A 72,089-nucleotide genomic window follows, 5' to 3' on the forward strand; every position below is an offset into this window, starting at 1 on the left:
TGTATCAACAGGTGTGTTGTAAGCAAAACTCGTGAAGTCATTCTGCCGCTCTACTCTGCACTAGTTAGGCCTCAGCTGGAGTACTGTGTCCAGTTCTGGGCGCCACATTTCAAGAAAGATGTGGAGAAATTGGAAAGGGTCCAGAGAAGAGCGACAAGAATGATTAAAGGTCTAGAGAACATGACCTATGAAGCCAGGCTTCATGAACTGGGCTTGTTTAGTTTGGAAAAAAGAAGATTAAGGGGGGACATGATAGCGGTTTTCAAATATCTAAAAGGGTGTCACAAGGAGGAAGGAGAAAAATTGTTCCTCTTGGTTTCTGAGGACAGGACAAGGAGTAATGGGCTTAAAGTGCAGCAAGGGAGGTTTAGATTGGACATTAGGAAAAAATTCCTAACTGTCAGGGTGGTCAAATATTGGAATAAATTGCCAAGGGAGGTGGTGGAATCTCCCTCTCTGGAGATATTTAAGAACAGGTTAGATAGACATCTGTCAGGGATGGTGTAGGTGGAGCTTGGTCCTGCCTTGAGGGCGGGGGGCTGGACTCGATGACCTCTTGAGGTCCCTTCCAGTCCTATTATTCTATGATTCTATGATTCTATCTCTAGCTCAGAGTTTTGCTTTATCTTTTCTGAGGTTTGTTTGCTCAGGATGAGGCAGGTTTTGCTTTCAGCTGGGGGCTAAATCATCCACCCAAGAGGGGAAATTGAGGCATCGATCAAATCTGATGAGGCAGGAAACCGCACCCCCAAGCATGGATACAACAACTCCGTGTAAACTGTCGTGCCTCTCAGTGTGTGGCCTGTTTCTCCATCCAGGCATGGCCCAGTATGAAAAATTGGAAATGGAGAAAATGATGAATGCATGAGCACTGCAGATCCAGCAATGCTGAGTTGTTGAACATGTGAGTCCAGATCCTGCAAACATGAAGAGCTGTACTGAGCATAAATTTCTTCCTGTGTGGGTGTTAGCTGGGGAGGAGGAAGGCAGAGGAGAGGAGCTTTTGAGCACAAGGTGTAAGGGCTGTTGTACCTTCTTGGCCAGCACTCTGTGTAATGAATGAGAGCGAAATGCTCAAAAGCCTTCAGCTTGAGCCTGTAACAGCCACACAGCCTCTACTGACTGGGCTGCGTAACGCACAAAGACCATGGGGGAATATCTGCATACTAGTCTGTAAGGCTCAGTCTATACTGCGGGCTGCTCGTGCAAGAAGAGATCTTCCGTAAAAACTTCTTGCGCAAGAGCACGTCCACACTGCAAAAGCGCATCGGAAAAGCGATGTGCTTTTGCGCAAGAGAGCGTCCAGACTTCATGGACGCTCTCTCGGAAGACAGCTCTGATTGCCATTCACAGAATGGCCACCACGGCACTTGTGCTGCTTTCGATGGTTTTGCTCCAAAAAACCCCAGCTGCCTATCCACACACACACCTTTTTGCGCAATAACTCTTGCACAAAAAGGAGTTATTCCTCATAGAAAAAGGAATACCTGCACCACCCAAACCCCTCTGCTCTGTCGATTCACTGTAAATTTTCTTGTGCAAAAATGCGCTTGAGGTGTGTATGTGCCACAAGTTTTTGCACAAAAACGGCTGTCTTTGCACAAAAACTCTGTAGTGTAGATGTAGCCTAAGGCAGCTGTGATTCTTCTTTGAGTGCTTGCTCATGTACATTCCAGTTAGGTATGTGTGCGCTGCGTGCCAGATCTTGGGAACTTTTTTCCCTTATCAGTACAGGCAGTCCCCGGGTTACATGGATCCGACTTACATTGGATCCCTACTTACAAACGGGGTGAGGCAACCCCCACTAGCTGCTTCCCCCCAGCAGACCAGGGAGACGCGAAGCTAGCTCCTCCTCCCAGCAGACCAGGGAGATGCGGAGTGGCTTTTCTCAGCAGACACCTCAGCTTGAGAATAAAGGACTGAGGGAAGTGAGGTGTGGGAGAATAAAACTGAGCTTTGGAGAAATGTTTGGCTAGAGTTTCCCCTACAATATGTACCAGTTCCGACTTACATACAAATTCAACTTAAGAACAAACCTACAATCCCTATCTTGTATGTAACCCGGGGACAGCCTGTACTCGTTGGGCCAGCCGGGGAGTTCCCTGGAGTGGCACCTGAATATCAATGCATATATACCCCTGCTGGCCCTCCACTCCCTCAGTTCCTTCTTACCACTCGTGACAGTAGCAGGAGCGCTTCTCTGTCTAATTGTTCTTCCCTTAGTGTTTGCATAACTCTTAATTAGTACTTGTAAATAGTTCATCGTGATTAATTTAGTGTTACTCTCAGTGGGGATTCCACCATCTTTCTCTTATCTTTCTTCAGGGGAAGTAATGCCAGGGCCTCATGTCTTCAAACCATGTTTGAAGTGCACGAAGCCGATGCCCTGTGGTGACCCACATGACACCTGTTTGAAGTGCTTGGGGGAGGGTCACTGCACAGACAGCTGCCAGATCTGTAGGAGCTTCAAGCCCAGAATGAAGCAGGAATATGACTCCTGTCTGAAGCTCCTCTTAATGGAGTTAGCTCTCCAACCGGCGGCAGCGGACATGGAGCTGAGCTTCCATGGCGCACCAGCGTCACTTAGAGAACCAGCGGCGGCACCGAGACAACCAGCACTGACGAGATCTTTGTCATCAAGGAACCTTTTGCAATTACCGGTGCACTCAAGGAAGAAGCATAGAGGAAGGTCCCCAGTAAGACGCGGCCTGAAGGTGTGCCATAAGGGTGGGCACCAGGCCAAGGATCCTCATCATGGTGCTCCGAAGCCACATTGGCACCGGTTGAGCACGAAGCATACATAGGGTTCAGTCTCCAAGCTGGAAATCGAGGCCCTCCATCAGCTGTTGACACCAGAGGCTTTCGACACGGCACAGGAATTGATGGAGGTGACCACGGCCCAGGAGCTTTGTTTGATCGTGGGTGAAGGTCACCTGTCCCACCTCCTGCATGGGAACCAAGTGCACCATCAGAGCAACCAAGATCAACCCTGAGTGTGGCGCCCGTATCGAGTTTGGTGCTGATCCAGCCTCCCATCATGGTGTCGCTTTGATCTGTGGTGATAATACTAACACCAACAGCAGCACCCATACCAATCCTGACACTGGTACTGATTCTGTCTTTGATGACCACACTGGTATCAACATAGTTTTCAGCTCCGAGACTGGTACTGACACCGGTACCAAGACCGAAACCATCACTGGCTCTGACAATGATCCCGACATCGACACTAGTCTCGACACCACTTATGGTGCCACATTTCTCATTGGTACTGTTCACATTGGTACCACCGGTGTACACAGTACAGCACATCCAGCCAGCACCAACCCTGCCAGCAGCAGAAATATTATTGACCCTGACACACCTATGATGGCTCCATTTGTCCCGGCATCAATGACCATGGGAGCGCCTTATCCTGCAGTGCCACTAATGCAACCAGCACCGATGCCACCACTGGCACTAGGTCCAGTGCCGACCCATAGGGGCAAGCTAGCAGCAATGTCAAAGCACATGTCATCCCGCTGCTCACCGGTACAGTTGACAGCACCACCGTGGTCGGCTTCAAACTTCTCTTCTGAGTCAGAGGCCAAATCAGCACATTCAAGGCACTCGTCTTACAGATCAAGATCCCAGCACTGGTCTTGATCACAGCCCAACTTCACAACAATCATGGCTGCCACAGTGGCAACCTAACCAACAGTGGCCCTTCTGGACAACCTGGGCATACCACCAGGCCCAAGGGCCATAGCAAATAGGACACATTTTGGTCCCAACACAGCCCAGAATGCTCCATCAGCAACCCCGCTAACCAGACCATCAGACTCGGAAGCAGGTTGTTCAACCTGCAAAGAGGTGTCCAGGTCGGTGGAAAGCCATCAATGGGTCCCACAAGTTCCCCCACTGGTAACTACCGAGCAGCAACAGATCCCTCCCCCTCAATGGGAGTCCTCATCGTCGTCACCAGATGAAGCTCTGGCCAACCCAGCCCCCGCAATGCCAGCCATGGATGCCAGGGTGCATCAAGACCTACTCCGCCGGATGGCAACTAATCTTTAGGCGCAGGTGGAAGAGGTGACTGAGGACCTGGACCCCATGGTAGACATTCTTACAGCAGACACTCCAGCGAAGGTAGCACTGCTGCTGAATAAGACGGTGTCCAAGTTAACTAAGACTCTATGGCAAACCCTGGCCTCAATCCCTCCCACTTCCTACTTCATCCCACAGCTAAATCACGAACACATCTATTCCCCTCCAATGCCAGGCAGCTGGCCAAAAGGAGAGACAAGGCCCTCCAGGTTCCATGCCGAAAAGCAAGGAACTGAAAAAGTTAGATCTACTGGGCAGGAAAACCTACACAACAGGGGGGCTCCAACTCCAAATCGCAAACCAGCAAGTTATGCTAAGCAAATATGAGTACAACACTCTATCAGCAGTGGACAAGTTCAGGGACAGCCTTCCTCAGAAGGAGAGACAAGAATTTGGGGCCTCGCTGAAAGAGGGTAGAGTGGTATCCCGCACAGCATTCCAGACCGCACTGGATGCTGCTAATTTGGCTGCCCGTATGATGGCCATAGGGGTGGTCATGAAGCACAGTGATTGGCTGCAGGTATCAAGGAGTATGTCTACACTACCACCCTAGTTCGAACTAGGGTGGTAATGTAGGCAACCGGAGTTGCAAATGAAGCCTGGGATTTGAATTTCCCAGGCTTCATTTGCATCTCGCCGGGTGCCGCCATTTTTAAATGTCCGTTAGTGCGGACTCCGTGCCGCGCGGCTACACGCGGCATGGACTAGGTAGTTCGGACTAGGCTTCCTATTCCGAACTACCATTACTCCTCGTTTCGTGGAAGAAAACAAGGAGTGCATCACGTGAACAGAAGGTCTGGGAGTGGGGTACCAGCCCTCTCCCCCACTAGATTGATTTTGCTTTAATGGCTACACAAATGAAATATTTAGCTTCTGCAAATTTGCACACCAACCATAAAAGTGGTTTGGCCAGAGATAATAAGAAATCTATAAGAAACAACACAGGCACGTGGGACATCAGCATATTTAAGTAAAGATGCCCACAACAATGAGGAAACTAGTAACTTCACCATTGCAATACCAGCTACTTGCCCTGCTACTCATTGATGCCTGATGCCTTAAAAGGCCTCAAGAATTATGGAATTGCATGGGTTATCAATTAAACATCTGTGAACCGTGCTTGGTCCTATAAGAGAAACAGTGACTAGTTAATGAAACCAGACTTCAAGTCACATACATAGAACAAATAGAACTACCTAGTCCGTGCCACGTGTAGCCGGGCGGCACAGAGTTGGCACTAGCTGACATTTAAAAATGGCGGCGCCTGGCGAGATGCAAATGAAGCCCGGGAAATTCAAATCCCAGGCTTCATTTGCAACTCCGGTTGCCTACATTACCACCCTAGTTCGAACTAGGGTGGTAGTGTAGACATACCCAAAGATACCACCTGAAATCCAGACCACCCTGCAGGACATACCATTTGAGGGCACGGGACTATTCTCAGAGCAAACCGATTCATGGCTGCATACCTTCAAAGTTTCTAGGGACACTCTTAAATCTCTAAGGATTCATACCACAGCCTTTCAACGTAGGCCTCTTCCCTGTAGGCCAGCCCAGAGATCCTTCCAACAACCCTTTACACCAGACCAAGGCAGGAGGAGGGAACACAACTTCAATGGCAACGCCAACAGGAATAGGCATAGGAGGTCTAGGTCAGACCCTGAAAGAGGGCCCACCCAGCCCACTAACCATCAACCAAATGCGTCATTTTGAAAACACGCTCGAGGACCGTGTCCCAGCCTCCATTATTACTCCACTGTTTGAGTCCCGGCTCTCCCATTTCCTCCTGTCTTGGTCCAAAATTACCTTGGACCATTGGGCTCTTGGCCTGATGGAAAAGGGACATGCTATTCCCTTCTTGTCCCGACTGTCCCACTTCCCTTCCTCCCCATCCCTCTTCAGGGACCCCTCTCACCAGACCCTGCTTGAGCAGGAGGTGTTGACCCTGTTGACATTGGGGGCCATAGAGCCTGTTCCAATGGGTTTCGAAGGGAAGGGGTTTTATTCCTGATATCTGTTGATTCCCAAGTCCAAGGAAGGTCTGCATCCCATTCTGGACCTAAAGAACCTAAATTCTTTTGTGAGGAATGTAAGGTTCAGGATGGTGACCCTTGCCTCCATCATTTCATCCCTAGAAAGAGGAGACTGGTACGCCGCCCTCAACCTGAAGGATGTGTATTTCTACATTACAATCATCTTAGCCCACAAGAAATTACTCAAGTTTGTAGTAGGAAACACCATTTTCAGTTCACGATGCTACCATTCGGTCTTTCTATGCCCCCCTAAGGGTATTTACCAAATGTATGGTGGCCGTGGCCACATTCCTGAGGTGACACAGAATCCAAGTGTTTTCCCACCTCGACGACTGGTTGATCGGGGGTCATGCAGAAGTCAAGTAATGGCACACATAGGCTTTATCAGAAACCTATTCTGCAAGCTGGGTCTCCTCATAAATGAGGAGAAATCCACACTCAAACCCACACAAGCGCTGGACTTTATCGGGGCGCACCTGGACTCCACAGTTGTGAGAGCATCCCTTCCTAGGGCCAGGTTTATGGCTATCAGAGCAATTATAGAAGGCCTCAAGGCCACGCCGCTTACAACAACTTGCACTTGTATGAGACTACTAGGTCACATGGCAGCATGTACCTTTGTAATACAACATGTCAGACCACACTTACAACATCTTCAAGCATGGCTGGCCTCGGTCCACAATCCAGCCCACACACCACTGGATGAGCTCCTCACAATTCCGGAGGATGTCCTCCAGTCTCTGGTTTGGTGGCTCCAGGAATAGGTGGTGTGTAATGGAGTCCTGTTCACCAGACAAACCCCATCAGCGCGACTGGTGATGGAATTTGTGCATCACACACCAGATTCATCTGGAGGCATCTTACCTCTCGGGGAACCAGAATGTGCTAGCAGATCATTCAAAACCCACAAATGGTCTATCTGGACAGATATCTTGCAAGTTGTTTTCCACAGGTTGGGTTATCCCCTTCTAGGGTATGTCTACACTAGCTTGTTAGTTCTAGCTAGGTAGGCAAATGAAGGCAACCAGAGTTACAAATGCCAAATATCCCAGGCTTCATTGGCATGTTCCCAGGCGCCGCCATTTTTAAATCCCCCTTAGTCCAAACTCCGTGCCCGCAGCTACATGCGGCACGGAGTAGGAAGTTCGAATTAGAGATCCTAATTCGAGCTACCGTTGCTCCTCATTCCACGAGGAGTAACGGTATTTCGAATTAGGACCTCTAATTCAAACCCCTTTCATTTTAAACATTATTATATTAATTTTGTGGCCCTGTATGTGGATGGTGAACAGATACCAACCAAACCTCTGCAACCAGACTTTGAGGCCGGCCACTGTGTGAGAGAATACATGAATCTGGTACAGACAGCAGGCAAACACATGAAAGATCGTTCTCTGTTAATTGACCGTGAGGAGTTTGCACGGGGTTACACCTTGTTTGCCTTCGATCTCTCTCCTGACCAAGGATATACCGACCACTATTCGCTGATTAAAACAGGGAACCTCAGAGCAAAAATACACTTTAGGAAGGCTTTGACGGTCACCGTCAATATGATCGTGTATGGGGTTTTTGACAACGTCATAGAGATACATCAGAGGAGAAACGTTCTGTTTGATTCCATGTGAAGATGGACACCGTGCAGCTCTCACGTGTCTTATCAACAGACCCTTATACAAAATTGAATTTCTTGGATGTGTTCCCTTGCGATTGGCTCCCTGGTGGCAGGTTCTCTCAGAGACCGCTAGGTTTGGTGGTCAACACTCACCCTCACAACCAACCAGGTGAACACTGGCTTGCCTTGTATCTGGCGGAGCGTAACCGGGGAGAGTTTTTTGATTCATATGGGCATCCCCCGAACAGCGCATTGCTTCCTAGAAGCATTATGAAATTTTTAAACAAAAATGCCACGGACATTGTGTTTCACACTAGACAATTACAACACCCCCTCTCTGTTGCCTGCGGCTATCACTGTGTGTTTTTCTTGCATTACGATAGCAAGGGTTTATCTTCTGACCAGATTTTAAAAATGTATTCTAATGACTTAATGTAAAATGACCAGATGGCGATGAACTTTGTAAAAAATAAATTTAAATACTTGGGCATGACTAGTCTTGCTCAAAACATGTTTCAGCAAACTCAGATATGCGTATCCTGCAATGACTTTCATAGCCATGTTGCTCAATAAAGCACCCCAGGTGAGGGGTTTAAAGGCAACTGATGTTTGTTTTTCTTAATTTTTTTTCTTAAAAACAATGAACAATTCAGAAAAAATACCAAGACATAATATATATATTAAATATATATTCTATATATATATATATAGAAGTGTTTTATTTAAAGCAAAATGTGATCAAGTTCAAAAATTATTTTTAGAACATGACAGACTTCACACACTGAGCCATTCAGATAGTTTAGCCAATTTTCGTTTTTTAGAACACAAAAAGGGAGTCGGTGTTTTTCGATCCATCCCAGCATCAGTGGCTGGGGCCTTCAGGTGTTCCAAAAGAACTCTGTTGTCTGCATATCCCATGATGGAACATGGGACGTTTATTTCTGCCATGGCATTTATAAACACATCCAACCCTTTAGGTACATGTCTGCTAGGGACAGAATGGCTACATCTACACTGGCCCCTTTTCCAAAAGGGGCATGCTAATTTTCAACTTCGTAATAGGGAAATCCGCGGGGGATTTAAATATCCCCCGCGGGATTTAAATAAAGATGTCCGCCGCTTTTTTCTGGCTTGTAGAAAAGCCGGAAAAAAGCGTCTAGACTGGCCCGATCCTCCGGAATAAAGCCCTTTTCTGGAGGATCTCTTATTCCTACTTTGAAGGAGATCCTCCAGAAAAGGGCTTTATTCCGGAGGATCGGGCCAGTCTAGACGCTTTTTTCCGGCTTTTCTACAAGCCGGAAAAAAGCGGCGGACATCTTTATTTAAATCCCGCGGGGGATATTTAAATCCCCCGCGGATTTCCCTATTACGAAGTTGAAAATTAGCATGCCCCTTTCGGAAAAGGGGCCAGTGTAGATGTAGCCCATGCGTCTGGGTGACAACGCTAAGTCAAGCATGTTAGAACCATTAACCACCGAGCCTTTGTACACAAATGCACCTTTATCATTCCAGGAAGCGATAGTTTTATCCTGGCCCAGCTTATTTAGCAACACTGAGGTGTTTTTCTTATAACGCTTATTCATGTTATCCAAGACCTCCTGAACCACAGAGTCTGAGGTGTTTGCTGTTTCTGGAGGTTATTTTCCCTTTATCTGCATCACTTTGCCTCACGTACGTTAGATACCTCTGATGCACAGCGCTGTAGAGTTTAGCCTTTTCGTATTCGGCTAAATCAGTCCTTTGAAGAACAGACTTCATTTCAGCATCCAGTAAGCGAGTTGCTGTTGTTCTGATATTTTCCTCCACTGGAGGGGGAGCCTTTAATTGCTCCAGCTGATGGCTGGGCACCAGGTACATTTTTTCTGCATACTCCATTATCGGTTTCAAAGGCTGTCCATAAAACAGAGATGACTGTCTATGTTGCCAACAAGCAAGCCCCTACACTGCTTACAGCGCCACCCTTTACTGCGGTGCTGCTTGTCCACGTAAGACTGACACTCATCACACAAAGTTTTAGACAGGCATTCAACTTGTTTTTTTGATGCGCAGTCTATGTGTCTGTCTAAGCACTCTTTGGATCGACAATACAGTCTACAGCTAGCACACCTCAGCGGCACGCCCACGCTGTCTAAGTACGTTCCGCTCAAGCAGAGGCGGCAACGATACCTGCAAGAGTGGTCGTGACTGTACACTGTGTGGCAAAACTCACAATAATTTTTTGCTCTGAACAACTTTTTCACATCCAGAACCCCATAGTAATGCTCATCGTGCAACAGGATAAAGTAAGTCTTGGGGTACACTGGGCCCCCCATTTTAAAAAAGCCTCAGCTGCTTTTCGCCGTATACAGCACCACCTGTATGTTAACTCCTAAATGCTGTTCAAACTTTGCTACGTTGCTGAGCATAACCTTTTTTTGATCTGACCACCCCAGTTTCTCGCGCCCCTTTAACAATTCAGCGTCCGTAGATTTACGATCGGACATGACAGCCAAGAGCCCACCTGCAAAACAGAGATTGGTACCGGTGTAAGCCACATCTACTAAACATGGTCTCTTTTTATGAATAATTTGACTACTAAGGATAGAATTTAAAACTCTACGAGTGCCCCCACCCCTGTTTTTTACAACTGTCACAATGAGGAGCAATGTTCCATCGAGGTGCAACTCTCTGTTACTCTGTAACACCTTTGAGGTCTGGTTTAAAAAAATCCTCAGCAGACAGCTCATCCCTAGTTCTTCTGACCGAAAACAAAGGGTTAGTTAAATTACGGCTCTCTAAACATAACTGAACATAATCATCAGGGCCTACCCTACCATTAATGTCATCTAGAACTAACTGTATCCCCCTATCTATGGCTTCAACAACCTGTTCAGTTGAATTTATTTGCTCATGATTGACAAAATGAAATTCCTCACAATACACTGAGCCCCCAAATCTAGGTAGTTCACGTTGCCAACTTCTCACTATCTCCATATACAATTCTGGATTTTCAGGGGTACTTGTGGGTTCCTCTGCGGGACCATCAGGGGCATCTTCTACCTCAGATGCTATTTCAGAGTCAGAGCGGTCTCTGTGAGAGTCATCAGGACTAGCCAGGGACCCGTCTACAGACTCATTACCACCCTGCAGGTCAGATAAGCCATTTTGTGAGCCTCCAGTAGGGGGCATCTCTTTTTTTCCTCATTACCTCTTTAGCCTTTTAAAAAAAAATTGCAGTGATCTTGGCCTGGAACTTTTTGGCAGCCACCCGTTTATCTGCCAAATGCTGTCCCCCCTTTTGTTTACACCTTATCTCATGGGAACCCCTGAGGATGCCTTTTACCCAGGCCCCTTTCTTTTAGGTCCCCTGAGGCTATAGAGTTCACCAGTTTTCTGAATGAAGCATCAAACTCTTCCCCAATACTAGAATATGGGGGAGCTATGATGAGCTTATGGTTTTGGGAGAATGATTTGTCAGTCCTTGTTTTTTTATTCACAACCCCTAGAGCGCATGCTCCGGGTTTGTGAATGTGTGTGGTTTTGCGCATGTTCAGAACCCGTAGAGTGCATGCTCCGGGTTTGTGAATGTGTGTGGTTTTGCGCATGTTCAGAACCCCTAGAGTGCATGCTCTAGGTTTATGAATGTGGGTGTTTTCGCTCACAGTTTTCTCAGGGCTTGGTGTGGCAGTGGCCGCTGAGGAACTGGAGTTGTGTTTGCGTGGCTGCAATACCTCGGCATCACAGGAGTTTTCAGCCCTTGTTTTTTTTATATGCAGCCCCTAGAGCCTGTGCTCCAGGTGTGCGCACATTCAGAACCCCTAGAGTGCGTGCTCTGGGTTTGTGAATGTACGTGTTTTTTCTCACAGTTTCCTCAGGGCATGGTGTGGTGGTGGCTGCTGAGGAACTGGAGTTGTGGTTGCATGGTTGTTTTTTACCAGAGTCTTTTGTTTTGTCCTTGGGTTTGACGTATGTGAGGTTTGGACCGCCCGGATGCTTCATCTGAACTCTTGTGCTGTTTTGTGTTGTTAAAGGTCTCAAAGCAGATTCCTGGTTCTTTGGCGGTTCTGGAGGAGGTATCCTTGTAGCTCTGATTACAGCATTGTCAGAAAAGTTGCCCATGCCTATGAGGTGGGGGAAAAACATTTAAAAAAACCTTGAACTTTACCATCTCTCTCACCCACACCTATGTATTTACTTAAAACCTCATAGGACAAGCAAACCAGTAAGCAAAATATATTTACTGGGCTTCATCCATCCACCAGTCACTGATGCTGGTGAATTTTCCTTTTCAGCTGTCTCTTTCCTTTTTCTTTTGAGCTTGTTTTCCCTCTGGTCTAAGGATCCCTCGTGTTTTGACTGTACTGTGGCGCAAACAACATTATTATAAAATACATGAAGCCCTCTTGTAAACTTTAAAAATCATTAGGGTGCTTTTCTATTTAAAGGTTATAGCTTTAAAACAAAATAATCCATTTCAGGCTGTACAACAAACACCAGTTTTGAGTTTATTTCTACCACTTAAAAAAACAAACACACAAAAAACAAAAAACCCACAAACATTTTTAAATACATCTCATTTTGCAGAATAAAAACCAAAACTGCTTTTAAAATCCATTTTGCACAAAAACCCTTGTTAGTTTAAACAAACCAAGTACTTTAAAAGAAAACCCTACACCTATGCCATGTACAGGCCCATCCCCCCTCCACACACACACACACACACACACACACACACACACACACACACACACACACACACTAAACAGCAGCTTTATAAAACACACCAAACCAAGTTTGCAGCCATATACTTTTCAAAACCTGCATGCATTTAACACATCACATTTTGCACAGAAAAAGCAACCCACCAAACACTCTATACCAGCAGATTGCCAACATATATTTTAAAACACACCTGTGTCTGTCACAAACTCCATCACACACACCTTCAAAAACTCTCCACAATAGTTTTAAAACCATTTGCAACAATATTTTTTAAAAGCAGCGGTATGCAACAAAATGTTGTTTGTTTGTTTTTAAACCACTTATCTCTAGCATAAGCCGCTGAATCACCCACAACTTAATCCCTACAGCCAGCTTGTTTAAAGTAAAAACACACCACATTTTTGAAACCAACCCAGATACTTTTAGCCTAACCCCACCACCTCCTCCCCCAACTCAGAACTGACCATTTATTTTGAAAACACATTTTGCACAGAAAAAGCAACTCACCAAACACTCTATACCAGCAGTTTGCCAATATATACTTTAAAAACACCAATAAGCTCCCCCACAATTAAGTGTTGGAAAAAAAGAACCCTCACAATTTAAACATTACAATTAGTTAAAAGAAAAAAATAACCCACATGCTTTAAAAAATAATTATGGATAGTTACCTTATACCACAGGGTAAAGGCATGCTGGCACAGGGCTATTCTGTTTTCCCCTATGTATATTTGGGACTATGGAATAAAGAACAAGCAAAAAATGTGAGTTAGGATTACCCCCAAATGCTTCAAACCCCATTTTAAAAACACATCACATTTTGCACAGTAAAAAACCCTTTTAGTTTGAAACAAGCCAACAGTTTGCAACCAAATACTTTTTAAAAACCACACCTATGTGTTGGACAGACCTCCTCTCTCTCACACACAAATCCAGCAGCATCACATGTATTTAAAAGGCACATGTGTGCTTGGGCTTTTGGTTAGTTAGGATTACCCCCAAAAGCCTCAAACCCATTTTAAAAAACACATCACATTTTGCACAGTAAAAAACCTGTTAGTTTGAAACAAGCCAACAGTTTGCAACCAAATACTTTTTAAAAAACACACCTATATCTTTCACAGACCTTATCTCTCTCTCACAGGGTGTGTCTAGACTACATGCCTCCTTCGACGGAGGCATGTAGATTAGCCAGATCGGAAGAGGGAAATGAAGCCGCGATTAAAATAATCGCGGCTTCATTTAAATTTAAATGGCTGCCCCGATCTGCTGATCAGCTGTTTGTCGGCAGATCGGGGCAGTCTGGACGCGATGCGCCGACAAAGAAGCCTTTCTTCATCGGCACAGGTAAACCTGGTTTCACGAGGCTTACCTGTGCCGATGAAGAAAGGCTTCTTTGTCGGCGCGTTGCGTCCAGACTGCCCCGATCTGCCGACAAACAGCTAATCGGCAGATCGGGGCAGCCATTTAAATTTAAATGAAGCCGCGATTATTTTAATCGCGGCTTCATTTCCCTCTTCCGATCTGGCTAATCTACATGCCTCCGTCGAAGGAGGCATGTAGTCTAGACACACCCACACACACACAAACCCCACATACATTTAAAAGCCAATTGCAAAAAAGTTACCTTTCACTATGGGAAAGCAGGCACATGCTTGTTTTGTATCCCCCCCATGTGTGTTTGGGCCTTCAAGTTAAAGAATAAGCACAAATGTTAGTTAGTATTACCCAGGGTTTTTTTTAAACAGTATTAAGCACAACTACAGTTAAAAGTGGTTTTTCCCTTGGCCTGGTGGTGAATTGCAGCTTAAAGTTACTGGTTCCATGTTAAACAGATCACACTGCAATAAAGATAGCCACCATTATTTTACTAAGAGAGCATATCCTCTGAAGTCCAAGTCAAACAGTCATGGTGCCGCTGGGCTGGCACATCTATGACACAACCTTCACAATCCTCAAAAAGCTTTTCCCTAAGACAGTGACTAAGGACGGTATAAACACCAAGGCATACAATAAAGCGCATAACTTTTTTATGCTTATGATGTGGCACTGGCTCAACTAGGCCAATGCCGAGACACCTCCTGAATTCTTCATGGCCATCATTCTTGGCGTTCTCTTCAATGCTTTGTATCAGTGTTGAGCAAAACCAAGGTGGGCCCGGTTCATCTTCCTTGTACGATGCAATGCTGTCCTGGGTCTGAGAGTCAGCTAGAAAGGCATCGTCGAGCTGTCGAGAGATTGCCAGAAAGAAATAATGTAAGACCCTCTGGTCATTTTTATATTTTTAGCTTTACAAAATCCCGGTTTCCTAACCCCACGATGCCCCAACTTTGATCTTTCATTTACCTGTTTGACTTCTTTTCCATTCACCTTGTCCAACTCCTGGGAGCCATAGGCACCTTCCTCCTCTAGGTCGTCTAGCTTTTCAGGCTGCCTCGTGAGCGGTTGGGTTTCGGCATCAGATTCTGGTGTATCCATCAGTGGCTGGGCCAAAGGGCTCCCTTCAACTTTTCCTTCCTCCTCGGAAGTGTCACTGATGTAACGCTTTCTTCTCGGCACCAAAACAAAGTTGGTGAAAAAGCCATGTTTCCGCTCAGCATTTTCACAATCTCTGAAACACGCCCTCTTGGAACAAGATGGCCTCTTTTGTGTGGTGCTAGAACTTATGGGAAAGTGCTATGCTCTGATTGGGGGAGGGTGTCCTGGGAAGCTCTTGGAGGGGTCACACAACGTGCTTCCGGTCTGGTCAACCAGTCCCGGAACTGCCCCCCGATTGGTCAAAGTGGTTAGCGGGGCAGTCCTACAGGGGAAAAACCCTTCCTGATTGGTAGAGGGAGGCAGGGAGAGTCCTTAGACTCACACATGACACCCCTTACTTCCGGTCACCTGTCCCTCTTGACCCCGGATGTATTACCCCCAAGGGCGGGACTTCCAGTGACAGGTGACGAGCCTAACAGGGTCACATGACACCCTTTACTTCTGGTCACCTGTCCCACTTGACCCCGGATGTACTATCCTCCAAGGGTGGGACTTCTGGTGAGGAGGGGAGGGGAAGGAGGAGGAGGAGACTTCTGGGGACAGGGGCGGGACTTCCGGGGTCAGGGGGCGGGGATAAAGTTTGATTGATGGTAGGGCCCTTATACTACTCAGGAGTGAGGAGTAAATACAGATCTGCACACACATGAACTCACGGAAACAGACAGAGTTGTTTAGGCTGTTGTCTATACACCTCACTATGTGGTCTGAATATATGACAGGTGCTTTTTAGGGTATTTTATTTTAATTTTATAAGAGTAAAGGAAATGAATTACTAAGGAGAGGAATGGCAGGAACTGCCCCCAATCCTACCTATCCCACCTCCACAATGACACACAGTAAAACGGTGGGATTCATTGGCACAGGAGCCTCCTGCTGGTCACTCAGGGTATGTCTACATTGCATTCTTCCTTTGAGAGAGGAATGCAAATGCAGACAAACAAAATTGCAAATGAAGCTCAGAGTCGAATTTCCCATGCTTCATTGCATAATGGCGGCTGGCTGCTTTTCTGAAAAAGCATATTTAGAGGAAAAAACAGGGTTATTTTGAAAAGAAACCCTTCCTTCTAAATAAGTAAAGGTTATTTCGAAGGAAGGGTTTCTTTTCAAAATAACCCCTATTTTTTCTCAAAATATGCTATTTCAGAAAAGCGGCCAGCCGCCATTATGCAAATGAAGCGTGGGAAATTCAAATCTCCACTTCAGTTGCAATTTCGTTTGTCTTCATTTGCATTCCTGCCTTGAAGGAGAAATGCAGTGTAGACAAAGCCTCAGGGAATCAGCTCTTCAGACCTAGAATGCTCCCTTCTGGCTGGTATCACATCTGTACCTATCTTTTATTCTCCACCACTTCGTGTTACGACCCATGTCCCTGCCAGACCCTGGCATCTTCTCCTCTAGGTACTGCCCTTCTGCACTGCCCTCACACTCTGGGGTCCTCCCCCTCAGGGAACCCCCAACCATCTACACCCACCCTGCCTCAATGATAGTCCTCATCTTGCCCTTTACCTCAGGGGCAAAGTGCAGTCTGAAATGATCAGTCATCATTGTCAACGGGACGGGACCTGCTGCCTTCTGCTGCCCTTGTCACCTCAGGCCTTGCTTCAGGCCCTGCAGCCTGGAAACTTGCGTGGCAAGAGCTTCCCCAGCTCTGCCTGCCTTTCCCAAGCCCTGCTCTGTGCCAGCCCTTTCCCTGGCAGCCAGGTCCTTCCTGCTCCACAACTGGAGCAAGAGTGAGTCTGAGTCTTTCTTCCCCTCCAGGAGCCTTTATTTATACAGCCTCCAGCTGGGCTCTGATTGGCTGTATCTGCCTCAGCTGCTTGCTCCATAACCCCAGCCCCCTCCCACAGGTCTGGTTTTAACCCTTCAAGAGCCAGTGTGGGACAGATGCCCTATCACACACTCACTAGTCACGCCAGCTTGATTTTACTGACAGGAAAGAGACAAATGGGTGATACAAGGGCTCCTTCTGGAATCTCTCCCGCTGGCAAGGGTATTTAGAGCCCCCCTGAATGGCAGTTCTGACCTCCATTGAAACAGGAGCCAATGATTTTAGAAGCAAGGAAAGATTTCCCAGATTTTCAGAGATCCTCCCTCAACCATCAGTCCTGCCTTTGCCTTGAGAAAGAAGAGACACTTTATTGACGTGGGTAACAACAGGGATAATATAACATTGGACTTCAAATCAAAGGCATCGCAGGAATTGCTCATTCAGTGAATCATTAGAGCAGATACTCCTGGTTAACTCCAGAGCATAAAATTCATTTTCCCCACTGGAAGATTTTTTTAGAATTTCAATTGGGATAGTTGAATGCATCTAAATAAGTGAAGTAGCTTCCTATCTGGCATAATGAGTAGTTACCAGACTTGTCAGCATAGGATCTCCCCTGCACTCACTTCTAGCTCTCCAGTAAGGAAGAGGGCCTTTGATTATTTTAACATTCTTCCGAGGTAGAGTCTGGAAAGTTAAAGTAGTGATCCCCCAAAATAAATCCAGCTGTCGTGATAGAACCAAAGCAATTCAACTGGTTGAAATCTGGCAGCCGGGTGGAGTGGGGGACACCAGGACAGGCCTCCTGGTGGAGAAAGGATGCAACAAACTCCTAAATCACTGCCGCAAGAGGTGATGAGTACCTGCCCTGCCTGGCTCCTCCTCCCTCCCCCACTGCCTCATGATGGGTTTGGCTTGGGGACACAGGCTGCCCGCCCCACACTCTGTTCTGTGCGGCAGCCTTTGCAGCTGGGAGCAGGCATGGCAACACATTCCTGGGAGAGGAGGAGGGCTCCCAGCAAAGTAGTGAGCTGCCCTGCTCAGAGGGGGCAGGCCCAATTCTGGCGGGGAGCTGGGGCTTATGCTGCACGGGGCGGTGCCATGGGCACCAGCTGGTTCCTGGGCAGCAGGGACCTCCCCAGCCGTGGGGACTGGAGTGGGCAGGGCCCCAAGGCAATACCCCTTTGCTCTGCTGTGATCTGATAGAGGTTGCTGCTGCCAGGTGCCAACACTCACAGGCCCCAGCGGCAGCAGTACATAATGAAAGTCTCTTCCTTTCCTTCTGGTTCACATCCCCTCTCAAGACCCTCACCCTGCCTCTATACCCTATTCCCTGCTGCTCCTTTCCCGCAGTCCCTGCTCTGGTGTTGCCTGTATCTTCTCTGCAAGACCCTGCTCCCCCTCGCTCCTTCCCTCCTCCCTTCCAGATGGCTTGCTGTGCAGATGCACTTAAAATCTGGATCCGGATTGCAGATCAAATAACGAGTTGAGCCTGGTGGAGGCGGGCGGGACGGGATGCACATTTTTGTACCCACTCAGGGCTCTATTGATCGGAGGCTCTCCCAGAGCTGAACTGGTTCAGCATCCATGTTGCTGTGCAAGTGGGCGGTAACCCCAAGCCTCTGCCTTGTCTGGGGGAGACTAGAACTTCTGGCCCAGCAGGAGGGGGGAGGGGCACCCCAGAGGGCTGGAAGGCAGACAACGGTGGCTTGATCAGCACACCAGGTGACAATCCCAAGGGAATCTCTGGGATCCAGCCGTGTTGTAATCAGTCACTTTGCAACGCAATCTGTCATTTTGCAACAGTTTTCTTTGGAGGTGGTTTTCATAGTAGCTTGTTATCAGTCTGCTGATAACTTTTCTGAGAATTGCCCCACCCTGGTTTCAATGGGATTTGTTCTCCTTCAATGTTGGGAATATTGCTCCTACCTTCAGGGTTGTCAACCTTCACCCATCTTCGAATACAAGGGCCCATTCCATAGGTCCTTTACGCTCCCCAGTCTCCCCACTCCTCCTCTGACCATGGGAATGTTGTGCTGGACTTCCGACTAATTTCTTTGCAAACACTCACGTTCTTTACTCACACAAACAAAGTTACAGAGTTGCTTCGCACATGCAAGGGTCACATAGTCACTTTTGTAAAATGAGATCTAGTAGAAAACATTCTAAGCTTCACGTGAGCACTATTATTGCCGTGTTTTTGACGCTACAAAAGACATTCCTACAGACAGCCTGTGTGATGTGTCTTTACCAATGGCATTGGGCTGGTCCTTCTGCTAGCCAGAAAGGACTGCTGTCAGACTGGGAAACTCTCCTCCATTGTTTCCTAGTGCTGCCCTAACTGGCTGTTTTGTTCTCTGTTGTTTTATAGGTTGTTTTGTTCTCTGTTGTTTTATATAGTGCATGATCTGTGTCCTCATACTAAATGAGAAAGGCTTGGAGTGGTAGCAAGGCTAACAACATACTACGGGTTGTATCTTTCTACTCCAGCACTTTCTGGTGCAGCAACATCCATGGTCTGGCATGATTTTCTTAGATGCATTTCCACTTACAATGGGAGGGGTCACATTTTTGGCAGTCCCATCAAGTTTGTTTCTAGTCAACAGTCCTGGCTCTCGGTGTTCTGTGCTGTTATTTAGCTCTAATTTACCCCCATAGGACGTCTAATAGCCCAGTAAGCAGTGGAAGTGCTGGTTATGCTGCAGGACGCTACTGAGCTCCCATGGCCTGGCAATTTTCTGGTTCAGCACTGGTCAGGTCCCGTGGGTGCCAGACTAGAGAGGTTCAACCTGCACTACTTTGTGATGTCCTGCCAGCACCAAATGACATTGTTAGTGTTCATGCCTAGTTTGGACTGTTTTCCTCCACAGGCTTGAATAGGGAAGAGCACCTATGCAGCAGTTTTTTTTATGTACCTGTTGTGGGTGCCAGTCCAGGCATGGCCACAGTCTATTCTACAACAGTGAAGTGTAAGGTAAAATTAGCAGCTCTAGAATACCAGACTGCTGTTCAGACTAAGGATCAGCTGTTGGATTATGTTGTTGCTCTAGAAGTGAAATGGGCTTTACAACAAACAAAGGGAAAGGTTTCTCCACTCAGTGCACTTATGGAATCATAGAATCATAGAACCATAGAGCTGGAAGAGACCTCAGGAGGTCATCAAGTCCAGCCCCCTGCTCTAGGCAGGACCAATCCCAACTAAATAACCTGGCCAGGGCTTTGTCAAGCCGAGACTTAAACATCTCCAGGGATGGAGACTCCACTACTTCCCTAGGTAACCCATTCCAGTGCTTCACCACCCTCCTAGTGAAATAGTTTTTCCTAATATCCAACCTGGACCTCTCCCACCACAACTTGAGACTATTGCTCCTTGTTCTGCCATCTGTCACTACTGAGAACAGCCTCTCTCCATCCTCTTGGAACCTCCCTTCAAGAAGTTGAAGGCTGCTATCAAATCCCCCCTCACTCTTCGCTTCTGCAGACTAAACAGACCCAATTCCCTCAACCTCTCCTCATAAGTCATGTGCTCCAGCCCCCTAATCATTTTGGTTGCCCTCCGCTGGACCCTCTCATATTTGTCCTCATCCTTTTTGTAGTGGGGGGCCCAGAACTGGACACAATACTCCAGATGTGGCCTCACCAAAGCTGAATAAAGGGGAATAATGACATCTCTGGATCTGCTGGCAATGCTCCTCTTAATGCAACCTAATATGCCATTAGCCTTCTTGGCTACAAGGGCACACTGTTGACACATATCCAGCTTCTCATGCACTGTAACCCCCAGGTCCTTTTCTGCAGAACTACTTAACTGGTTGGTCCCCAGCTTGTAACTATGCTTGGGATTCTTCCATCCCAAGTGTAGGACTCTGCACTTGTCCTTGTTGAACCTCATCAGATTTCTTGTGGCCCAAACCTCCAATTTGTCTAAGTCACTCTGGACCCTTTCTCTGCCCCAAGCGTATCTACCTCTCCCCCTAGCTTAGTGTCATCCACAAACTTGCTGAGGATGCAATCCATCCCCTCATCCAGGTCATTAATAAAGATATTGAAAAAAACCGGTCCTAGAACCGAACCTTGGGGCACTCCGCTAGAAATCGACCGCCATCCTGACATCAAGCTGTTGATCACTACCCACTGGGCCCGGCCTTCTAGCCATATTTCTATCCATCTTACTGTCCATTTATCCAAACCACATTCCCTTTACTTGCTGGCAAGAATATTATGGGAAAGCATATCAAAAGCACTGTCTAGACCATCCCTGATAGACATTTATCTAACCTACTCTTAAATATCTACAGAGATAGAGATTCCACAAAAAGAACACAGGCCCAATGGTATTTTCCTAACTTGAAATGATTTGGGTTAAAGACCATCACTGTTTTGGGATATTAGGGCATGCCTGACCTGGTGCATAAAGGAGAATGAAATATGTTCCTCAGAAGATCGTGGTAGTTTTAGCCTGAGAGGGGATGGCCAGAGCTGTGAGATGATGGGATAGGAGAATGGGACACAAACCACCCTGTTACACTTCAGTAGGGTGATGATGGGCCATCTCCTCAAGATCCTGAGGGAGAGGTAGCAGATGCATAGGCCTACTCTCCAAAACAGAGCACCAGCAAGAGGAAAGGGTGGAGCTATTCATAGAGAGGATCCCATTGTGAAGGGCCTATGGGAAAGGAGATCTGATGGGATACAGAGGGTACGGCTAGGCTACAATTTTTGTCTGAAAAAGTTACGCAATTTGCACTCTGCATTTTGCGTACCTTTTTCCGATTCTTTTGTTGGAAGAGGCTTTTCCAACATTTGGTCTCTCTAGACTGGGCCAAATGTCAGAAAAAAGACTCTTTTGGAAGCCCCCTTCTTCCTCTTAGCTTGAGGAATAGAGGGTGCTTTCAAAAGAGCACGTTTCCTCTTCTGAAAAAAAAGCAGAAGAGCAAACGCATTCCCTGGACATGACAGTTTTTTCAGGATACCTCCAGTATCCCAAACTCCCCCCCCCCCCACACACATCCCTCCGCAATCTAGCCATACCCAGAGAGAACATTTAATCCCTAGCCACCAAATCCTTCTGATTTCGGTGCAGCATATGCAGATGCCTCTGAGTAAGTGAATCTCCCTCAAACTTCAACAAAGTTTTGCTGCCATTTCCAATTGGCTGTGAAAAGAGGCCAAGGGGAATTGTTTTGCAGTGCAGTGGAAAAAGGAGGAGATGTTTGTTATTTTCAATGCAGAGAGTGCATTATTTTATCTGGAACAATACTGTCCATCCCTCCCTCTGACTCGTACATCTTGCAACTTCTCCCTAAGCCAGGTGTGGTCATCAACGTGGAAGCCAGTTTCAATTACAGGCAGATGCTTCGATTCCAGTCAACAGCTGGAGGAGACCCAGCTGGATCATTGCCACTTGTGGGGAAAGTGTGATATATTGAGAACTGTTTTGAAATTTTAAGCTAAAATGTGCAAGGTTTTGTCCTCGTCTACATTGCAGTTTAGTGGACTTTGCAGGGAAGCATGCCCTCTAGGCCAGTGGTTTTCAGACTTAGGGTCATGGTCCACTGCTAGGTCATGGAACATCATGCACTGGGTCTCGTTGCTACAGGGGGAGCAGGTGCCCAGCGGGGTGCTACAGGCAGCGACTTACCTGTCCTGGCACCGCAGACTGTGCTGTGTCATAGAAGCTGCCAGCAGCAGACCCAGCTCCTAAGTGTGTGTGGTGCTGGGGGAGACAGAGAGCGCACAGGGCTCCACACACTGCCCCTGCCCCGAGCACTAGTTCCGCACTCCCATTGGTCAGGAACCTGCTGCTGGCTGCTTCTGAGGGAAGCATGGTTTGCAGTGTGAGGACAGGCAGGAAGCCTCTTTAGCTTCCCTCCCGCTGCTGCTGTGCTGGCCAGAAGCTGCTTGAGGAAAGCCCCTCCTGCCCCAGCCTTGACATCCCCAAAGCTGGAGCCCCATCCTACACTCCAAAGCTCTCAGCCTAAGCCCCAGCACAGAGCTCACACTCCAGTCAAATTATGCTGGGTCACAGGCATCAACGATTTTCTTCAACTGGGTCACGAGGAAAAAAATTGAAAACCGTTGCTCTAGGCTTAGCTCAAATAAAGCGGGCAGAATTGTGCCCGTCCGTTTTAGGGAGCAGTCTCTCTCCTTCTGTTTTTGCAGCTGGTGCAAACTGCATCTGGGGCGAGATTGGGGGAAGAGAAAGGTGACAACAGGGAGGCATATTTCAAAGCGCCTTGGGAAGCTTCATGCAGGTTCGTATTTTTTCAGTGGTGGGCCTTAGCTAGGAAGAATCCCCCACAGAATGCCGAGGTGGCAAACTGCCATGTAGAGGCCTAAGAAACAGTGAGTGAAGTTCCAGCCTGATCCCTTTTTTATCCTTCATCCCTGAGAAAATGGAACAAATCCTGAGAGGTGCTTAGCGCCATGAATACCATTGAGTTTCACATGTTTGATACATTAACCATTTAATATCTGTGCTTTAGACTGCCATCATTAAGGCTGATGTTTGTTAGGGGGGATTAGAAAAGAGAAACGCGTGGTTTACTTGTACACTAACTTTAAAATTCCTCCGTTTAGATTTATAGAGGGGAAAAAACCTATAACCATATATTCCACGTTAGTTTTCATTTTAAAAAGGATTTTAACTTCTTTGTAATGGGTTTTGATGTGTGAAATTAGGAAAATTCCCAAAATTGATGTAAATACTGATGAAAATTGTACAAAACAATCCAAAAACTATCATTGCGTGCCAGCTAGTGCTGAAATTTTGCTATATTTGACATCAATGGGAAGATATCAATTGACTTCAACGGGCTTTGAACTTGGCAGTCAATGTTTGCTAGGTATAAATATTCATATTGTAACTTCCTGAAGGTGGGAACTTGCAATTGTATTTCCCTGAAATCCTCCGGGAATTATTCTGGTCCTGTACAAATACAATCATTATAATTAACAGATTTCAGCATCTTTTAAATATCACTTATATCAAAACAAGTTTCAACAGATCAGCAGATCACAATCCCCAGTGCCCTATAAATAGAAAGGCTGTCACTTTCCTCTCTATCTTGGAGCCTCTTCTCTCAACTGCCTGAGTTCCTGGCCAAACTACAGCCATGAAGATACTTTATCTTCTTTTCGCTCTCTTCTTCCTGGTGGTGCAAAGTAGTGCTCAAGGTAAGATTATAATGAAATGTAGGGAGAGTATAGAAGGCTATTTCTGAGCATGTACTAAGTTTGCCTGAACCTTTGCATCATTTTACCTTCTAATCTTTATCTAAAGAATTCAAGTGTTTACACAGTTTGCAGCAGATAATTGAAATTTGGCTGTGAAATAATCATGGGGTCAAAAGATGCTGTTACTGTGCCCACAAAATTTTGGTGAAACTATGACCTGGAGAAATACCCCCTATGTTCTATCTAGTGGGGTTCCTCAGGGACTGTCTCTTGGTCTTCCCATATCTAACATTTTTATCAGTGACATGGAAGGAAATACAAACTCACTGATAGAATTTGCAGATGACACAGAAATTGGAGGGCATGATAAATATTGAAGAGGAATAATATTCAAATAATGTGGATCTCTTGGAAAGTGGGGTGCAAGCAAACAATATGCATTTTAATGAGGCCAACTATAAATGTACATAAAGAACGTGGCGTGACGAATATCATGTAATAGCGAGATGTTGTGGTCAAGGGAACAAATGAGATCTTTGGTTGCATAAACATGGGACTCTCAAGTAGGAGTAGAGAGGCTATTTTGCTGTTGTGCACAGGTGATGACTGCTGGAATACTGGGCCTCATTTTTGTGTCCACAAGAAAAGAAGGACGCATGCAGACACTACTTAAAGGACACATTGGTTGGAAGGCTCTCAATACAATTAGCCCAGACGCCCCACCATCATTCTGAGTGCCTTCTACAAATTTCCCCCTTCATTCCTTCCTCTCGCATGGATAGCCCTCGAGCCAAACACAGCTGAACATCTGTGTGGGACACATTCAAGATGTGTCCTCTTCTCTTTGCCTAGTCCGATGAAAACATACCTTGCTCTACGGGGCGAGGAACCAGGTTATGAATCAACGTCTAATTTCTTCTGCACACTTGGGTTAATTATTCAGAGCCTTCATATCCCTTATTATGAATCAATGTGTCATAACCCAATGGGAGGGTACACAGCCCGAGACTAAAACCCTGATTTTGAAGGTGGCAGATTGTTGTTTCAACACTTTAGTTACACTGTCTCCTAGACATAACCTGCCATACTTTTCCGCTTGGCTTCAGTACTGCAGATGCCAATCTGTGGGGTTCAAACAGGTTCTGCAGAAATGACAGTAAATCGGCATGATTTATTTGTTATTGATTTATTGAGTTACTGTCAAGGAGCCTCAGTAATGTACTCAGATCTCATTGTTCCAGGTGTAACCCATACACCTACTGTGGCTCTTATACTAAACTTCAGAGGTCCCAGGTTCAAGTCTGCCCGGTGGTGGTTACACAGGCTCTATGCTAATGATCAATAGAGACACACTTCATGGGGATACCTGGATGCACAAAAAAGCAATGAGAGAACACCACTTAGGTCTTGGGCTGATGTCTGTGGGGAGGGAATAGTTCAATTAAAGCACAGCAAAAATCCAGCTGAAAATATTCGAATCTAAATATCCCAAATGGTGAGGTGATCAGTATTTGAGTGACATTCTCTCAAAGACCTGCATATCTGGCATGACTTAAACAGGCAATTGGTCAAAATGAAATTGAGTCTGCACAAGAATGTTTACACAGAATCTACAGAGCATGGCTCATTCACACTTGAAGGGACTTGTTCAATTTTTTTCTGGTTCTAAATATTGCAGCCACCCAACTCAATGCTGAGCTCTCTTCAGCCTTGCTCAGCCAATCAGCATTTATGATGTTGCCTGGTGCATCACTTTAGCAGTCAGAAGGAGTCAAAACCACAGCACCAGCCCCTAGGAGAACTGGGCAAGCTAAGCAATTCCTGCTTTCTACCTCTTAGCCATGAGGCGCTCCCCCATGCTCCATTTTATGGTTCTTCATTGTGCAGCCAAGAGGCCAGCACATCTGCTTAATGCTTTGACTCTGTTCCCCACTGAGGGGAAATCTTTGAACATGCAGAGAAGTAAAGCCAACTAAGTACAATTAAAGCTCTAGTAAAATGGTGGACAAGAGACTGATTTGTCCAGATCTCCGTGTATGGGAAGTGCATTGAATGACAAATGCTCATCACACTGCAATTATAATTCTTTTATCCTGCTGGGTGAATGAAAATTGACTTTTTACAAATTATTTTTGTGCAGATTCTGACCGTAGTCTCATTGGCACTGTAGTATGTGTACTTCGTGGTGGTCGATGCTACATGCTGAAATGTCCTCGCGGAACTAGATACATCGGACGGTGCTCTCCTTGGAGTCCTTGCTGTAAACGCCGAGTAAGTTCATAGTTCTATTGGAAAACATGACGGTGTAAACAGAAATATTTGTTTCTCTCCTTTCTGTAGCTGAGTTGTTGAGGGCTCTTGGAGGCTTGGCACACAAGGCCCAGAGGCAAGGGATGAAGCAGGTTTCTGTGGCTGCCTTCATTCTGGACTGTCTGGATTGACCTTTGTTGATTTTTCTTACTTGCAGATGCCTTACGCTGCTGCTCATGGCCAGCCCACAGCCCTGTCAGAGACTCAGACTGCTCAGTGCTATACAATAGTGAAGTGCTACACAGTCCTGTATTTTTTTTCAGTGCTATAGGGTATGTCTACACTACAAAGTTAATTCGAACTAACAGACATTAGTTCGAATTAACTTTAATAGGCACTACACTAGCACTCCGCTAGTTCGAACTTAATTCGAACTAGCGGAGCGCTTAGTTCGAACTAGGAAAACCTCATTTTACGAGGATTAAGCCTAGTTCGAACTAGCTAGTTCGAATTAAGGGGTGTGTAGCCCCTTAATTCGAACTAGTGGGAGGCTAGCCCTCCCCAGGTTTCCCTGGTGGCCACTCTGGCCAACACCAGGGAAACTCGTCTGCCCCCCTCCCGGCCCCGGAGCCCTTAAAGGGGCATGGGCTGGCTACGGTGCCCGTGCCAGGTACAAGCCTGCCAGCACCCAGCCAGCAGACCCTGCACCTGGCACAGATCGAGCCACCCACCCGATGCCCCCCAGCCCTCCCCCTCTTCCCGGGACCAGGCTAGCGGCTCCCGGGAGCTTGCCCAGGACCGCAAGAGGCGGGCTCCTGCCTGGGCTAGTGCAGACATCGTGGACCTCGTCCACGATCTCCGCACTAGGCACAGGAAAGTGGCCGGCTAGGGCAGGAGAGCTGCCAACCTGGCCACCCAGGAGCAGGTGTGCAAGAGAATCAAGGGGGTCCACTGAGACCCCTGACCCTGAGCCCTGAGCTTACAATGGCCGTCCTGGGTCAGACCAAAGGTCCATCTAGCCCAGTAGCCTGTCTGCCGACAGCGGCCAACCCTAGGGACCCTGGAGGGGATGGACCGAAGACAGTGACCAAGCCATTTGTCTCGTGCCATCCCTCTCCAGCCTTCCACAAACCTTGGGCAGGGACACCACTCCTACCCCCTGGCTAATACCACTCCATGGACCCAACCTCCATGACGTGATCTCACTTCCCTTTAAACTCTGTTCTAGTTCTAGCCTTCACAGCCTCCTGCAGCAAGGAGTTCCACAGGTTGACTATTTGCTTTGTGAAGAACAACTTTCTGTTACTACTTTGAAGCCTGCTACCCATTCCTTTCCTTTGGTGTCCTCTAGTCCTTCTTTATGGAAACTAATGAAGAACTTTTCTGTATGCACCCTCTTCGCCCAACTCCTGCTTTTAGAGACCTCTATCCTGTCCCCCCTCCCTCTCCTCTTTTCTAAGCTGAAAAGTCCCAGTCTCTTTAGCCTCTCTTCATATGGGACCTCTTCCAAACCTCTGATCATTTTAGTTGCCCTCCCCTCTCCCAGCCTCTCTCTTCCCCTCTCCCACCTCCTTTTCCCAGTCTCCCCCAGTTTTGTTCAATAAAGACAGATTCCATTTTGGAAGACACGTTATCTTTATTTTGTACATCAAGAAGAGGGCCTAGGGAAGGGTAAGTGGAAGGAGTTGAGGGAGGAATGGGGCACGAACCCCCGATGGGGAGGACTGGGCTGGCTCTGCGAGCTTCTGGGGGTGGAAGCTCTCCTGCAGCCCCCCAATTGCTCCCTCTCCCCAGATGGCAGCGTGCGGCAAGTGCAGCCGGGCTGATGGCCGAGTGCTGTGATGTGTCCAGTGTGGGCAGTCCGGGCAATCCAAGCCAGGACTGCTTTGCAAGCGGGGCACCCCTGAGAACTGTCTGTCCGGGGTGGGGGTCGGGACCCTTTAAGCACAGCCCTCGGCTAGCCTGAGACAGCATCTCCACGCTCTAAGTCCTAATCTGATGCCCTGCCGGCACTGCTTCCGGCCATCATTAAGCCCGGTTCAGGGTCCACTTAATGTGGACATGCTAGTTCGAATTAGCAAAATGCTAATTCAAACTAGTTTTTTAGTCTGGATCCATTAGTTCGAATTAGCTTAGTTCAAATTAACTAATTTGAACTAAGTTAGTTCGAATTAACGTTGTAGTGTAGACATACCCATAGAGATTCCCCTGACACCTGATAACACCTAGCACCAAGCAAAGGCACCATTTATTTGCGACTGGGAGAAGGAGGGGTCAGTAGCTTACATGATGATTCCAGCTTCACTTTTGAGGCAGAGAACTTTCTTATACACACAGGGAGGCAGGGTGATTAAGGTGACAAAAGGCTGGTGGTTCAAGTAATTGAAGGATCCTTAGATGATCATGAAGACATTGCCTGGTACTCCATTTAAAAGATAGGGAAAAAAGAGTAGGGATAAATACTTTGCTGCAGGGGTCTGCATTTGGACCAGGGCTGTTAAACTTCTCCTAAGTGTTCTTTAAAAAGGGGTAAGCAGTGAGGGGGCAAAATGTGTAGATGAGATCAAATTACTCAAAATCCTCACATCCAAAGCTGACTGCAAAGAGTTACAAAGGGATCCCACAAAGTTGGGTGACTGGGCAGCAGAAGGGCAGATGGAATTCAGTGTTGATAAATGCAGAGTAATGCACATGGCAAAATAGAATCCCAAACATACATACAAAAATCATGGGGTCTAAAATAGCTGTTACCACTCAAGAAAGAGATATTAGAATCCTTGTGGATAGGTCCCTGAAAACAGCTGCACAATGTGATAGTAGTGGTGCAGTGTAAAAAGCTAATAAAATATTGGGAATCATCAGGAAAGGAATAGATAAGACAGAAAATATCATATTGCTTTCTATAAAGACATGACATGCAGTTCACAAGGTGCATCTCATCGCTGCAGCACCTCCTGCTGGTTGCTCCAGGGAATTAGTTCAGTCCTTCAGTGCAGGGCAGTATGGCCTAATGGCCAGAGTCTATATAGTTACCCTTGGGTGTAAAGCAGTAAGGCCCAGTGGCCAGAGTCTGTAAAGCAGCCTTTAAGTTATAGGGCAATACAACCTAGAGGTTAAAGTCTATGACATCACCCCCTATGTTGCAGGGCAGCACAGCCCAATAGCCGGAGTCTGAGGTTTTGGAGGTCCAACAGCAGGTCCTTCCTCTCCAGCATCCAGCCCAGACTGAGTACGAGTGGGGCCAGGCTGGTGGTCTGGGAAGCCAATACCTTCCCCCATCTCTTATATCCACCGCCCTTGTATATTGATCATTCAATAGTGTTTGTTGTTTTAATTTTTGCTATGGACATAAATGTGTTTGATAGGGAAAAAAACTACACATGGATTTGATACAGGTTGTTCAGTACTTTATATATTTTACATTTATTTTTTAAATACCAAAAAGTTAGAGAAACATTTTGAAGTTCACAAATTTGATGAAACACTTCAATGAAATTTCAAATGTCTATATTTTTTTTTATTTCGCTGCACGTCAATTTACAGCTGCTCCAATATTTAACTGGCTGTCTTTTTTTCTTTAATATCCCTGCTGCATTTATTTTTGTGGTAACTTTGCAGAATATCAATTGGAAGGATTAAGAAAACATATATACAATTTTCCTTTTTGACTAGAGAATAAAGGGCAAAGAGAAGGAAAACTGTGTTCTGAAACAAAATACAGGATTATGTAGCACTTTAAAGACTAACAAGATGGTTTATTAGATGATGAGCTTTCGTGGGCCAGACCCACTTCCTCAGATCAAAAAACTGAGTGTATGTAATCCAGGCAGTCTACTAGCTCATATGTTTAATTCTATCTGACGATCTTCATTAAATCTCTGTAGTAGCATGTTGGCCTAGGGAAAATGAATCCCCAGCTCTGGAGTTAACCAGGGAGATCCACCCTGGCCATTCAGGGAAGGGGAAATTCCTGCTCTGCCTTTGATTTGAAAGTAAACGTAACAAAGTCCTTCTTATAACAGATATAATCATAGAATCTGAGAATTTCTTTTTCTTTTTTCTTTTTATTCAAAGTGAGTGACAGCAGCAGAGATTGCCAAGGCAGGATCTCTGGGAACCTGGCAGTGGACCCCTTGCTTCTAAAATCCTTGGATCCTTTCCTTCTTGGTTGCAAAGAATCTTCTAAGCTGGAAAAAAATCCACAGGGGAGCTCTTGCATCACCAATAATAGCGTGTTCTCCTTCTAATAAAAGTAACTGCCAGTTATTGCAAACTTATGTTTGAGTTTTTTCATTAGTACCACAGCTGTTTTGCTATTTGCTTTCCATAAAAATCCCTTTCTTTTTTATCTTTTTATAAACATTTTACATATATATAAAAAACCAGATTCCTGCTCATATATTAAATAAACCCCGGAGTGTTCCTAGAAAAAGGGCAGTTCACTATACTGTGTTACACCCATCTTGTTACTCCACATTTCAACACTCCCTCTGGACTTTTTTGCTCTGAAACAGTCCCACTGCTAAGTCCTGTTCTCTTGTGCTAGAGCTTCAAGCCTTGGTGATGTGCAGCAGGTTCTATTTATTTGTTCATGTGGATCCCCAAGAGGTCTGGGAGATTCCCCAAAATAAATCCATAATGAAGAGAAGACTGGAAATCAGCCTACACTGCTTTCAAACGTCTGAGGCTTTAAGACTAAGAGGTACCTGATTACACTCAATCCTTAATTACACAGGGAACAAATCTTTAACGGTGAGCTCTTCAATCTAGCAAAGAAAAGTGGAAGTTTAAGCTGAACAATTTCAGACAGGAAATACATTGCAATTTTTTTTCACCGGTGAGGGTAATTAACCCTCAGAAAAATGTACCGTGTGTTGTGCTGCATTCTCCATCACTGACCATTATTAAATCAAGTGTGTTTTTAAATCAAAATTTGAATCTGCTGCTCTCCTGGGTGGGTCACTGAGCCAGCACAGAGATGATCACCAAGCAAGTTCCTGTTATGGACCTGCCTCAGACATTATTATACAGCTCCAGGTCTTCACTGACAGCGTGGAGTCCTCTGGGGAACAATAGGCAATTATAAAGAGACTCCAAAATAGACCTAAGCGCATCCCTGGGAGTTAGCTATATGGATTCACATAAGGCCCATTTGCCATCAGTCTCAGGAGGTTTGCTATACATGTCAAAAATAAATTAATAATACTGTGATCAGACCATATTAATTGTTCATTGAAATGTCCTTTGGAACTTGAACTCTCTAGCAGTATATGACAAGAACTGTCTGATTACATGGCTAACGCCTCACAGGAAATAAATGTGCATATACTGTTAGTAGAGGTTGGACCTCCCTGGTCTGGCATCCTTGGGAATAGTCCCGGTGGAAGGAATTTTCTGGACCGGGGAAGGTACCCTGCCATTGGCTCCTTCAGCCTACCATCCTTCCCCACTGCCGGCTCCTTCGGCCCCACTGCTGCCTGGGCCACACAGTTACCCCAGCCCTGCTGCCATAGCTGCTGCTCCAGCCTCACTGCCAGCATGGCAGCATGTAGCCACAGCCCCGCGGCTGGCCAGCATGCAGCCCGGATCGGGCTGTCGACCTGCTGTGGCCCCAGCTGGGTTGCTGCAGCCCCGGCTCCAGTGCTGTGACTCTGCTGCTGCAGACCCAGATTGGATTCCCCTGCTGGGCTGCTGCTGCCCGGCCGTACTGCCAGCCAGGCTGACACAGCCCTGTCCTCACTGCTGGCCGGCATGCAGCCGGCACAACCCAGCTGCCGGGTCAGAACACATGGGCTGCCTCAGCCCCAGCTGGGTGGCCAGGCTATCCCTGCCCTGCTTCCACGGCCCTGCTACCACCATTCTCGCCTTGCATGCGCCTCTCAGCGGCTGGCCCTCCTGCCTTGGGGCTCTCTCATTCAACAAAATCCATGTCCTGTCAGACCCCGGATGTTGTCAGATGAGAGAGTCCTGGATTCGGGAGGTGCAACCTGTATTAACCCCGAATCTCAGAAAATGTATGTTGGCACTTCAAGGTTCTAGCCTAATGATCACTGAACAACCCCAGTCACCATTCAAATACTTTTTCTAACATGTCTCTACAGGTTAATCACGGGTCCTGTAGGCGACGTCTACACTAGGAAACTATTTCAAAATAACTAAATTTGAGTTAATAACTCCTGATTTTGCAAAATTGAAACAGTACCTCCCCACTAGGGGGAAACCTTGAAATTAGTCCAAGGCAGGCTCCAGTAATGTCGACGCGCTTCGCTGACTTAGATCCCCAGGAAGCACTGGGGAATAATTAGTTAGAATTACTCTGGGAAGTAGTTATTTTGAAATAATGGCACCAGAGTGTTCACATTACAGCTAATTCAAAATAACTATTTCTAAATTAGCGTTATTCCTTGGGGAAATTAGGAGTACACATTTTGAAATAAGTGGCCCATTATTCCGAAATAACGTGCTTGGTAGTGTGGACGTTCTGCTTATACATTCGACTGGTGGGGGGTTATTTTGTAATAAAGCCCTAGTATAGGCTCAGGCTTGGGCTGCAAAATGCTGAAGGCTTTCTGACCGTGTGTCACACTTTGTGTAAGGTTTGTTGCCATAGATAGAAAATAAAAATGGTTTTATGAAGTTGAAGCAGTAGGATTTAAGTAGTAATAAGAGAAAGGAGGCAGAGCAATGTAGGTTACAAATCAAAAGAAACAAAAGCGCTTGGCTAATTCTTCACTGAAACCTCAGAGCAAACTTAAACTCACCCTAAAACTTCTTTTCCAGCTGCCACTTTAAACTAGGGCTGTCTTCCACGTCCTGGGGTCCCCGGCCCCTTCCTTCAGGTACAGCCCAGCCAAAAGACCCAGGCCTCTCCTTTCCTATTCCTTTTGTTAAGGAGTTGAGGCCACTCCCTACCAGCCACTGCTCAGACTTAAGGACAAAAGATTGTTTAACAGTAGCTCATCTAGAAGTTGCAGGTAACACCCTTCATCTCTCCCATTCACATATTTGAAACTTGTCGCGAGAATCACAGGTCCAATGATGCATACCCAAGCGGGGAAGGACAGAACCAGGTGGACCGTTTTCGCAAATAAAAGATATTTATTTATAACTGATTAATTTATAATATTTATTCTAAGATTTTTAATAGACCGCATTAATAATGAATTTACAGTATTTATTATATTTATTCTACGATTTCTAGTTAAACGTGTCAGAAATATAAGGATGGGAATGGCAAGGGGAATAGTCTCTATTCTAGAAATATCCAGCTACACTAATTAATAACAATAATAACTACAAACTCTATGTACTACCAAAACAACTACAACACTCAGCTTATACAACAAAGAAAATCAAATCATACATACCAACTTACACAGCACACGGAACATTTCACAGATATTGGTTCGGTTGTGAAAACCTTGGTTACGCCCAAGAGTCGGGGGAGGTGGCTGGTCGGTTGATCATACCGGCAGCACTTTGAAGTATACGAGACAGCACACGCACGGTGGTGTGTTGCGAAGACCTCCTCGAGCGAACTGTGCGATGGGTATTTATCCCCAAATCTGCACATTGCTTTCCCGCTCTTGCATATTACCATATATGGCCCTACGGTCGCCAAGTGGGGGGTCTGTGTCCCAGGGGTTGGGCCGAAACTGTGCAGGTTTCATGCAACCAGGTAAGCCCGGCAGTTCTCACGCCAAGGTGACGGGTGGGAGAGTCTGAGGCTATTTTCCCCTTTTCACACCTCCCCTTTTCTAAAGGCAATGGTATGCAGGAAGGGTGTGGTCGGCTTCTCCCAAGGACTACTGCAGCCCATTATAGCAAGAGCGGCCTGGCCAAACTTTTTTACCGGGGGGGGGGGCAGTTTTTTTTTCTAACAAAACTCACAATGTATTCCTCGCTCTATGTGTCTAATTTTACACACACAAATGATATATACAACGGAGTAAGATAAACAGAACCAGCAGATCGTGACATGAAGATTGATGGGTTACATGAAATTATTCGCTCAAACCACCTTTGAGTTATGTATAGTCATGTCCATGAGTCCAGTTCATACAGCATCTGTCACATAGGCATCCCATGGCATCGTGCCATTGTCCAGAAACAGCCCTGTTGATATCACTGTCACAGCTCACAGAGCAAGAACTGTGGTGAAGGTCTAGTTATTGTGCATTGTGTGTTTCTTGTGCTGCCGTTGGCACTAGGGACACAACATCAGTCAGTCCCACTCAGGGTATGTCTAGACTACAAGCCTCTGGCAACAGAGGCATGTAGATTAGGCTAGCTGGCATAGGAAAATAAAGCGGCAATTTAAATAATCGCTGCTTCATTTAAATTAAAATGGCTGCCGTGCTGAGCCGATCATCTGTTTGTCAGCTCAGCATGCTAGTCTGGACGCTCCATGGTCAACATCAAAGGCATTTGTCGACCGCCCCAGTAAACCTCATCCCACGAGGCATACTAGGGTGGTCGACAAATGCCTTTGATGTCGACCACAGAGCGTTCAGACTAGCGTGCTGAGCCGACAAACAGCTGATTGTCTCAGCGCGGCAGCCATTTTAATTTAATTGAAGTGGCGATTATTTAAATTGCCGCTTCATTTTCCTATGCCAGGTAGCCTAATCTACATGCCTCCGTCGCCAGAGGCATGTAGTCTAGACATACCCTCAGAGTGGGGAATGTTAGCCAACAAATTCATACTCTCCATATCCTAGAGAATTATTACATAAGACTGTGGTGAAGCTGCCTGGTGCAGTGCTAATGGCAGATGAGCCCTTTCCTTCTGATATCCTCAGGTAAATGGGCATTCTTATACCATGCACCCAGGCAGATACATACACAGAAGCTGTGTCTACACTGGTGCGATCTTATGCCAAAGCGGCCGCTCTTGCACAAAAACTTGCTGCCTGTCTACACTGGCCGTGTGTTCTTGCTCAAGTAAACTGATGTTCTAGTGCAGGGGTCTCCAAACTACGGCCCGCGGGCCGGATGCGGCCCACGAGGCCCTCTCATCCGGCCTGCGGAGACCTTTTTGTCTACGGAAAAAAAATTACGGAAATTTACATGTATCCTGCCAAGATCAGCCGCCGCTTACGTGGACGTTATGTTTTTACCGAATTAAAATAGAGGCACGCAGTAGTGCGTTATGTTTTCCAACCGATCATTACATTGCAAAACCTTATTCGCTGCTTACTTTTTCTACTTCCGTTCACAGTCAATGAGATGATATAACGCCATCTAGTGGCGGAGTTTTTAAATGGTTTGCTGCTGGTTCAAGACTTGATTATTTTGATCACAGTTTGCCAGTTGCGGTTGACTGTTGCGATGAGGAGGTGTTGGTGTCAATTAGCATCTGATTTCGAAACATGTTGCACTCTATTTTATTTAGTGATAATTTCCTTCGCGTAACAAATCTAAAGCCAGAAATGTCTGCTATTTTGGCATCCAGGAAACAATTTCACCATTCACACTAATACAGGTGTTCATGTGTAGTGTATCAATGTGTTATTAAATAATAACTGAATAAAATAATATTAAATAAATAATTAAAAACAACATCCATGTTTTGATTGTTTTTTATTTGGACCTCAAGTGTGTAGTCGGCCCCCAAACTGCTGTTTGATAGTTAATGCGGCCCTCGGGCTGAAAAGTTTGGAGACCCCTGTTCTAGTGTATAAAATCAGGGCTTCTTGTGCAAGAACTATGATGTTCCTGCTCAGGAATAAGCCCTCTTGTACAACTGTTCTTGCGCAAGAGGCCAGTATAGACAGGCAACATGAATTCATTGCGCAAGAAAGCCCTATGGTTAAAATGGCCTTTAGAGCTTTCTTGCGCAAGAGAGCGTCTACACTGGCACGGATGCTCTTGTGCAAAAGCCCATCTCTTGTGCAAAAGCACATTCCAGTGTAGATGCTCTCTTGTGGAAGAGTTTTTGCACAAGAACTCTTCCGCAAAAGAGTTCTTGCGCAAGAAGCTGCCAATGTAGACGTAGCCAGAGAGGGACAGAACCTGTAAGATAAAAACACAACATCTACTACTGAAAAAATTAAAATTCTTTTTTTCATATTTTTTAAATAAACACACATTCCATGCAAATGCTTTTTAAGCAGTTGATAGAAAAAGCTTTCTTCGACAGTCTCAAACTCTGCCTCTTTAGCTCTGAGTATATGAACTTCACAAACTTTTCCCCAAAGAGATTTGCAGCAACAGAGGGGAGACTGGACATTACTTCCTTGATATTTTTAAGCTAAACAAAAAGCAGGAAAAAAAATCACTTTCAAAACCAAAATGCTTTCAGGTAGCCTAACATTTTATAAAGAGGGGGAAAAAAGAACACAGACCCATTCCTATTTTCTTCTTTGAATTTACCCCTAAGTTGAATATAAAAAATGCATTAGAGTCTTACGACATGGCTGACACGGTGCACAAAGAAGAAAATCAGTAGATTCACTCTGTAAAGGGGATGATCAGCCTTCTAAGATGCTGAGAGTGGGGAGTGGGTCACCAGCCTTACCATGGAAAGTCAGAAGGGTGATGGCCCATCTCCTCAAAATGCTGAGAAGAAGATGTAGGAAGCTCACAGACCTCCCTCCCTTCATGGATAAGAACATAGAACATAAGAATGGCCGTACTGGGTCAGACCAAAGGCCCATTCAGCCCAATATCCTGTCTGCCAACAGTGGCTATAACCAGGTACCCCAGAGGGAGTGAACCGAACAGGTAATGATCAAGTGTATATAGCACAAAGCAAGGGAGAAGCACAGGATTGTCAGGATGGATGATTCCATTATGAGTGGCCTCCAGGAAAGGGGTTTGATGGGATGTAAGAATAATATTAAACTCCCCTATCTCTCTAAGGAATATCAATTTGGGTTCCGAGTGCATGAGTGATTCTGGGTAAGAGAAACTTCCTCAAACATCAGCAAATTTTCCCTCCAACTTGTTTGGTTCTGACAAGAGGCCAAAGTGGGTTTAATTGGCAGCAGAAGGGAAAGAGGAGGGTTTTTTTATTTTATCTTTTGTGCACAGGGGTGTTTCCTATGTTATCTGGAATAGTCAGTAGGTGGATTTGCAAAGATGTCAATGTGCTTTTGATCACCAAATAGAAATTTGCAAAGTATAAAATATTCACCTTGCAACTTCCTCCAGGCAGGGATTTGTCAATTTTATTTCCCTGGGATGTTCTGGGAATTTTCTGCTGCTGTATATAGGTTAATCTCTCTATAATTAAGAGATTGCAGCACACGTTTGTCATAAATGTCATTTGTATGAAAACAAGATTTCAACAGATCTGCATATCACAAGCCCTAGTGCACTGATAAATAGAGAAACTCCCAATCTCTCGTCTGACTCGAAGTCTTTCTCCTCAGTGACATTGGGCACCCAGTAAAACATTAGCTATGAAGATACTTTACCTTCTTTTTGCTGTCTTCTTCCTGGTGGCACAAAGCACTGAAGGTAAGACTTGATGAAATGAAGGGAAAATATGGAAAAAACCTTTGTGAGTCTGTATAAAGGCTGCTTAAATTTTGTAGTATAGGGTCCCCCCCCCCAATTCTTTTTTTAAAGATATCTAGTGTTTATAGTAGAGATAGTATAAGCTATCGTATCTGTCATGTTAATATCCAGTCCAGTTTGTAAACTTGTGGCAGTAAAGTTTGTTGGTGTTGTGCTTCTGTAGATAATACCATTATCAGATATTATCTAAACCATACTGCGACTATGGCTAGCATACAGTGAAAAATTAATGAACCATTGGTGTAAAGCTTAAGTAGCCAGTACATTTGATTAACTAGCAGCCCCCATTCTCCATAATGTCAGATAACAAAGCTTGTACTGTACTTGAAATTTAGCTGGGGAACAAACTTGGGGACAGATAGGGGTCTTTGATGTGCCTAAGAAAATCTGTTCAGATGTGGTTGTAAAAACATGATCTACATTCAATGCCCCTGGGGTTGGTTCTTGGTCCTGTCTTATTTAATGTTGTTATCAGTGACCAGAAAGAAAACATAAACTCACTGTTAAAGTTTGCAGATGACAAAGAAATTCAGGGGGTGGTAAATATTGAAGAGAACACATCTTTGGTAGAGAATGATATGGATAGCATAGTAAGTTGGATGCAGACAAGATGTATAAATGTAGGAAAAAAAGAATGTAGACATAGTTGCAGTAAGGAGCAATCTATCCTGAGAGTCAATGACTCTGGGGGAAAACTGGGGGTAAGAGGAAAACAGCCAGTTGAACACAGACTCCCAAAGCACAGCTGTGGCCAAAGGGGCTTGTGCAATTCTTAGTTGCATATACAGGAGAATCTTGACTAGGCGCAGAGAGACAATTTTATCTTTGAAGTAGGCACAGGTGAGATTGGTGCTGGTGTCCCCGTATCAAAATTGTTGCACACGCGCATGGTTTAAAAGAGGTTGGTCAATGCCTGTCAATTAAATTTGGCCCACCTGCCCCTCCATCATTTTGGGGGCCCTTGGTAAACTTCCCTTTTCATTCTGCCCCATGCCAGGAAGCCGTGAGGAAAGACTGACCTGAATGTCCATGTGGACACATACAAGATGCATCCTCTTCCTTTGGCCTGACCCAATGAAAATACAGTTTGTACTAGAGAAGGGTGAACTGAGCTGGGATCCAGGAATCCATGAATTAGAGTCTAAGTTCTTCTACACACTAGTGTTAATTGTTCAGGGCTTTGACGGGAGGGCAAAAGGGTAGTTGCTCTAGAATCCAGCGATTCAAAGGGGACTGAGGTAGCAGCAGCCATGGCTGAAGCACCAGGTCCCTTTGAATCACCACTTGAGTGCTGGAGCGCTAAGGTCTGGGGAGAGCAGTGCTGCAGTCTGATTGGCTCCACGGCCTAGCTGTCTCAGGCCCGCCCCTCTCACCTAAGACCCTGCCCCTTCCAGGAGTGCAGTGCCTCCGCCAAACACACCTTGCCCAAGGGCCCATGGTGGCTGTTGGCCCTCTGCCTATGTAACCCACACACCCAGTAGTGTGGTTCACTGTCCCATATAGTAGCCCTTAGACCACTTACAGCAAGAGATAGGAACAAGGGAGCCCTACAAGCCTAAACTGAAGAGCAGCTAGAGTGATAACTCCTACATGAAGGTCCAGAGATCCCAGGTTCAAATCTGCCCTGGGGGTTATTTTGAACATGTATGAAAGGAAAAATTACATACAGATGTGGGAGACAGCAATGAGGCGTCGCTTTATGCCTGTGGGGACTGGATACTTTACTAAAAGCACAACTAAACTCCAGGTTGAAATATTCTAATCTCAATATCATAGGGTATGTCTACGCTACCCCGCTAGTTCGAACTAGCGGGGTAATGTAGGCATACCGCACTTGCAAATGAAGCCCGGGATTTGAATTTCCTGGGCTTCATTTGCATAAACTGGGCGCCGCATAAACTTCGTTTGCGTAAACTGGGTCTAGCCAGTTAGTCTAGACATACCCAGAGAGTCTAGATGCTCTCTTTCATAAAAGCACAGTGTGGATGCAATAGCACAGTGTGGATACAAAACCCTGTAGTCTAGACACACCCTAAGGGAAGTTGGAGATTCAGGAACCTACTTACTTTCTGTCCCTGAGTAGGCCATGAAGGACACCTATGGCAGCCAGCCCATCTGCTTCATTAACTTGCTCCGTTCTCTTCCTAGGGGCAGCCATTGAATGTGCAGAGAGCTACAGTCATTTAAGTAGATGTAAAAAACAAGTAAAATGGTGCACAGGAAGATAATTGGGTTGATTGGTCAGGGGCTGAATACATGAGAAATCCATTACATGCAAAATGCCCATTGGGCTACAGCCACAGCTCTGGCTTCCCTGCTGTGTAACTGAACATCGCAACTTTTTTGTGTGCAGTTGCTGACCGTGGAATCATTGGCACTAGCATATGCATAAGACGAAGAGGGTTCTGCTTCCCTGTCCGTTGTCCCCTCTATACAATGCGCATCGGCCGCTGCGGTTTGTTTTCCCCCTGCTGTCGGCGGTAAGTCCAGGGGAGACATTGCTTTGTAAAGAGAACTCTTGGTCTTTCTTTTTTATGTACCCAAGCTGTTTTGTGCTGCTCATGTAACCCACACACCACCTGTGGTTACTGAGTACTGCAAGTGGCACATCTACCACAGTAACAGTTAAGATCAAGAGACATCTACAGCACGGGTTGGGAGCCAGCTGGCTTTTAGCTCAGAGGGTAGAGGCTCCTATAGTCAGCTCCCAAGGTCCCAGGTTCAAATCCGCCTTGGTGGTGGTTACAAGTGGGGGCTCGTCTGGCATCTCAACTGGGTCTTGAAAGCTCAGGACACGCTTCCTCACCTAGGGGACATATGTAACCCGCACACCTAGTGTGGTTACTGAGTACTGCAAGTGGCACCTAGACCACTGCAACAGTTAAGATCAAGAGACCTCTACAGCAGGGAGCGAGCTGGCTTTTAGCGCAGAGGGTAGAGGCTCCTATAGTAAGGTCCCATGTTCAAATCCACCTTGGTGGTGGTTACACTCACACATGACAAAGCCTAGGGACATGGGCAAAGGAGGCTCCTGTACCTTGACTCTGGATGTTCTGGGGGCACTTTGACTCGTACTGACTTCTGCTACTTACAGCTGCCTTACTCTGTTGTCCCTGGCTGGTGCACAGCCTGTAGAGCTCTCTGCTTTAGCGGTGGCTCTGCTAATACCTGATAACATTCAGCCTTGTCTCCAGAACTACCCCTAAGACAGTGCTTGCAAGTAGGGCAGCAGAGGGCAAAAGATGCCTGCTGCATGCTGGTCATACATCGTGGTAACTGTCCTCTGAATTCTTTTATGGTGTTGCCAGAGCATTGGTAAGCACACATGATAAAGGCAATTTCCAGACTTACTACAATACCTCCATCCTCCACATGTGTGTCCATTTCTGAACCTGCCTCTTTCTTAGTGGGAACATCCATGAATTTTCCACAATGAACTGTGTGATGTGGCTCACCAGGTAAAATGGGCTGAAACAAACAATATGGACTTTAATATAGCTAAATATAAATGTATATATCTCAGAATGTAGGCCATAGGCTGGGATATTCTATCTTGAGACATTGTGATTCTGAAATAGATTCAGGGGTCTTATGGATAGTCAACTGAACATGAACTCCCATTGTGATGCTGTGACCCAAGAGTTAATGTGACCCCTGGGGATGCATCTACACAACACTCTTAGCTCAAAATAAGGTACGCAATCTGTGCTACCCAAATTGTGTAGCTTATATCGAGTGTACTTTGAAATAGCTTGTTTCATAATATGGCTCTGTTTACACAGTGCCAAATTTTGAAATAACTTGCTATTCCAAAATGCACCTTAACCCTTGTTAAATGCGGGTTATCAGGATGTTAGAATAAGCCACCTGTTATTTAAAAATCTATTTCAAAATAATGGCTGCTTCAATAGATGCAGAATAGCTATTTTGGTATACTTCCGGGATCCTGAAATAGCGCTGCAGTAAAGGCATCCTGGATGAATAACTATGGAAATCTGAAGTGCGAGTAGAAAGGCAATTTTATCTCTGCATTTGTCACTGGCGTGGTTGCTAAAGTCCTGTGCTTGCCTCTTCCCCCCAAAAAGAAGAGCAATGACAAACCAGAGAGGGTTCAGAGAAAAGACAGTGTTTGGTCCTGCCATGAGGGCAGGGGACTGGACTCGATGATCTCTTGAGGTCCTTTCCAGTCCTAGTATTCTGATTCTGATTCTGAAAACCTACAAGAATGACTAAAGCATTAAAAGTATAGCTTATAGTGATAGACTCAAGCAAATCCATCTATTTAGCTTATCAAAGAGAAGATTAAGGGTAACTTGATCAAAGAATCATAGAACACTAGAACTGGAATGGACCCCAAACAGGTCATCGAATCCAGTTCACTGCCCTCATGGCAGGACCAAGAACCATCTAGATCATCCCTGATAGATGTCTATCTATAGATGACAGTCTATGAGTATCTACATGGGGATCGATATTTGATAATAGGTTCATCAGTCTAGTAGACAACAATATAACATGATCCAAAGGCGGGAAGCTGAATCTAGGAAACTCAGTCCGGAAATAAATTAGACATTGTTGATGATGGTAATTAACCAGTTAAAAAAATATACTGAATATAGTTCAGGATTCTCCCTCACTGAAAATGTTTAAATCAAGACTGGATTTTTTTTTCTAAAATAGGAAGAGTGGAGTGGGATGAGAAATTGCCAAGCCACAAAATCATAAGGGAGTCAATTTGTTTGGGATTATATGCATGCAATTGCAGTGTGCTCTCCTAGCTACTTCACTGAGCATGCTCACAGCTCCATGCTGCCACCAGACTGGGCTGCTAGCAATGGCTAGCCACCAGTACATGGTCAGAATTTGGGGATACTTGAGCTGGGAGGCAGAACTGGAAGGTCTATGAGTTCAGAGAATAACACCAATTGTATAAATAAGTGCTTGTTGTTTATATTTTGCAATAGGCACTGGTGTATTTGTCAGAAATACTGTACATGGATGTGAGGCACATTTTTCTATACTATGTATTTTCATTTTATTTTACTCTCTTTAACAATGTTTGTCAAGACTTTTAAAGGTCACAATTTTGATCAAATCTCTCAATAGAATTTCAAATGTTTTCTTAATGTTGATGAACATTTCAATTAACTTTTTTCACATTTACACCTGATCCATTATTTTAAATTGATATTTTTAATATCCCAAGCTAATTTATTTTTCATGTTCAGATATATCTGAGTATCTTGATTAAAACACTGTTGCGGAATATAAATTACAGAAAATGAATCCCCTATTCTGATGATAACCAGAGATACTTGCAATCACCATTCAGTGATGAAGAAATTCCTAATGTGCATTTGACTTGAAAGTAAATGTCATATTTTCATGTTAATGGATATAGGCACAGAATTTAAGTGTCTCTTTCATTTTTGCAGGTACTGGTAAAACTAATGACATCAAAGATTGTCAAGGCAGGCTCTCTAGGAAACTGGTAGATGATGCCTTGCCTTTAAAATCATTGGAGCCTTTTTACCTGGACTACAAAGAATCATATGAGCTGGGGAAAACCTACAATGGAGCCCTCATGTTACCCATAATGACTCATTATTCCCCTTTTAATAAAAGTAATGTGTTGTTATTCAATATTGTTGAAATGTGACTCTGAGTGTTTTGATCAATGTGCAAGGGCTGTTTAGCTATTTATTTTCCATAAACATTTATTCTTTTTCCACTTGAAATTAGAAATAAATAAAATAAAGGGTCATTATTGCATGTTAACCCTACCAAGGATGTTCCCAGATGTGGGAACATACATATTTTGATGTTTCAGGGAGCTCACACGGTTACTTTTTACCAGTGCATTACACCTTTTACAAATCCATTTGTGTTGTTGTTAGAGGAGTTGGGTCCAGTTACAAGATGTTTATGGTGTGTAATATGTCTCTCTCTGTACCCCATCGCACCTCAGCCCTCTCTCTGCTCTGAAACCTTCCCATAACCAGTTCTTCTCACTTGTGCTATGGCTTCTAGACAAGGCCCTGTGCAGCAGGTTCTCTTGCAGGAAGGAAAATGGCATTTCCCAGCTTCTTGTTTCAAATTCATCTCTATTGTACCATCTCCACTTCCTGTCTCCCCTGTCCTCCAGTACCAGCAGTAATTCACCCAGCTCAGGCACCTTTGCCCCATACATACACTTGTGCTGGCTTGAGGAAAGCAGAAATAGGGGAGGCATGTGTCCATGATCTGAATTAACTGCCCCCTGCATAAAAAGATGATGACTCCGCTATTGTCTTTGAGATATATTGTTCATGTCCATTGCAAGGAAATGTGTGTGCACAGACATCAGAAACTTTTCCAGCCAGAAGGGTATCCAAACTGAAAGTTCGAACATTTGAACAACTTATACGGTCTTCCATAAAGACAAGGTAAAGCTCAGAGTGCACCTAGCTGTACAATCCAAGTAACCTCTGGACCTATGGAATAAGCAAATTCCATAACTTCTTATGAAGTAAGTTTGAAATATCCTCTGCCTGAGAGCCAGGATGGGTGGCTATAAACAAACTTTATGGGATTGCGGGAAATTTGGGATTGCGGGAAATTTGGCCACACCCTTGCTAAGTGCAGAAGCTTCAGGGGGTAGCAAAGTTAGTCTGTACAGGATAAACTTAAAAAAACAATGAATGGTCTGGTAGCCCTTTATAGACTAACAAAATATGTAGATGGCATCATGAGCTTTCGTGGGCACAGCCCACTTCTTCGGATGACTGGAGTCATCTGAAGTGGACATCCGGTTAACTAAAAAAATACTCATCCACAGATGGTGCCAGACCACAGAGTGCCAGACTAGAAAGGTTCAACCTGTATTTGTTGTTTAAATTTTGTGATAGCCAAGGTTATATCTGTTAGAAATACTGTATGTAGCTGTGAAACACCTTCTTCTGCACTTTATGTATTTTGGTTTTATTTTTCATTAGGTAATAAACCTAGTTGAGATTTGTAAAGGTCACAATTTTGATCAGAACTCTCAATGGAATATCAAATGTCATTTTTAATTTCATGAACATTTCAATGAAGTAGTAGGCCAGATAGGTCAGACAGGGTACATCTACACAGCAGGGCTAAAGTCGAAATAAGCTTCACAACTTCAGCTACGTCAATTGCGTAAAGTCAAGATAGCTTAATATGACTTTTGGTGCTAACTACACAGCAGGAAGTCGAAGGAAGGGCACTCTTCCTTTGATTTCCTTTACTCCTTGTGAAATGAAGGTTATCATAAGTTGGAGTAAGAAGTCTTCTTAGCTCAACATTATTGTGAAATAAAGGCTTGTAATTTAGAAACACAACATTATTTCAGAATAATCTGTTACTCCAAAATAACACTGCTGTGTTAACATACCCACAGGCAGCGAGTTCATGTTTAGAGATGTCTGACTAATTTCATTAAAACTGTGTAGCACAATGCAAAATATAGAAAATGAATTGCCTGTTCTGGAATTAAGCAGGGATGTTGGTGTAGTAAGTTGAGGGTCAGTAACATGGAGTCAGAAGGCCTAAATAGAGGCCTGTAACATGAAAACAGCAACAGGCTTGCAATCTAGTGAGCAAGACTTTGGTTCAGTAACAGGAGCCAAGAAAGAGGCCCTATTGATAACTGTGTGATTGTGTAAGTTAGGTCGAGCATGGAAGGACACAGGGAGGCACTGGGTACAGACTGTAAGCCAAAGGGGAGTAATGGAACATCTTAATAAGAAATGTCTTGGTACAAAAACTCCCTAAAAACTAATGCACATACCGACCTAGGTTCAGGACTGGGTCAAAACTGACAGCATGCAGGATAGTAAGTAAGCCCCCCTTCCGTAAGGTGAGGGGTGGTAACTAGGCAACAGAGGGTGGTAACCTGGTGCGTAAAGAAATGATGTAAGTTGTTTGTACCTGTCTATAAAAGGACACCGCAGAGGGTGCTCTCCGGCCGACCTTGGGGGGTGCACTAGGCGCCTGAACGGCAGGTGTCATTGCCTAAACTTACAGAGTGCACAGTAGCTTAACTTTGACTAACTGCTGTTAATATCTGTTATATGGCAATAGGCCTGCCCGGTGTTGGTACCTTGTCAACGCGGGCCATAGTGCCCAGTGGTGTAACATTGTACTGATCTCTGTTACCAACTGATAGAGCTTTGCATTTGACAATAAACCTGCTCGATTTATTTCAAACCTTGCCTGCATCTGTCGTTTCCGGGGCCTCTCAAAGATCTCTTGTGTTGACCCAAGTGCACGGGGTCTAACGCTCTAGATACAGGGAGTACCGATAGTTACGCACGCAGCCGAAAGTTTAACAATGGAGTAGAGGTCCTGTGAAGAGCGCGCCAGGACAACCCTGACCAGACGACGCTGACACTGACAGTCCAGACCACCAAAGGTACCGAGGTACGAGAACACTGAGGTACGACAGTTGGCACTCACCATTTTGCAATATTGAAATTCATGCTTGCTCGTCATTTGAAGGCAAATGTCTATTTTCCCTTTTTAACAGCCATAAATGCAGAAAGAATAGACTCAAGGCATTTAGAAGGTATAATCAGAGTGTAGCTGGCTGAAAGCCAGGATGTGTATGGTGTAATGATGACATAGAAACTATGGAATTTCTTAGTACTAATAATGTCATACACATCCTTGAAGAGACCAGAATCCTTGCTATAACTCAGGCTAAAGGCTTTAAAACACAGCAAATGGCAGAGACAGCTCCTGAATTAATCTTTTTTCTTCTGTATTATAAACTTGATGTGTTATAAGCTACAAATTCCCAACTGAGATAGAGTACATTACGTTCTTACTTTATCTGATGTGTAATTTATAATTTTTTTAAAGGGAAAAGAGATGTAAATCTCATCTATACTCTACTGGGGTATGTCTACACTACCCTCCTAGTTCAGACTAGGAGGGTAATGTAGGCATACCGCACTTGCAAATGAAGCTCGGGATTTGAATTTCCTGGGCTTCATTTGCATAAGCGGGGCGCCGCCATTTTTAAATCCCCGCTCGTTCGAACCCCGTGCCGCACAGCTACACGCGGCACGAACTAGGTAGTTCGAACTAGGCTTCCTAGTTCGAACTACCGTTACTCCTCGTGGAATGAGGAGTAAAGGTAGTTCGAACTAGGAAGCCTATTTCGAACTACCTAGTTAGTGCCGCGTGTAGCCGCGCGACACGGGGTTCGAACGAGCGGGGATTTAAAAATGGCGGCGCCCCGCTTATGCAAATGAAGCCCGGGAAATTCAAATCCCGGGCTTCATTTGCAAGTGCGGTATGCCTACATTACCCTCCTATTTCGAACTAGTGGGGTAGTGTAGACATACCCTTGTTTAGAAATATGTATCTGTCTTTCTAACTGTCCTTCATCTGTCTGTGAGTCCGTTTGTTAAGAACTCTCCAAAATGGTAAGAGCTAGGGCCACCAAATTAAATCGGCAGCTTCCTCTTATCACAACCAGTGCTTTTTTTGTGACGGTACTGCCCAATATGTAGTACTGGCACCTCCAGACGTAGTACCGGCACCTCCAATCAGAGCTTACCTGTAAAGAATGGAGCGTACCAGCACCTTTGTACGCAAATGTTTGACAGTTAGCTGGGCCGCGTGAATTAGAGAAGGGGCTGCGTTTTTTAAAAGGCAATGCCGGCCCCACCCCAGCTTTTTTTTTTTCCCCCAACAAATTTTCCCCTGGAGTACAAAAAAAGCACTGATCACAACATAATTCGAGGTAAGTGTTTGTGCCAGGACAATGGGATGTGCCTGGCATTCAATTGTTTCTCATGAAATGGAAAGGGAGTTATACTCTAGTATAACCACAAGGGGGAAGAAAGGACACAGATGGAGACTGGGATAGTCCATCAAGGGGCAGCGGTGGAGAAAAGGATAGCTACCTATTATATATTTCAGAGTGTTTGTCTGTTTGTGTGTCTATCTGTGTGCCTGTTGGTCCCCCAGCTGGGACACATGCACCCGTCTCCCAGATGTGCTTGCTGCTGTGGTGAGATAGGGCTGGGGTTGTCCTTTCTTCCTGGCACAGCTTGAAAACTGAACCTCTCATCTCCGGCCCCACTCCAGAGCAATGATTTCAATGAAGAAAAGCACAATTTATTTGAGGTAAGGACCTGTGTAACGCCAAGTAAATTTTATAGTAAAATAACATTTAAAGAAACTATACTGACATTTTCAAACCATCCTGAGGGTTCTATAAAAAGGACCTGCAAACACAGGCAGCCTCCTTATCAAAGTGACCTGACGACCCAGAGCACTGCAAACACAAAAGACAGTGCTAGTTAAAATACATGTGGGATTAATTAAAATAAAATGTATATTTGATTAATAACCAATAAAAGCAGAACAAGACCTTGGTTGTACAGTGGTAAAGCTGATACATTCGGCTGATATGTTGAGAAGCCAATGAGAAGTGAAAATCTGTAAGATGAAGCCAATTGAAATAAGAAAAGGTCTAAAGGACCACGTGGCCTGATCAGCCCTTCATTGCCACAACTGCACAGAGATAGCTTAACGTTTGCGTTGAACCTACTACTTTTACAGTGTAAGTGTGGAGAATAACTGACCATAGAGAAGAATATACAGAAGCTTTGTCTTAGTTTTCCATTGTCACCCACATCACAAGCTCCACAGTTACCAAGGCCGCTGTTTGCTGATGCACTGCTGGGCCAGCAGGGGGCAGCAGTGCTTTGGCAAAGTGTTGCTGTGGCAAGGTGGGATGGTGCTCTGTTTCTTTCTTAATTGAATCTGTATTTTGATTTGGAAATATGCATAACTATCCCATCCATCCAAGCATTTTTAAATATTCATGCCACCAGGCCAGAGATTCCTTTTTCCCCATCAGCAGCTCAGAACTGGGAAACCAGGCCCTGGGAAGAGCCTCTGGCATGGGGACCATTTTGTTGCCCAAGAAAGCAAAGACAAAGATAAGGCTGGAGGGGGATAGACCAGGGATGTTTCTCTAGTAAAGATGGGCCTTCCACTAAATACATACTGGCTGGCTGTGTCTAGACTGGCAAGTTTTTCTGCAAAAGCAGCTGCTTTTGTGGAAAAACTTGCCAGCTGTCTACACTGGTCACTTGAATTTCCGCAAGAACACTGACTTCCTACTGTCTGAAATCACTGCTTCTTGCAGAAATACTATGCTGCTCCCGTTCGGGCAAAAGTCCTTTTGCGCAAAAGCTTTTGTGCAAAAGGGGCGGTGTAGACAGCTCAGATTTGTTTTGCGCAAAAAATCCCTAATCACGAAAATGGCGATCGGGGCTTTTTTGTGAAAAAGCGCATCTAGATTGGCACGGACGCTTTTCTGCAAAAAGTGCTTTTGCAGAAAAGAGTCCGTGCCAATCTAGATGCTCTTTTCCGCAAATGCTCTTAATGGAAAATTTTCCTGTTAAAAACATTTGCGGAAAATCATGCCAGTCTAGACGTAGCCACTATGTCTACACAACAGTGTTATTTTGGAATGTGAACTGGTTCGTCACCGAGAGTCAACTACAAACTAGTCTGTCACAGAGAGTCAACCATAATGGGCCACCACCACGGCCGATGACCCTTTATTGTGCGCGCTTGTGCCTCCACCCGAGCCGGATCCGTCGGTCAGCGGAGTAGGGGGGTTTGGGCCCGCCCCCTCTACGAACCCCGGCCCAGGGCCCTAAAGGCAGGGACCCACGGTCCCTCCCTAGCGGATGGGGGAAATGCCCCAAAATGCACCCGCTCACGGGCTCCACGACCCTGCCCTGGGCCGCTTCCTACTCCACCAGGCCTCCTGGCCCGCCCCTCCTGTGATATCCCGTCTCACCTCTCCCTCCTTCTTCCTTCCTCCTGCTCCGTTCGCCTCCTCCCCCTGCACTGTGCCGACCCCGGGTTTAAATCCCCCGCCGGCTCCGCTCCCCCTCTCCGTCACTTCCCCTGCGACGCTCTCCAGCCACCCTTCCCCCGTGACCTCATCAGCCCGTGCCTCACCGGCCCCTCCCTCCTGGGCCCTGCCGGTCGGCGCCCTCTGCCTCCCGACGCTCCCCGCGCCGACTTCCGGTGCGTCCACGCAGCCCGACGTGGCGGGCCTGACCGAGCTCACCACCCCCCGGTGTGCCCACCCGGCGTCCCCCCGAGCGCTCTGAGTGCGGGGCGGGAGTGCCCTGTCACATGGAATAACTGAGATTATTCCGAAATAAAGATCGCGTCTACACAGGAAACCTGTTATTTCAAAATAATGTCAAACTGGAGGACTTCTTACTCCGACTCCTATAACCCTCATTTTACGAGGAGTAAGAGAAGTCGAAGAAAGCGTGTTCTTCCTTCGACTTCCTGCTATGTAGAAAGCCCCAAAAGCCGAATTAAACTATTTCGACTTAGACAAGGCTATTGATGTAGCTGAAGTTGTGTAGCTTATTCTGACATTAGCCTTGCTGTGTAGATGTACCCATACAGACCCTTTCCTTCATGCCTGGATCTGGCCCCCAAGATTCAGGATCCCCCCCCTGCATTGGAGTGCCTGTGCTGGCACTCCAGCCCCTGCTGCCCCATGGCAGGGCTGGTGCATACAAGATATACAAGCCTGGTGCTCCCTAGTCTCTGTGTGAAGGAAATGTCTTTCTCCTTCTCAGTGAGGAGCCACGTCAATAAGGCTACGTCTACACTGGCATGATTTTCCGAAAATGCTTTTAATGGAAAAGTTTTCCGTTAAAAGCATTTTCAGAAATATCACGTCTAGATTGGTAGGATGCTTTTCCGCAAAAGCACTTTTTGTGGAAAAGCGTCCATGGCCAATCTAGACACGGTTTTCTGCAAAAAAGCCCCGATCACTATTTTCGCGATCGGGGCTTTTTTGCGGAAAACAGTACTATGCTGTCTACACTGGCCCTTTTGCACAAAAGTCTTTCGGAAAAAGACTTTGGTCCCAAAAAAAAGCGGCATAGTATTTTCGGAAAAGCACTGATCGTCAGTGCTTTTCTGGAAATTCAAGCGGCCAGTGTAGATAGCTGGGAAGTTTTTCCGCAAAATCAGATGATATAGGGTATGTCTAGACTACCGCGTTTTGTCGACGGAAGTTTTGTCGACAGATACTGTCGACAAAACTTCCGTCGACAATTTGTGTCCAGACACATGGAGTTCTGTCGACAAAGCAAGCCGCTTTGTCGACAGAACTCCGTAGTCTGGACGCAACGTTACAGGCAATAACACCTTCTGTCGACAGAACTCTGTCGACAGAAGGTGTTTTGCCTCGTAAAATGAGGTATACCAGCGTCGACAAAACCACGGAGTTCTGTCGACGTTATGTCGACAGAACTCCGCGGTAGTGTAGACGCTGGTATTGTTTTGTCGACAAAAGTCCACTTTTGTCGACAAAACTAGGTAGTCTAGACACACCCATAGACACAGCCTAAGAGTTGTGAGTGTTTTGTTTTTTGCTTTTTTGCTTCTCACGTGTATGTGGCTTCTAACTGATTTTTCTGTGGGTTAATGGCCCCCAAACCAAAAAAGGTCCCCCCCGTGCTAGAGACTTTGGCTGAGATCTTCCTGCTCTCCTATATGTGGTATGATCCTGAGGGCACAACATGGGTTCTCAGAATGAGAGGGTGTGCAGTGCAGACAGGTTAAATATGCAAAATATGTGTGTTGAGTAAGCTGGTGGATAGGAGAGTGTGGGATCCATGGGGGCAGGGGATGTTAAGTTGTATTCAGAGAAGTAGTGTGTAACGACTGGGTGGGAGCAAGAGTGGGTGAAATTCTAATGGAGATGGGTGGAATAAACATACCAAGTGGGCATAAGCAGGACAAAGAGGCAATGTGTCCACAAATTCATATGTATCTTCATGCACATCAGAGTCTATCGGGTTTTGGTTTGCATATGTGGGCAACAAGGCAGCTGAAGGTGGAATTTATTAAGAAGAAACATCTTGCTCCCTGGGGAAAATGTTCCATTCCCTTTCCACATAAACTTCGCACACCTCTGCTTCACTCCCATCAGGTATCATGGCAAACTACCTCTCCTTGACAAGTTAGAGACACGTCTTAAGGCTAACGTTGGTCTAAGAACTTTAGAACAGCCATACTAGGTCAGACCAAAGTATCCCATCATCTGACAGTGGCCAATGCCAGATGCCACACAGGAAGTGAACAGAACAGGGAATCATCAAATGATCCCTCTTCCGTCATCCATTTCCAGCCTCAGAAAAAAAGAGAATAAGGACACCTTTTCTACCCATCCTGGATAATAAGCATTAATGGACCTATCCACCATGAATGTATCTAGTTCCTTTTTGAACCCTGTTAAAGTCCTGGTCTTCACAACTTCCTCCGGCAAGGAGTTCCACCAGTTGACTGGGCATTGTGTGAAGAAAAACTTTTCTTTGTTTTAAATCTGCTGCCTATTAATGTCATTTGGTAAGCCCTAGTTAATTTCATTTGGTGGCCCGGAGTTCTTGTGTTATGAGAACAAGTAACTAACTTTTCCTTGTTTATTTTCTCCACACCAGTCCTGATTTTATAGACCTCTGTCATATCCCCCTTTAATCTCCTCTTGTCTAAGCTTAAAAGTCCCAGTCTTTTTAATCTCTCTTCATATAGTGGCCATTCCAAACTCCTAATCATTTTTGTTGCCCTTTTCTCAACTTTTTGCAATTCTAAGACATCTTTTTTTGAGATGAGGTGACTACATGCGTATGCAGTATTCAAGAGATGGATTTTTCATGGATTTTTACAGAGGCAATTAGATATTCTCTGTCTTATTCTCTATCCCTTTAAAAATGATTCCTAACATTCTCTTTGCTTTTTGCCTCCTTCTGTACACTGAGTGGGTGTTTCCAGAGAATTCTCCACAATAATTGCAAGATCTCTGTCTTGAATTTAGTCCTCATCATTTTGTACATTTAGTTGGGATTATGTTTTATTAATGTGCATTCCTTAGCATTTATCAACATTGAAATTCATTTGACATTTTGCAAAAGCGACGAGGAGTCCTGTGGCACCTTATAGACTAACTGAAGTGTAGGAGCATAAGCTTTCGTGGGCAAAGACCCACTTCGTCAGATGCATGTGACATGCATCTGACGAAGTGGGTCTTTGCCCACGAAAGCTTATGCTCCTACACTTCAGTTAGTCTATAAGGTGCCACAGGACTCCTCGTCGCTTTTGCAGATTCAGACTAACACGGCTACCCCTCTGATATTTGACATTTTGTTGCCCTGTCACTTAGTTTTGAGAGATCCTTTGGAAGCTCTTCAGTCTTCTTTGGATTTCCCTATATTGATCAATTTAGTATAATCTGCAAATTTTCCCATCTCACTGTTTACTCCTTTTTCCGAATCAATTATACTTACCTGTCTGAAGGGTCCATGCCATGTAGGGTTTCCTATGCAGCTTCTTCTACATCCAGAAATTCACAAGCTGGAAGCAGGGTGTGGAGGGTGATTATTGTTTATTACATTCCCATGAGCTCACACAGGGTTTGGTTTTCAGGCAAGAACACCCCATTGAAAATCATCAGACTCCTCCACTCTCCCTGGGTGGTTATTTCTAATAGTCATGAATGTGCAATGGAAACTCTTGCCTCAGAGTCCTAGAGAACTGCATGCAGGTGTCCACTGCTATCTCCCATTCTATACTGTTCAGGCTTGCACTCATTGGAAGCGATACAATCTCACTTTAGGCTTACAGGCCTGCAGTCTGGTGCTAAAACTTTGGTGACTGCCTTTGGTAGGTTCCCCTTTATAAAGAGTACCTCATGCATGGGCATTTCCACTGGAAGTGGAGTGAGTTGCCATATTTCCAAAGTCATGAAATATTTGACCTAGAGTTGGGTTACAATTACACACAACAGTGGTGTCTGCACCCAGCTCCTCAGAGAACAATATGAGCCAAAAGGATTGGTTACATGTGCAGGAAATAGGTAAAGAATAACTCAGTATGAGCTCATGGATGCATAAGCAGATCCATAGAACATGGTGACCCATATAAATTGAATTTAATGGCAAAAACTGATAGAAACATCCTCTGGCCCCTCCTGAACACACAACATACAGCCAATCAGCAATAAATGGAGATTGTGATGTCACAATAGCTTGCTTTTGTAAAAGGGGAGAAGCAGTCTCAATTTCTTCTGGGATTTCTCCAACACACATGGATTTTTATAGCCCAAATGAACAGTCCTTCAGACGGGATGGAAAATGCTGTCTTCTCCCTGGCCTCGGGCTCCAGGGGGATCTGACAGTACCCCTTCATCAAATCCAGCATGGACAGGTACTTGGCGTGCCCCAGCCGCTCTAGGAATTCGTCTACTTGGGGCATGGGGTACGCGTCAAACCGAGATAGTGAGTTGACCCGTCGGAAGTCTATGCAGAACCTAGTCGTTCCGTCCAATTTTGGGACCAGGACGATAGGGCTGAGCCATTCACTGTGAGACTCCTCCATCACATCCCACTGCCACATCAGCTTTATCTCTTCCCAGACTGTTTTCTACATTTTTCAGGTTAAGGGTCAGAGGGGTTCCCGGATGATCTTGCCAGCCTCGGTAATGATCCGTTGATAGCCCAGCGTTGTACAGCCTGGCCGGGTTGTGAGCACAGTCTTCTATCGGGCCAACAACTCTTGGAGTTGCTGATGCTGCGGAGCCGTTACATCCCTGTTCAGGTTGACCTCCGCTTCTTCTTGGCAGTCGCTGCCCCAAGGCCTGAGGTCATCCCCCGATGGTACCAAGGTGGCCAGCAGGCTCTCGGGGGTGGTCCACTTTTCTAGGAGGTTTACGTGGAATATTTGCTTATCTCTCCTTCGCCCAGACAGGCGAACTTCATAGTCCACAGTCCCAATCCGCTGGACCACTTTATAAGGTCCCTGCCACTGGGCTGTCAATTTGGACCCCGGCGTGGGGAGGAGTAAAAACACTCGGTCTCCTGGCTGGAATTCCCGGACCCGTGCCGTCCAGTCATAGTACCTCTTCTGGTGCTCCTGCCCGCGTGCCAGGTTCGCCCGGGCGTACTCCCCCACCTGCTTCTGCTTCTTCCGCAGCTGCAAGATGTATTGGATCATTCCCTGACAGGCCGTGGCCTGTTCCTACCAATCCTCCTTCAGGAGGTCTAGGATCCTGCGAGAATGTTGGCCGTACAGCAGTTTGAATGGTGAGAACCCCGTTGTGGCTTGTGGAACCTCGCCGACTGGAAATAACAGGGCGGGAAGTAGACCCTCTCAGCCTCAAGGGTCCTCCCGCATGAACTGGCAGAGCATCTCTTTCAAAGTTTTGTTGAAGCGCTCCACCAATACGATAATTTGCGGTTTTATCGGGATAAACCACCAGGCAGGCCCTCAAGTGGTTTGTTTATCTGATATCCGCAGGCACAACTGCTCGCAGCTCCTAGTGGCCACGGCTCACCATTCCCAGCCAATGGGAGCAGTGGGAAGTGGTGGCCTGGCCTGTCGATGATGCTACCAGCTCCCACTGCCTGTGAATGGAGAACTGCAGCCACTGGAAGCCACAAAGTTCGGTGTCTGTGGACGTTGTGCAAAACAAACCCTCTAGTGCAGCCAGCCAGCAGCTAAACTTAAAGAGCCACACACAGATGTTCCCCACTGCTGACATGGGTTTTTTGCCATTTAATTCTTAGCCTTTGGTGCCTGGGACGCACTGAAGTGCAGATATCTAGTTTAATGCAAGTGATATTTATCAGACTGTGCTGCAATCTGTTAATTATCACTCTTAGTCTTTGTACAGCACCAGCAACATCTCTGAATCATTTCAGGGAAATACAATTTGCTAGATCCTACCTGGGAGCAGTTGCACCCCATAAACATTGGCTTGCTGGAGCAAAGGCAGTCCAAGCCAACACGGAGATTCTCACTGACTTCATTAAGCTTGTGGAAAATGCCCAGTTGCCAGAAGGGATTGCAGAAAGCAGGTCTATCCGGGGAGAGGCAAGGGAAGAAGGTGTATTTGTTTAGAACAAATTGTATCAATATATTATGTGTATGTAGGGCAATTTCCTACTTGTATGCATGCAAACCCAGAGGAGAATAACAACAGCTCTGTTCAGGTGGTAGGGTAGAGGGGGAGCAAGGGATTGGTCTGGGGGAGGATGGAATTCCTTCTTCACAACAACCTGAAGCCGTAGCTTGAAACTTGCTGAGGGTGCAAGTCATCCCCTTGAGCAAGTCATTAATAAAGATTTTGAACAAAAATGGCCCAAGAACTGATCCTTGGGGCACTCTCCTTGATAGCGACTGCCAACCAGACTGCGAGCCATTGACAGTGAACCAACCAGACAGTGAGCCATCTGTTGAGAAAGATGATCTATCCAGCTTTCTGTCTACCTTGCAGTCCATTTGTCCAATCCGTACTTCTTTAACTTGCGGGCAAGAATAGCAGGGGGAAAATATTAAAATTTTGCTAAATTCAAGGTATATCACGTTCATTGCATTCTCCATATCCAGAGAACCAGTTACCTCATCATAGAAGGCAATCAGGATGGCAAGGCATGACTTTCCCTTGGTGAGTCCATTCTGACAATTCCTGACTATTTTCCTCTTTTCCAAGTGCTTCAAAATGGATTTCTTGAAGATTCCCTCTATAATTTTGCCAAGGACTGAAAGAACTTCCTACTAAAGAAGACACTGCCAATTCTTTAAAAGATTTTGGTAGCTTCACTGTGGGAGAGGGGGTCACCCAGATCCATAAGGGTATGTCTACACTTGTCCCCTAGTTCGAACTAGGGTGGCTAATGTAAGCATTCGAACTTGCAAATGAAGCCCAGGATTTAAATATCCCAGGCTTCATTTGCATGTTCTCAAGCAGGCGCCATTTTTAAATCCCCTTCATTTGAACTGATTGCCCGTGGTCAGGCAGTTCCACGAAGAGAAACAGTTAATCCGAATTAAGGACTTAGTTCGGATTAACTTTAAACTACCGCGTGTAGCTGCGGGCCGTTTGTTCGAACTAAGAGGGATTTAGAAATGGCAGCCGGACGGGAACATGCAAATAAAGCCCAGGATATTTAAATCCTGGGCTTCATTTGCAACTCTGGTTGCCTGATTTGCCTACCTAGCTCGAATTAATGAGCTAGTGTAGACATACCCCCACAGCTGTAAGGGGTAGGCAGCATCCCGCACCAGGCCCACAGGCATGTCCACATCCCCAACCCTGATGTGGCGGTTGGGGAAGAATGTCCTGGCATGCAGCCTCTGGCACATGGAGGAGTTGTGGAACACCCATGTGTCGTGTGCCTTGCCAGACCAGACCACATTGATGTCCGTGAACTAGCCCCAGTGGTCAGACACAGCCTGCAGGATCACTGAGAAGTAGCCCTTCCTGATGACATACAGGGAGGCCTGGTGTTCTGGGGCATGGACGGGGATGTGTGTTCCGTAAATCGCCCCCCCCCCCCAACCCCTGCAGTTAGGGAAGCAGAAGAAACCGAACCCCTGGATGACCGCGTCCAGGTCGGTGAGGCAGACAACCCTGCGGAGCAGCATCCTGTTGATGGCCTTGACCACCTATAGAGAGACACACAAAACTGAGAATCACTGAGGTGCCAGGGTGGCTGGGAGTGTTCGTTCCCTGGCACTGCCCTGCGCCCCACTCCCAGAAGCAACCCCCGCTGCAATCCTGGCCACCGCGGGTGGTGTGTAGTACGGCTGGGACAGACCAAAACCTCCCGTGCAGGGCACTTTCACCTCCTCCCCCCTGTTTTCCCTGGAGCAGCCCATCCCCTCCTTGCAGCCCCCTCTTCCTTCTCAGCCCAGTGGCCAGTGAGTGCTGTACCTCCATAAGCACTGCTCCGACGGTGGATTTCCCCACGCCAAACTGGTTCCCGATGGATTGGTAGCTGTACGGTGTGGAGAGCATCCATAGGGCGATGGCCACCCACTTGTGGAGGGGAATGGCGGGCCTCATGCGAGTGTCCTGTCGCTGCAGAGCAGGGGCGAGCCACTCACAGAGCTCCTGGAAGGTGTCCTTCTTCATCCTGAAGTTCTGGGTCCACTGTTGGTCTCCCCAGTGCTCCAGGACGATGCGGTCCCACCAGTTGCTGCTGGTGTCCAGACGCCAGATGCAGCGGGGCACGCTGGCATCCGGATGCTACTGCGGCTCCTCCACAGCCCCCAGGGAGGCCAGGAGGAGGGGCAGAGGCCTGACATGCACCAGATGGTGCCAGGCAGTCTCCAGCCAGTGCTGCCAGGTTTGCAGCAACAAATGCAAAATCTGCACCAGGATGCCCAGGGGCAGCTCTGGCTCCATGGTGACAACTGCTGCTGTGTCCCCAGTAAGAACAACTGAAACAGGCAGGCAGTGAGTTAGGCAAGCAAGCGCAAAAGCTGAGAACCGGCTGTCCATGGAGGTCCCTTTAAGCATGAGCCTCAGATAGCCTCAGACAGCAGCCACACAGCAACTACTGACCTGATGCCCTGCTGGAACCGGTTTCAGCTGCCCTTTAATGTGACCCAGCGTCCAATCAGTGTGGACGCACTAATTCAAATTAGCAAAACGCTATTTCGAATTAGTTTTTGTGTATAGATGCGTTATTTCGAATTAGCTTAATTCGAATTAACTATTTCGAATTAAGGTAACTCGAAATAGTGCTGTAGTGTAGACATACCCTAAGATAGTATCTAGGGAAGCGAGTGGGTTAGCCCTGTAGGCTACAATTAAGAAGGGGATTAGGGGCGAGTGGAGGAGGATTGGTGGAGAATAGGTGCAGGGGCTTCACATTCAGCTTCACATTCTCCCCTTCTCTATATGTGCCTAGATCTGGGCACGTTTTGATCCTTCTTGGGGTGGTATGTCTGATCCCTCCCCCTTCCCTCCTTATTTGAGCTAGGATTTGAGGGCTGGGCACCTCTGTTCCCCCTAAATGTGTTCCAAGATGTGGGGGAGGGCTCGGTTCTCAGCAGTTTCAAGCTTTTCTCAACTGAGCACACAGTCCACTAAGCCAACCTAAATGGACTATTAACATAGGTCAGGAATCGGGAACCTCCCTCTCACCAGCCACACGTGGCTCATCGGGATTAACCTCCAGGCAGACCTTCAGGGGGTTTGCTTATCTGATATCCGCAGGTACAGCTGCTCGCAGCCCCTAGTGGTCACGGTTCAGCATTCCCGGACAATAGGAGGCATGGGAAGCAGTGGCCTGGCCGGTGATGATTCTCCCAGCATCCATTGTCTGTGAATGGTGAATGGCAGCCACTGGAAACTGCAAGGTTCAAAGGCTGTGGGCGCTGTGGAAAACAAACCCACTAGTGCAGCCCGCCAGCAGCTAACCTTAAAGAGCCACACAAACGGTTCCCCACTCCTGACATAGGTTTTTGCCATTGAATTCTTAAGGCTTTGGTGACTGGGACGCACTGAAGTGCAGCACCAGCAGCATCCCTGAGCCATTTCAGGGACATACATTTTATTAGGCCCTACCTGGGAGCAGCTGCACTCCGTAAACATTGACTGCCTGGTGCAAAGCCAATTCAAGCCAACGCTGAGACTCCCACTGACTTCATTAATCTTGGGAAAAATGCACTATTGCCAAGAGGGATTTCAGGAAACAGGTCTAACTGGGGAGAGGCAAGGGAAGATGGTGTATTTGTTGTGATCATGCAACTTTCTACTTGTGTGCATCTAAACCCAGAGGAGAAGAACAAAGGCTCAGTACAGGTGTAGGGACAAAAAGGAGCAAGGGAAAGTAGTGGAACTGGGATGAGGGAGAATGGAATTCTTTCCTCATAGTAGCCAGAAGCCATAGCACTTATAGGGGAAAATGAAGACTCAAAATGTTGCTGCATGGGCCATGTGGAAGCCAATGGGCCCTGCAGATGCTAAGTACCTTTCCAAGGCGTGTCTTATTCACACTGTTCAGAGAGGAGAGAGTGAATTCACTGGGCTGCAGCTGCAGCCAGAAAAAAAAAAGAAAATTTCGAATGCTTCTCTAAGGGAGTTTGTCATCTCCGTGTTCACTGGGGACCAAATAGGATCAATGAGGTGGAGCCACTGAACTCTGATAATGGCTCGTTTTTCACCTAGTGAAGGAGACCTGCTAGCTTTCAGGAGCTAGATTGTCTCATCATTTCATTATGTTGTGCGAACTACAGCCTTGTTAATTTCAATGGCGCCATTCGCAGAGCAAGAGGGACTCACTGTATCGAGTCCACTGATCCTGTATCGAGTCCTTGTGGATTTAAGTCTTGTGCTGCTGTTGGAGCACTGGAAATTCCTAACAAACCTTGCAAATTCCAACGCATCCATGCAAAGCTGATGCCATTAGTCACCAATTTGTATGGTCCATGTCACATTTTATCACACTGCTTGGTGCAATGGGATAGTGGGCTCTTATCCCTTCTCATATCTTCGGGTAAATAGCCATTCTTGTGCAAAGGGACCAGAGAGAGAGAGAAACCGAGAGAGAAAGAGAACTGGTAGATGCTAAGGGACAATTTATAAATCTTGATTTATTCTTTTTTAACTTTTTTCAACTATTTCACTCAAAGGCTTTTTAAGCCACGAGGAGAAAAATGTTCCTTATTAAAAGTTCAAGAATTCCATACCTTCATTTCTGAGTTGGTGAAAGTCATAGACATTTCTCTGAGCTCCAGGGAGATCTCCACCAAGTGAAGAAAGATTAAACTCAGCTTTCCTGACATTCCTTATGTAAATACAATGCAGGAGGTAAAAACGCTTGCAAACCCCCACCACAAACCCATCAGTCTCTTAATAGTTTATAAAAAGGTACAAAAGAACAGAATTCCAACGATATATTCATCTTTACAACTACACAGAAATAAAGTGGATTAAATGTGAACAGTGAGTTAGAGCATTAGGATATATTTGGCCTGGTGAATAGAGAATTGCTACGTAGAATCATAGAATCTTAGGGCTGGAAGAGACCTCCGAAGATCATCAAATCCAGCCTCTCGCCCAAAGCAGGATCAACCCCAACTCAATCATCCCAGCCAGGGCTTTGTCAAGCCGGGACTTAAAAACCTCTACGGATGGAGATTCCACCCCCTCCCTAAGGAAACCAATTCAGTGCTTCACCACCCTCCTAGTGAAAGAGTTTTGCCTAATATCCAAACTGGATTTCTCCCACTGTAACTTGAGTCCATTTCTCCTCATTCGGTCATCTGTCACCATGGAGAACAGCCTCCCTCCATGCTCTTTGGGATCTCCCTTCAGGTAGTTACAGGCTGCCCTCAAATCCTCCCTCATTCTTCTCTTCTGTAGATTAAATAATCACAAATACCTCAGCCTCTCCTCATAAGTTATGAGCTCCAGATCCCTAATTATTTTTGATGCCCTCTACTGCATTTTCTTCAGTGCATCCACATCCTTTCAGTGGGGAGGTGGGTGGGCAAAACTGGATGCAATACTACAGATGCGGCCTCACCAGTGGTGAACAAAGGGGAATCATCACTTCCCTAGATATGCTGCCAATGCTCCTACTAGTGCACCCCAATATGTTGTTAGCTTTCTTGGCTATGAGGGCACACTGCTGGCTCATATCCAACTTCTCATCCACTTTAATCTCAAGGGGTATGTCTACACTACAGCACTAATTCGAACTAACTTAATTCAAATTAGTTAATTCGAACTAAGCTAATTCGAACTAGTGCACCTAGACCTAAAAACTAGTTCGAATTAGCGTTTTGCTAATTCAAACTACTATGTCCACATTGAGTGGACCCTGAATCAAAGTTAAGGCTGGCCGGAAGCAATGCCGGCAGGGCAACAGGTTAGGACTTAGAGCATAGAGCTGCTGTCTCAGGCTAGCTGAGGGCTGTGCTTAAAGGGACCCAACCCCCACCCCGGACAGACAGTTCTCAGGGTTCCCTGCTTGCTTGTCTACCTCAATGAGGGACAGCAAAGCAGTCCTGACTTGGAGTGCCCTGAGTGCCCACACTCGGCACATCACAGCACTCGGCCATCAGCCCCACTGGACTTGCCGCAGGCTGCCATCGGGGGGGGGGGGGGTCAATCGGGGGGCTGCAGGAGAGCTTCCACCCTGAGGAGCCCGCAGAGCCACCCAAGTCCTCCCCATCGGGGGCTCATACCCCATTCCTCCCTCACCTCCTTCCACTTACCCCTCCCTAGCCCCCCTTCCTCATGTACAAAATAAAGGACACGTGTGTTCAAAAATAGAAACTCTCTTTATTTAACAAAACTGGGGGGGGTTAGCCTCTGGGGAGACTGGGAAAAAGAGGTTGGAGAAGGGAAGAGAGAGGGTGGGAGAGGGGAAGGGGAAACCTGGGACAAGGGAGCTGGAAGGGGGAAGCCAGGGGAAGCCAGGGGAAGAAGAAGGAGGAGAAGTATCAAAACGCTAATTCGAACTAGTTTTTTAGTCTGGATCCGTTAGTTCGAATTAGCTTAGTTCGAATTAACTAATTCGAACTAAGTTAGCTCGAATTAACGTTGTAGTGTAGACATACCCTAAGAATGGTTATCCAGCCATTTTTGCAGCCAACTTGTAGTAGCCCCATCTAACTTGTATTTGCCTAGTTTACTAATAAGAATATCATGTGCGACTGTATCAAATGCCTTATTAAAGTCTAGGTATACCACATCCACCGCTTCTCCCTTATCCACAAGACTCGTTATCCTATTAAAGAAAGCTATCAGATTGGTTTCACATGATTTGTTCTTTACAAATCCATGCTGGCTGTTACGTAGCACCATGTTATGATGGGCCTGTTAAGTTTGGGGGTATGCTTGGAAACCCCTTACACCATTAAAGTTGTTTTATGTTACCACTCCTTATCTAGGTGGGAGGTCCCAAATATCTGCTAAATTTCCCTTAGTTCAATATATAGGTTGTAGCCCATAGGCCTCTTCTCATGTCTTCTCAGCCAAACTATTTCAGCATAAACCTACTGCAGCCTATTATAATAGTCATATATTTAAACTGTAAGGCTGTGTCTAGACTGCATCCCTTTTCTGTAAAAGAGATGCAAATTAGACACATTGCAATTGCAAATGAAGTGGGGATTTAAATCCCCCCCGCTTCATTAGCATAAAAGGAGGAATAAGGAATCTTTCGGAAAAGGCTTTATTTTCCTAAAGATCCGCGTCTAGACTGGCGCTTTTTTCCGGCAAAGCTCCGAGCTGGAAAAAAGGGGCAGCCATTTTTATGCTAATGAAGCGGCGGGGGGGGGGGTTAAATCCCCGCTTCATTTGCAATTGCGATGTGTCTAATTTGCATCCCTTTTACGAAAAAGGGATGCAGTCTAGACACAGCCTAAGGATATAAGAAATCTAATAGTCAATAAGCAGGTGAGTGGGTTAGCCCTATAGGTTACAACTGGGAGGAAGACTTAGGGGTGGGTGGAGGAGGATTAATGGAGAATAGGTGCAGGGACTTCACATTCAGCTTCACATTCTCCCCTTTGGTATATGTGCCTAGATCTGGGCATGTTTCAGTCCTCCTAAGGGGGGTCTGATTCCCCTCCCTTCCTGCCGTATATGAGCTAGGATTTGGGGACTGTGTCCCACTGTTTCCCCCCAAGTGTGTGCCAAGATGTGGGGGAGGGCTCAGTTCTCAGCAGTTTCAAGCATTGCTCAATTCAGTGCACAGGCCACTAAGCCAAGCTAAATAGAGTGTTAATGTAGGTCAGGGATGGGGAGCCTCCCTTGTAGCAGCCACACGTGGCTCATCGGGATTAACCACCAGGCAGGCCCTTAGGTGTTTATTTGTTTATTTGATATCCGCAGGCATAACTTGTTGCAGCTTCTAGTGGCCACGGTTCACCATTCCAGGCCAATGGGAGCTGTGGGAAGCGGTGGCCTGGCCTGTTGATGATGCTACCAGCTCCCACTGTCTGCGAATGGAGAACTGCAGCCACTGGAAGCTGCAAAGTTCGGTGCCTGGAAAACAAACCCTCTAGCGCAGCCTAACAGCACCTAAACTTAAAGAGCCACAAACAGGGTTCCCCACTCCTGACATGGGTTTTTTGCCATTGAATTCTTAAGACTTTGGCAACTGGGACACACTGACGTGCAGATGTTTGGTTTGATGCAAGTGATATTTATCAGCCTGTGCTGCAATCTGTTAATTATCACTCTTAGTCTTTGTACAGCACCAGCAACATCCCTGACCCATTTCAGGGAAATACAATTTACTAGGTCCTACCTGGGAGCAGTTGCACCTCATAAACATTGACTTCCTGGAGCAAAGCCAGTCCAAGCCAACGCTGAGACTCCCACTGACTTCATGAAGCTTGGGGAAAATGCCCAGTTGCCGAGAGGGAATGCAGAAAGCAGCTCTATCCGGGGAGAGGCAAGGAAAGAAGGTGTATTTGTTAAGAAAAAATTGTATCAATATATTATGTGTATGTTGGGCAATTTCCTACTTGTATGCATCCAAACCCTGAGGAGAATAACAACAGCTCAGTGCAGGGGGTAGGGCATCGGGGGAGCAAGGGACTGGTCTGAAGGAGAATGGAATTACTTCCTCAAAACAACCAGAAGCCGTAACTTGAAACGTGCTGAGGGTGCAAGCCACCCCCTCACGCAGGTCATTAATAAAGATCATGAACAAAAATGGCCCTAGAACTGACCCTTGGGACACTCTCCTTGATAGAGACCGTCAACCAGACAGCGAGCCATTGACCACTATCTGTTGAGATAGATGATCTATCCAGCTTTCTGTCTACCTTACAGTCCATTTGTCCAATCCATACTTCTTTAACTTGCTGGCAAGAATAGCAGGGGGAAAATATTAAAATTTTGCTAAATTCAAGTTATATCACGTCCATTGCCTTCTTCATATCCAGAGAACCAGTTACCTCATCGAGGAAGGCAATCAGGATGGCAAGGCATGACTTTCCCTTGGTGAATCCATTTTGACCATTCCTGACCATTTTCCTCTTTTCCAAGACCTTCAAAATGGATTTCTTGAAGATTCCTTCTATGACTTTGCAAAGCACGGAAGAAACTTCCTTCTAAAGAAGACACTGCCAGTTCTTTAGAAGATTTTGGTAGTTTCACTTTGGGAGAAGGGGTCACCCTGATCTCAAAGGGTACGTCTACACTACAAAGTTAATTCAAACTAACAGCCGTTAGTTCTAATTAACTTTCATAGCGGCTACACATGCAAACCACTAGTTCAAATTAAATTCAAACAAGCGGAGCGCTTAATTCGAACTAGGTAAACCTCATTCTACGAGGACTAACGCCTAGTTAGAATTAAGTAGTTCGAATTAAGGGTTGTGTAGCCACTTAATTTGAACTACTTGGAGGCTAGCCCTTCCCAGCTTGCCCTGGTGGCCATTCTGGGCTAAACCAGGGAAACTTTTCTCCCCCCCCTCCCAGCCCCGGAGCCCTTAAAGGGGCACGGTCTGGTTACAGTGCTCGTGCCAGTTGCAAGCCTGCCAGCACCCAGCCAGCAGACCCTGCACCTGGCACGGCACGAGCCAGCCACCTGCTGCCACCCATCCTTCCCCCTCTTCCCAGGACCAGGCTGGCAGCTCCCAGGAGCGTGCCCTGTGCCGCAAGAGACGGGCACTCGCCTGGTCTAGTGCGGAGATTGTGGACCTCATCCAGGTTTGGGTGGAGGCCTCCAACGTCCATGACCTCCGCACTAGGCACAGAAATGTGGCCATCTAGGGCAGGATGGCTGCCAACCTGGCCACCAAAGGCCACATGTGAACCCAGGAGCAGGTTTGCATGAAAATCAAGTTGGTCCAGTGAGACCCCTGACACTGAACTCTGAGCTTAGAACGGCTGTACTGGATCAGACCTAAGTTCCATCTAGCCCAGTAGCCTGTCTACAGACAGCAGCCAACACCAGGTACCCCAGAGGGGATGGACTGAAGACAATGACCAAGAGATTTGTCTCATGCTATCCATCTCCAGCCTTCCACAAACAGAGGCAAGGGACACTATACCGACCCTCTGGCTAATAGCACTCCATGGACCCAACCTCCCTGAATTTATCTAACTTCTCTTTAAACTCTGTTATAGTTCTAGCCTTCATAGCCTCCTGTGGCAAGGAATTCCACAGGTTGACTATGTGCTGTGTGAAGAAGAACGTTCGCTTATTAGTTTTAAACCTGCTGTCCATTCATTTCATTTGGTGTCCTTTAGTCCTTATATTATGGGAACTAATGAAGAACTTTTCTTTATGCACCCTCTCCACACCACTCATGATTTTATAGACCTCTATCATATCCCCCCTCAGTCTCCTCTTTTCTAAGCTGAAAAGTCCCAGTCTCTTTAGCCTCTCCTCATATGGGACCTGTTCCAAACCCCCGAGTTTTTTTCAATAAAGAGAGTTTCTATTTTTGAACACACTTGTCCTTTATTTTGTATATCAGGAAGGGGGGCTAGAGAGGGGTAAGTGGAAGGAGGTGAGGGAGGAATGGGGTACGAGCCCCCGATGGGGAGGAATGGGGTGGTTCTGCGTGCTCCTCGGGGTGGAAGCTATCCTGCAGCCCCCCGATTGACCCTCCCCGGATGGCAGCCTGCAGCAAGTGCTGTTGGGCTGATGGCCGAGTGCTGTGATGTGCTGAGTGTGGGCACTCAGGGCACTCCAAGTCAGGACTGCTTTGCTGTCCCTCATCGAGTTAGACAAGCAAGCGGGGAACCCTGAGAACTGTCTGTCCAGGATGGGGGTCCGGTCCCTTTAAGCACAGCCCTCAGCTAGCCTGAGACAGCAGCTCCACGCTCTAAGTCCTAACCTGATGCCCTTCCGGCACAGCTTCCGGACATCCTTAACTTCGGTTCAGGGTCCACTCAATGTGGACATGCTAGTTCAAATTAGCAAAACGCTAAGTTGAACTAGTTTTTAGGTCTAGATGCACTAGTCCGAATTAGCTTAGTTCGAATTAACTAATTCAAATTAAGTTAGTTTGAATTAGTGCTGTAATGTAGACATACCCTGAGGGACAGCAAAGCGTTTTCCTCTCTGCGTGCTTTGGTCGCTGTCATTTGGGACACCACAGTACTCGGCACCATGGAGCCAGAGCCACCATTGGACACTCTGGTGCTCATGTTGAACATCTTGCTGCAAGCCTGGCAGCAATTGCTGGAGGCTGGCTGGCATCTTCTGCTGCAGGCCAGCCACCTGGCCCTCTCCCTGTCCATTTGGGGGCCCTGTAGGAGTGGCACCCAGACGCCAGCGTGCCACGCCGCATCTGAGGTCTGGACGCCAGCAGCAACTGGTGGGACCTCATTGTTCTGGAGCGCTGGGGAGACCAACAGTGGACCCAGAACTTCAGGATGAAGAAGGACACCTTCTTCAAGCTCTGTGAGTGGCTCGCCCCACTCTGTGGTGAAGGGACACTCACATGAGGCCCGCCATTCCCCTCCACAAGTGGGTGGCCATCACCCTGTGGAATCTCTCCACACCGGATAGCTACCAATCCATTGGGAACCAGTTTGGTGTGGGGAGATCCACCGTCAGAATGGTGCTCATGCAGGTACGGCACTCACCGGCCACTGGGCCGGGGGGGGGGGGCTGCAAGGAGGACATGGGTTGCCTCAGGGAAAACGGGGGGAGAAGTAGTGTAAGTGCCCTCCCTGGAAGGATTTTGTCTGTCCCAGTTGCACTACACACTGCCTGCAGTGGCTCGGATTGCAGCGGGGGTCGCTCCTGGGAGTGGGGTGTGGGGCAGTGTCAGGGAATGAACATTCCCAGCCACCTGGGCCCAACAGTGACCCTCGGTTTTGTGTGTCTCTCTGCAGGTGGTCAAGGCCATCAACAGGATGATACTCTGCAGAGTCGTCTGCCTCACCGACCTGGACGTGGCCATCCAGGGGTTCAGTGCCCTCGGCTTCCCCAATTGCAGGGGGGCAATCGATGGGACGCACATCCCCATCCGTGCCCCGGAACACCAGGCCTCCCTCTACATCATCTGGAAGGGGTACTTCTCCATGATCCTGCAGGCCATGTCTGACCACCAGGGCCTGTTCACAGACATCAATGTGGGCTCGTCCGGCAAGGCACATGACGCGCGGGTGTACCACAACTCCTTCGTGTGCCAGAGGCTGCATGCTGGGAGTTTCTTCCCTGACCACCACATCAGGGTCAGGGACGTGGACATGCTAGTGTGCCTGCTGGGGGATGGGGCCTACCCCCTACAGCCCTGGTTGATGAAGCCCTACATGGGACACCTCAACCCCTCCCGACAGGCCTTTAATGCCAAGCTCAGCAGGGCCCGCATTGCAGAGGAGGGTGCCTTTGGCCTGCTGAAGGCCTGCTTTACATGCCTCCTCACACTCCTGGACCTCTCTTCCACATGTGGTGGCAGCATGCTGTGTGCAGCACAATTTGCGTATGTCCAGACTACATGCCTCTGTCACTAGAGGCATATAAATTAGACTACCCAGCGTCATTAAAATAAAAATGGCTGCCACACTGTGTTGGCTCAGCTGATAGTTGGCACAGAGCGTGAGTCAAGACGCAGATCGATTGACAAAGGAAGCCTTTGCTCACAGCTCCTGTAAACCTCATTTAACGAGGTATAAGGAAGCGGTTGACAAAGGCTTCCCTTGTCGACCGATCTGCGTCTTGGATCGCGCGCTGTGCCGATGATCAGCTGAGCCAGAACAGCGCGGTGACCATTTTTATTTTAATGAAGCCAGGGATATTTAAATCCCCACTTCATTGACTATGTCAGGTAGTCTAATTGACATGCCTCTGGTGACAGAGGCATATAGTCTAGACATACCCCTTGTGTGAGAGGAAAGGGGAGGCTTTCCTTCCAGCCTAGATGGCAGAGGCTGACCACTTGTCTGTCTTCTATGCGCTACCAGCCGGGAGGCCCACTGGGGGGGCTGTCCACATTCAGAAGGCCCTGTGAGAGAGCTTCCACCCAGAGAAAGACTAAAGTCTCTCTGGTGTGCCCCACTGGGGGCTTGTGCCTTGTTTCACCCTCACATCCTTTCACAGATCCCTCCCTAACCTCCCTTCCTGATATAAAATAAAGACACATGTGTTGACAAAAACAAACTGTTTATTGACCATAACTGGGGTGGAATGAGGTTATTCCTCATGGAATGAGGTTTACCGGGGCTGCCGACAAAGGGCTTTGATGTCGACAGGGGGAACGTCCAGACTAGCGCGCGAGCCGACAAACAGCTGATCAGCTGTTTGTCGGCTCAGCGCGGCAGCCATGTAAATTTAAATGAAGCCGCGACCATTTAAATCGCGGCTTCATTTCCCTTTTCCAAAACAACAAATCTACATGGCTCCGTCGACAGAGGCATGTAGTCTAGACACAGCCGAGGAGTATCTGAGGCAGCACCTGGACCTCCTGCAATGGCAGGTCTGCTGCCAGGAGCACTGGGTGCAGGAAGACCTGCAGCTGCAGCGGGAGAGCTTGCGGGAGCTGCTTGACCAGGGGCATGCCATGCGTGACCACCTGCAGACCCAGGTGCAGTTATTGCTGCCTGCTGTTTCTCCAACCCCTGTGGCCACCCCACCTATCACTCCTTCTCGCACTCTTGCTCTCCCTCCCGCTTTTTCCTCCCACACACCTGCCCCACCCTCCATACCTGCTCCAACTCCAAGGCCCCCACACCCACTGGGAGACAGGTGGACCAGCAAGACCCCCAAACGTGAGCTCAACACGTTGATGTCGACAGCTGTTTGTCGGCTCAGCGCGGCAGCCATGTAAATGTAAATGAAGCCGCGATCATTTAAATCGCGGCTTCATTTCCCTTTTCCAAAACAACAAATCTACATGGCTCCGTCGATGGAGCCATGTAGTCTAGACGTACCCCTCCTGGTTCCCAGTCAGCCTGCTGAGGGCCTGTGTATGGGAGGATGTCCTAGGCAGGGTGGTGCGCCCTACACTCACAGCTGCTGCAGCTGGGGAGAAACACGAGAAGTGGTCAGTTCTTCCTGGGGACACAGTGGGTGAAGCCCAGCCCTCCTCTGCACAGATTGCTGAGTGCTCCTTGGTCAGCCAGGCCCACACACATGGTCCTTGGTCTTCCTTTCCCTCCCCCCGCCCCCGCATAAGGAGACGGTGATGGCACTCACATGTTGAGGCCTCCCCGGCCTGAGATGACACCAGTAACAGGCTTCCTGGGATGGCTTGTGTGTCCTGGATGAATGCCACACTTCCTCTTGGCTCCTGCAGCCCTTGGCCATCCTCCTCTTCTTCCTCCTGGGTGTCATGGACAGGACCCTCTGCCCAAGGGTCGATGAGCAAGATGCAGTCCAGGGCAACATAATTGGGGCAGAAGTCTGGGTCAGCCCCTGATTGGGAGCTGCCCCCTGAGGCCATGGCATAGGCCTGCTTCAGCTCTTTTATTTTCATGCACACCTGCTCCTGGGAGCGCATGTGGCCTTTGGTGCCCAGGCTATCAGCCATCCACCTGTAGACATCCATGTTCCTGTGTCTAGTGCGCAGATCGTGCACATTGGAGGCCTCCCCCTAAAGCTCAATGAAGTCTACAATCTCCACATTAGACCAGGAAGGCACCAGCATTTCGCAGCCTCTGGCGGGCTCCTGGGAACTGCCACCCTGCTCCTGGGGAGTGGTGGAGGGCTGGGTGCCACTGGGTTGCTGGCTCATGCCAGGCCAGGCACACGGACTGCTGGCTCTGTGCTGGCAGGCCTGAAACTGGCACTGGCACTGTGGCCAGAGTCTACCCCTTTAGGAGCTCCGGGGTTGGAGGGGACGGGGAGCAGAAGAGTTTTCCTGGTTTGCCCAGAGTGGCCACCAGGATACCCTGGGAGGGCCTGGAGGCCCCCTATTTTGAAATAAGCATCTACACAGCGCTTATTTCGATTTAGCAATTTCGAATTTGGCATTATTCCTCGTGGAAGGAGATTTACCAAATTCAAAATAAATACTCTGCTATTTTGAATTAATTTCAAAAGAGCAGTTTGACTGTGTAGACACTAGAAAAGTTAATTCGAAATAACAGCTGTGATTTTGAATTAACTTTGATGTGTAGACATACCCTAAGATTATAAGAATGAAGGTTGGGATACCAACCATCTTTGGGAAAGTGAAAAGTACATAATGTTGGTGGGAAGGATAAAAAAATGGATGGGCCATCCCTGAAGAACAGAGCACAAAAACAAGAGCAAATGTCACACTGTTAAATAGGTTCCATCATTCCGGACCTAAAAAAGATGATGTTTGACGGAATGGAAGGAGAATATTTAGACCTCCCGTGTATCCCTAAGGATTAGAGATTTAGATTCAGGGCAACTGAATGTATCTTAAATTTTAGTTATGTTATTTTTCAGCTTCTAGTTGGATGTGAAAAGAGGCCCAGGTGTGATTAGCTGGTAGCAGAAGGTGAAAAGGAAGGTTTTTTTGGTTGGTTGGTTGCATGGGTGGATGTGTGTGTGCACAGAAGGGTGATTTACATTTTCTCTGCAGCAGCATGCACTTACACATCACTGCCACCCACATTCTCCTGCCTCTTCCCAACTTAGGTGTGGTAATGAGTTGACCAGGCAGGGACTAATTAAGAGAAGAGCCTTATCTTCCATTAAGCAATTGGAGGACGCCCATTAGCAGCACCAACACCTGTGGGGAAAGTGCTGTGGATTGAAAAGTGTAGGAAAACTGTAAGTCATGCTTGAAGGCTAGTAGGCTTTGATGGGAATCATGTCCACTGGGATTAGCAGAATCAATCACCTTGCACATAGCCTAGTATATGGCGAGATGAGTGGTACCTTTCTGATTCATGGAGCAGCCTGCTTTCTCTTTCTCTGTTTTTATGTTTGTGCCTGTTATCAGTCTGAAGGCCAGGAAATAAAGGAGTCCCATCTAATGAACTTACTGTGAGATTATTGCTGATTGTTGTGTAAAACGTCTCGTTTGGGTATAATATGAATATAACAGGGAACAAAGAGTAAAATGTCTGGCCAGGCTAAAGTGCCAGATCCCGGTGTCCCAAGAGGGTTAGAAGCATTGAGTGCTCCCTGTCCTGTCTCTGTGAAGGATGTGGTGTGGGAGGAAACCAGCATCTTCCATCCACACAGACATGGCTGAAATAAAGGGCAACAACCAGAGGTAAGAAGGTAAAGGCCAATTTTGGACTGCCCTGCTGATTTCACCTACCCCAATACTTTGCATTTGGTACATCCAGATATGTAGAAATGGAGGGAAGGAGGAAAGTAATAACCAGGAAATGATTCTGAATGAGGTTATGAAGCCTTAAGTGCATTTATATTTTGCCAGGTCTGAACCCTTGCTGGAACGAATCCCCTGAAGAATGCAGAGGTGTCGGACTTCTCTGTAGCACTTTAGCAGTTTTCCAAAATATCCCTGGCTGCAGTTTCAACCCAATCAGTTGCAGAAGCATAGAAGCCTAGGGCTGGAAGAGACCTTAGAAGGTCATCGTGTCCAATCCTTAGCCCGAAGCAGAACCAACCCCAACTAAAACATCCCAGCCAGGCCTTTGTCAAGCCTGTACATAAAAACCTCTAGAGACAGAGATCAG

General features: G+C 46.6%; 1 protein-coding gene and 2 long non-coding RNA genes across 3 annotated transcripts; 2 read left to right on the plus strand and 1 right to left on the minus strand.

Annotated features, from left to right (window-relative positions):
• Positions 1-9,091: 9,091 nt before the first annotated feature.
• On the minus strand, positions 9,092-15,872 carry LOC142827550 (uncharacterized). Its single transcript, XR_012902220.1, has 4 exons — positions 14,779-15,872; positions 14,060-14,659; positions 13,104-13,169; positions 9,092-11,831 (listed from the first exon to the last, which is right to left on the minus strand). It is a non-coding gene; the product is annotated as an uncharacterized LOC142827550 (long non-coding RNA).
• A 7,883-nt stretch (positions 15,873-23,755) lies between these two features.
• Positions 23,756-43,182, plus strand: LOC142827536 (beta-defensin 3-like). Its single transcript, XM_075923140.1, has 3 exons — positions 23,756-23,914; positions 26,055-26,185; positions 43,123-43,182. Exons 1-3 carry the CDS (start codon positions 23,854-23,856, stop codon positions 43,180-43,182), a joined length of 252 nt encoding a protein of 83 aa, XP_075779255.1. The 5' UTR covers positions 23,756-23,853.
• Positions 43,183-53,067: 9,885 nt separating this feature from the next.
• On the plus strand, positions 53,068-56,482 carry LOC142827551 (uncharacterized). Its single transcript, XR_012902221.1, has 3 exons — positions 53,068-53,959; positions 54,725-54,834; positions 56,141-56,482. It is a non-coding gene; the product is annotated as an uncharacterized LOC142827551 (long non-coding RNA).
• The last annotated feature ends 15,607 nt before the right edge of the window (positions 56,483-72,089 follow it).

The sequence above is a fragment of the Pelodiscus sinensis genome, chromosome 3 (assembly GCF_049634645.1).
Source record: "Pelodiscus sinensis isolate JC-2024 chromosome 3, ASM4963464v1, whole genome shotgun sequence".
Lineage (NCBI taxonomy): Eukaryota > Metazoa > Chordata > Testudines > Trionychidae > Pelodiscus > Pelodiscus sinensis.

Excerpts from the sequence above, each read along its gene's own strand:
- LOC142827536 (XM_075923140.1), top strand. The coding sequence starts at position 23,854 with ATGAAGATACTTTATCTTCTTTTCGCTCTCTTCTTCCTGGTGGTGCAA. Across the intron at positions 23,915-26,054 it reads GGTGCAAAGTAGTGCTCAAG|ATTCTGACCGTAGTCTCATT; the intron begins GTAAGATTATAA and ends ATTTTTGTGCAG. Across the intron at positions 26,186-43,122 it reads GTCCTTGCTGTAAACGCCGA|GTACTGGTAAAACTAATGAC; the intron begins GTAAGTTCATAG and ends TCATTTTTGCAG.